General features: G+C 39.3%; 3 protein-coding genes across 3 annotated transcripts; 2 read left to right on the top strand and 1 right to left on the bottom strand.

Moving 5' to 3' along the window:
* Nucleotides 1-19,639: 19,639 nt before the first annotated feature.
* LOC141629347 (uncharacterized) lies at nt 19,640-20,248 on the bottom strand. Its single transcript, XM_074442364.1, has one exon. It carries the CDS (start codon nt 20,246-20,248, stop codon nt 19,640-19,642), a length of 609 nt encoding a protein of 202 aa, XP_074298465.1.
* A 15,876-nt stretch (nt 20,249-36,124) lies between these two features.
* LOC141629345 (protein FAR1-RELATED SEQUENCE 5-like) lies at nt 36,125-39,182 on the top strand. The gene is made up of 3 exons (XM_074442363.1): nt 36,125-36,218; nt 36,894-38,306; nt 38,494-39,182. The coding sequence occupies exons 1-3, from the start codon at nt 36,125-36,127 to the stop codon at nt 39,180-39,182; spliced, it is 2,196 nt and encodes a 731-aa protein (XP_074298464.1).
* An 11,935-nt stretch (nt 39,183-51,117) lies between these two features.
* On the top strand, nt 51,118-57,865 carry LOC141634228 (uncharacterized protein At1g08160-like). Its single transcript, XM_074446466.1, has 2 exons — nt 51,118-52,021; nt 55,745-57,865. The coding sequence occupies exon 1, from the start codon at nt 51,232-51,234 to the stop codon at nt 51,982-51,984; it is 753 nt and encodes a 250-aa protein (XP_074302567.1). The 5' UTR covers nt 51,118-51,231; the 3' UTR covers nt 51,985-52,021; nt 55,745-57,865.
* The last annotated feature ends 14,224 nt before the right edge of the window (nt 57,866-72,089 follow it).

Genomic DNA, 72,089 nt, shown 5'->3' with positions numbered 1-72,089 from the left:
GTCCTCACGCATCCCCATAATCTCCCAAATTAGCAAATCTTAAGCACCTACAAGTCTGCTCCCCATTTATGCTTCAACACAGGTGTTCACGAATACACGGTCAACCACGAGGTTGAGTAGGATAACAATCTCAAGATAGATAATATAAATAGTATAAAGATTCAAACACAAATGCCAAACCAGCTGTTCTCATAATTCAGCTGATGGTGAGCGAGTCATTGTTCACTCCATCAAACACATTTATATTTCTCAACAAACAACTAGTTAGTGGTTAAGTCGAGATCGATCCACGGGATAGTGTGCTTTGGGTTCTAAGTCTATCTATCTTAATTTATGCTAGTGTCACAATTGATTTGGGTTGGAGTTGGTGAGTCTAAACTAATAGAAGCAATAAAGTAAAACAAGCAATAATTTAAGAGATGTAAACAATTAATAAAGATACTATGATGTCATGGGATCATAAGGGAAACATGGTAAGATAGCATAAATGAGTTATGTGGATGCAAGAAATTATTATTGTTGGAATTGAGTTAGTTCATGTCTTATAATCCATAAGAAGATTTGGGTCCCGGAGCCAAGTCATTTGTGACTATACAACACCTACAAGTCGACTTAATTCTTCCTGTTAAACTACATGCATGATAAACCAATTCTTAGGGAAACTTACGTCTCGGAGCCGAGTCGGTTAAGACTTTACAACACCTATAAGTCAACTTGGGTTTTCCCTATTCAAAAATATGCAAGGTCTAATAAGGCTTGAGTTGGTTTATATCTTACAAGCCTTGTTGAAAAGATAGGAGAAACATGCTAGGTTGTCAATTAAGCATTTTATCAAACATGACATATGCACAAGTGGAAGAACAATAAGCAAGCATTCATATGAACTCATTAAGCATAAATTTATCCCATGATTGACTCCCCTAATCCCTCACTAATCCTAGTTAAGTAACTATTCACTTATTATCATGGAAGACATGTTATCAATGGTGTCAATCATCTTAACAAGCATAAACATGATTAAAGAGTGAGGAAATAAGCAATAAAGAGTAAAGAGAAGAGATTATATCAATATTAAGATGGACAAATGAAATGAAAGAATAATAGAAGAGAACTTGATTAATTGATGATGAGTTGTCAAATCTCCAAATAATAACCCAATAATCTTCAATTACCCAATAAAGCTTGAACAATAATTAAAGAAAGATTAATGTGTAATTTTGTGGAATGATTGCGATTAATCTATTCTAATCTACTCCTAATCTAATCTAAGGAAGGTTTTTATCTAAGAGAGAATTGGTTATTAGCTAGGTAGTACAATGGGGTATTTATACTAAAAATTAAGTATAAGAATTAGGGTTACTAAGGGCTTAAATGACGATTAAGACCCTAAGAGAAGCTTAACGATTTGCAAATCCCGTAGGGACATGCGCGGCCTGAGTAGAAACTCCCAGGGACAATGCTCGGACTGTAAGGGAATCCGCTCGAGCTGGCCTCGGGACGCCCGGATCCTGGGTCTGGGGACGCTCGTCTCGAGCTCGGGACGCCTGGATCCTGGGACAGGGTTATTCTCTTATTCTTGGCTATTTAATAATTCGTGGGGACTGTCTTAGGATGCAAGGATCCTCATCATTGCCCAATTCACTTGATTTATTTGCTTAGGCCTTTAGTGGTTGTCTCCTCTTCGATGCTTGGTCGTTATGTGATATCAATTTAGCTCCGCTTCAGTCTGTCTAGTCGGGTTAGTGCTCTTCTTCTACAAAGGACACCAAACCTCATAGAATACGCATAGAAGGAGGCTAAAGACAAGAAACGACCCTAATACATACAAAAAAAAGCATAGGAACTAGGCTAGTTAGGTGACTAAATGTGCGTAAATAGGAGTCACATCAAACATCCCCAAACTGAACCTTTGCTCGTCCCGAGTAAAGAGGTGACTAAAACTATGACCTTTATTTATACTAATCTAATAATATAGCCGATGTGAGATAATTAGCGGGTCTCACTCCGCCCCTTCAACTCACAACAAGACATCCATGAGGTTAGATGCCTTCTTGGAAGGCAGGGTGGGGCTTGCCAAAATGGCGATACATCCAAGCATTAAGCACACAAAACAAATAATGGATGCATCTACAAAAGAATAGCCACTTTCTTCATCTAAGTGGCGGAAATTATCTAAAGGGGAAGCAATCTAAGGGTACACACTCCATTGTAGATATCATTTCTCCAAGCTACTAAGTCTAAAAGGATACCAACAAATCACCTCCAAGTTATGTCAAACTAGGGTATCTTTGTCCACAATCGCTAAATGCTTTTGTCAAGAGTAGACTCCTTATGGTGTAGAAACACGTGGAATTCCCCCTCTTACCTAGACAAGAAGAAGGGTCGTCCCCTTTCCACCATACAACAAGGAAAAGATCATCAATGGATAAAAGGGATTAATATGCTTTGAGTTTCACAATTGTAGTTTGCCTTTGTTTTGTTTTTGCCCCCAATTTCTTGTGGCTTTTGACATTTGAGAACATTTCTTGCCATTTTTTATGTTTGGCATTTTGATACTTGGCAATTTTTCGATTTTGCATTTTTGAACATTTTTCAAAGTAACCCCATTTGTAGCAAGGGTACTTTTATTAAAGCATAGGAGTCTATTTTTGCTCCTCTTTTCATTGATGCATTTTGCAAACTTTTTTGATTTTGATTTTGGTACTTGAACTCAATTTGGATATTTTTGTGCCCATTCCCTTTTTCTTGACAAAACATGATGATAGAAGTGTAAGAATGGTTGCATGGCTTCAAAGGTCACCTTAGAATAAACGGTAGCCAAGGAGTTATCACACCACAAGGTACTCTTGACTAGGCCTTAGTCCATGGGTCAAAAGATACTAGTATGACACATCCTAGGGTGTCTTAAGGGTATTCTAGCAAACAAAGTCTCAAGGAGAAAAATTATCTACAAGGGTCTTATATACATTTGTCAAGCTTCCCAAATAGGCATTTTCACAAAATTTTCTAACCATGCAACTACATGTCATGATGAAACTAACATATATACAACTCTAATGCATATGCTTCTATCAACTATTATGCCATATAATCTAGATGGAAACTCTTAATAACACATTGGTTCATACCACATCAATTAAAATATAGCCACATTGTCATTAACATATAAAAAGAAGGAAGGAGATTTCAAAAGATCATACCATGCGGTCTCCTATTTCCTTCATGCCTCGAATGTGGCTTAGTCAACCCAATGGGATAAGAGTGACAAATAAACAAATAAACAAATATATACAATATATACAATTCTACACTACAAAGGAAAGAACATGTTTTTGGAGTTTTAAAATTTTTATGGATTTTGTTTTTATTAAATTAAAGAACATATTTTTGGGATTTTTCTAAATTTTTCAAATTTTTATATATTATTTTGGAATATAAGTTCTCATCCCCCGCTTTATTTTGGACATTGTGCTCAATGTACATGTAGGAGTAGGAATGAAAAAGAAATACATGTTTTTGGATTTTTAAAGTTTTATGGAAAATGAAGTACAAATGCAATGATATGATATGAATGAATGCATGCTCTAACTAAATGCAATTCTATATGAGATATATATAACAAATTAATGCAATCTAAACTACACTAGATGATGCATATTCTCTATTAAACTATGGTCACCTATGATCAAACCTCCCCAAACTGATTAAGCACTATTTCTAGTGTAGAAAGGTATAGGTTTGGTCAATAGTGACTATGCATGAATTCAAGTCTATATGCAACTAACTATATGAATCATGTGAGATATATTACAATGCAAACTAATCTAATAATATGAGATATAATAAAATACAACTACACATGAGAGATAGGGAAAGAAATAACATACAAATGGAGGTGGTGTGGCTAGCCATATCACTCGTCATCATCAACATTGTTGTGGCCTCCATGTCCGCTTGATCCTCCTTGGTCATAGCCTCCTCCTTAGCCATAGAATCCCCCACTTGGGTCGCCAAAGTTCCCTCCTTGGTTGCCATAGTTAGGGAACAAGATATGTGGTTGAGCCCAAGATGGATGAGGGCCTCTAGGGTTGATGTACCCTTGTTGAGCCATGTTGTAGTAGGAGGGGTATTGGGCCAAGTAGTTGTCAACCCTTCCATCGTGCACTCGAAGATCAACATTTTGCATGAGCTTCATCAATTCCCTCATGGATGGAGCTCTCGGATCTTAAGGAGTGAATGGTACATGTGGTGTTGGGTAGGGTGGAATGGGTACATAGGATGGTGGTGTGCCACCCCATTCCGGCAACTCGTGAGGTAAATGGGGTGCTTCTTCTCTTGGTGGTGGGTGGTCAAGGATCTCAATGGAGAGGAGGTAGCTTGGCCTTGGTGAATACCGGCTCAAGCGGGGCTCGGTGGGTGGTATGTTCCACCCCATGAGAATGAGTGGTGTGCATCCCTTGGTGAACCACTCTACACTTCCGGCCTCATTGTATCTACACCAACGATGGTAGTTCAAGATAGCATCCTCATCTATCAAGGTGCTTCCATTGAGCTTTTCATAGCTTCCATCAAAGTTGAACCCGGGGCAAAGTTCATTGGCCAAAATTGTAATTAGGCCTCCCATCACAAAGGTTTTGATTGAAGTGTTCCCTTGTGCAAAGTCAATGAACCTTGTAAGTACCTCAAAGGGTGTGTTAAAATTGTAAGGCTCTGTCCCTTGCACATTAAAGTAAGACTCTAAAAAGGTCAAGTCGAAAAGGGTGCACCTGTCTTGCTCTAGCCTTCCATTTATAGTTCCAGTCACAAATCGCTCAGTAATCCTAATCACCGAATGCTGGATAGCAAAAGTATAACATTGCTTGTAGAAATGGAGTTCTCTCCCAGAAATGGCCCTCCAAAGGTGGTTAACAATAAAGTCGTAGGTCTTATCGGTGTCATTCCTTGGTACTTCAAGATCAAAGATACTTGGAAATTGGTCTAGAGTCAACCTATGGTCTCTATTGCAAAGACGGAACTTCATACCGACATCTTTTCACCAATTAGTGACAACACGAAGACTAAACAAAAACTCTAGTGTGAGACTCAAGTAAGTGTCCTCATGGGCATAGAACATCTTCTCAAGACCCAAACCATTGAAGAATACCTCCGTTTGATGCCTAATGCCAAGTATTTCTAACACATCAAGATCTATGAATTGAGTAGGTTCATAGTCCTTACCTAGGAATTGCTCAAATCGTTGGCGGTGTTCATTTCTGGTGAAGTGTACCTCCGGAAAATACTCAAGTTGTGCAACACCCTATATCATTACCTTCTCTCGGGCCTTTGCCTCCCGTGAGGCGGTTGAAGTAGCACCTTTACGACGTTTGGGTGTGGTCTCGGCGGCCTTCTTGCTTTTGCTTCTTAGATTCATTCTTGCTTCAAGTGGTTGGTAGGGATTTCAAAAATGATTGGTGATTGTGATGGGGTTTTTATGATGGAGATTTGTAAGGAGGATGATGAGATTTGGTTTGGATGTTGATAAGATAAGGGAATAGGGATGGTGGGGGAGGCATTTTTATCAAAGAAAGCTGTTGGGACGAGCGGGCTAGGGTTGGGTTTGGGCGTACAAAAATACAGCCCATCATTTATCCTCTGCTGTCCGGGTGTCTTGACGTCGGGACGAGCGTCCCGAAGTTGCTGCACGTGCGTCCTGTCAAGGATACGCGCGGATTCTTTCCCTGCAGATCCTCTTTCTTTTGAATGCAGCTTAGGTCGAGCGTTCTCTGAACAATATGCCCAGATTTTCTACCCGGAAAATTCTTGCTTAATGCACCGTCCAGGACGGGCGTCCTAAAGTTGGCTCGAGCGGATCAGTAGCTGGGACGTGCGGCCTCACTGTAAGTCGCGCAGATCTTATGTCAGCGAATAATTTTCCCTGAAGCACAGCTCGGATCGAGCGAGCTATTGTCGGGACGTGCGTCCTGATCTGCTCCTTCTCAAACTTTCAATTGTTTCATGCTAATTCTCTCCCTTGCACCCTTTGTGATTCCTCTTATCATCATTTTTCTGAAAGTTTCCTCAAAGAATAGATAAAGAACTCTCCCTCACAACTCTCATGTAAAGAAAAATGCAATAAGTATGTTTGATATTATGCAATGCAAAGTTTTAGAAAGGAATATATTACAAATGGTGGTTTGAGATAGGACTCCACCAAACTAGTTTGAAATATTGAAATCCATTTTCCATAGAGCTCAAGGCTCTTAAAAGTTGATCAAAAATTTGTGAATGGTCCTCAAGGAAACATGAATAAGTCTTGAACCATTACAAAATAGAGTAGGGCCAATCCATGAGGGACCTCCCTTTGAACTCCTTCTTTTTCTCCTTTGCTTGGTCATGATGGCCTTCCCGGCTTTTAAAACTAGCAAACTTGAGATTCTTGTCATTGAGGGTTTTCCGGTTGCTCCTATTTCTTCCAAAGTTGATGACGAAAATACTTGGACGAGTCAATCCTTCAAGGATAAAAGGTGAATTTTCATGGCATTGATGATGGGGTGTCTTAGGGGTTGGGATAGTGGGTGCCAAAATTTCATAAGTGGGCTCCCTCTTAGCCTTGTCTTTGAGCTTCTCCACTAAGTAATTCTTGTATGATGACTTGAATTTCGTGAGAAGGTCTATAATGTCATCTCCAACTATCATGGGCTCCATAATGGGTTCGAAAAGGTTCTCATGAAGGCATTCCTCCTCTTCATCGAAGCAAACTTCAAACTTCTCAAGGATGGGTTCCTCAAGCAAGTTGATCTCACAACTCCATTTATCATTTGAGCCCATCTTTCCCTCATCATCTTCTTCCATAGATGCGTCATCATCTCTTTCTCCATATGAATCATAAATAGGGGCTTTACTTCTCCTCAATAACTCTTCCTCTACCATCTCAACGTACACATCAAAATTCACACCCTCATACTCACAAATGCTAAGAGTATTTGGTTTACTCAACCTCATATCTTCTTCATCAAATACCACACTTTCATACTCACAAGAGCTCAAGGAGATTGGTTCTCCCCACTTCACATCTTCTTCATCAAAGGTCATTACCTCAAATTCACATTCATGGTCAATGCTCAAGGATTGGTGGGGAGTGGTTGGTTGGGTTGTTGTTTGGGTTGCCTTCATTTGGGTAATTCGAATTACCAACTCCTCACCATGGGTAACAATACTTTGGAGAACATTGTTTCTATTCTGGCTCTCTTCTAGAATTTGTGTGAAGATTTTGTTGGTCTCCCATCATTTGGAGAACCATATTTTGAATGTCAAGTTAGGCTCATCTTTTTGTTGTGGGTGGGTGTGAAAGTGGTTATATTGTGGAATTTGGAATTGGTTGAAAAGTGAGTTTTGGGTGGGTGGTTGTTGTGGATATTGGATGTGGTGATTTTGGTGAGGAAAGTTGGGGTAGTAGTTAGGATTTTCATTGTATGATTTGTAAGGTAGGTTTGTGTTGACTTGCTCCTCAAACTCCCCATACCCATAGCCATACTCAAAAGATCCACCACATACTCCATGTGCCAAGTCTTGGGTCATCATCATAGCCAAGATAAATATACAACTACAAACATGGAAACTATAATAAAACGGTAAAAACAATCTTGAGGAACAAGTTCCTCAAGGTTGAAGCACAATTAAAAATAGACAAACAAGTAAGAACTTAATCACAAAAAAAAAAAACGTCCCTGGCAACGACGCCATTTTGATGGTGAGCGAGTCGTTGTTCACTCCATCAAACACATTTATATTTCTCAACAAACAACTAGTTAGTGGTTAAGTCGAGGTCGATCCATGGGACGGTGTACTTGGGGTTCTAAGTCTATCTATCTCAATTTATGCTAGTGTCACAATTTATTTGGGTTACAGTTGGTGAGTCTAAACTAATAGAAGAAATAAAGTAAAACAAGCAATAATTTAAGAGATGTAAACAATTAATAAAGATACTAGGATGTCATGGGATCATAAGGGAATCATGGTAAGATAGCATAAATGAGTTATGTCGATGCAAGCAATTATTATTGTTGGAATTGAGTTAGTTCATGTCTTATAACCTATAAGAAGATTTGGGTCCCGGAGCCGAGTCATTTGTGACTTTACAACACCTACAAGTCGACTTAATTCTTCCTATTAAACTACATACATGATAAACCAATTTTAGGGAAACTTACGTCTCGGAGGCAAGTCGGTTAAGACTTTACAACACCTACAAGTCGACTTGGGTTTTCCCTATTCAACAATATGCAAGTTCTGACAAGGCTTGAGTTGGTTTATATCTTACAAGCCTTGTTGAAAATATAGGAGAAACATGCTAGGTTGTCAATCAAGCATTTCATCAAACATGACATATGCACAAGTTGAAGAACAATAAGCAAGCATTCATATGAACTCATTAAGCATAAATCTATCCCATGATTGACTCCCCTAATCCCCCACTAATTCTAGTTAAATAACTACTCACTTATTATCATGGAAGACATGTTATCAATGGTGTCAATCATCTTAACAAGCATAAACATGTTTAAAGAGTGAGGAAATAAGTAATAAAGAGTAAAGAGTAAAGAGATTATACCAATATTAAGATGGACAAATTAAATGAAAGAATAATAGAAGAGAACTTGATTAATTGATGAAGAGTTGTCAAATCTCCAAATAATAACCCAATAATCTGCAATTACCCAACAAAGCTTGAACAATAATTAAGGAAAGATTAATGTGGAATTTTGTGGAATGATTGAGATTAATCTATTCTAATCTACTCCTAATCTAATCTAAGGAAGGTTTTTATCTAAGAGAGAATTGGTGATTAGCTAGGTAGTACAATGGGGTATTTATACTAAAAATTAAGTACAAGAATTAGGGTTACTAAGGGCTTAAATGACGATTAAGACCCTAAGAGAAGCTTGACGATTTGCAAATCCCGTAGGGACATGCGCGGCCTGAGTAACAACTCCCCAGGGACACGCGGGTCCTGACCTTGAGAATGCTCGGACTGCAAGGGAATCCGCACGAGCTGGCCTCGGGACGCCCGGATCCTGGGTCTGGGGACGCTCGTCTTGAGCTCGGAACGCCTGGCACAGAGTTCTTCTCTTATTCTTGGCTACCTAACAATCCCTGGGGACTGTCTTAGGGATGAAAGGATCTTCATCATTACCCAATTCACTTGATTTATTTACTTAGGCCTTTAGTGTTGGTCTTGTTGTCAGTGATGCATTGAAAAGCAACAAAGTCCCTTGTGTTGTGAGAGTTTGTCCCACATCGGTGGGAAACTCCTCCTTTGTGATGTTTATATTGCTACCCTCTACTGATGGGTTAAGAGATTGGTCCAAGGAGGCTTTTGTGGTGAGTGTTGGGCATGTGGGTATGGGCCCAAACACACACACGCGCGCGCCAGCCCGGCCTGGCTCGAGCTCGGGTTTGGGTTTGGGTAGAGCACCTGTGGTGTGGGCCAAAGGCCCCATTTTACCTTTTTGGACTTGTGAGTGTGAAGTGGGATCAGTCAAATAAGACTGTTAGTGGGCGTTTAAGGAGCTGTTTAATCTCCACTAATCACGTCTTTGACCTCTGATTATGTGGAACAGTTTTTGCTCATCTGTTGCTCTATTTTTACTATAAATAGAGCAACTACTCTCCAGTTTATACACGTAAAGCTTCTCCGCCCTTTCTTTCTCTGTTGTTCACTTCTAATAAATTTCTGGGTGAAGTTGCAATATTTCGTTCCACGTCTCATAGTTTCGAGTGGGCGAAACTGCGTGGAGACTGTAGTGTTATCCTTGGGGAACTACCTGCACTAGCTGATCGCCACCATGGTCGTACCGGGAAAATAGTTTTCAAGGAAGTGGCTCTTATTTCTACGGCACTATAATTCGGTATTCCGTTCTATTTTTCATTGTTACCGCAATATTTTTCCTACAAGTCTCCTCTTTGATGCTTGGTCGTTATGTTATATCAATTTAGCTCCGCTTCACTCCGCCTAGCCGGGTTAGTGCTCTTCTCCTACAAAGCCTACAAAGGACACCAAACCTCATAGATGACGCATATAAGGAGGCTAAAGACAAGAAACGACCCTAATACATACAAAAAAAGCATACGAACTAGGTTAGTTAGGGGACTAAATGTGCGTAAATAAGAGTCACATCATCAGCCCTCAACCTCCCGTTGAGTCACAATTCAGCCCTCAACCTCCAGTTGAGTAGACACACCAGAGACAGATCTACAGAACCAGCCTGGGGCCTTACACCACCACGAAGGTATTATACGGTGTCTGCCAGTAAGTTTATAATACATCACCCGAAGGCTCTTACCATGATGTCTACCTGAGCCAGCAGTAAGTTTATATCACATCACCTCGAAGGCTCTTACCATGATGTCAGCCAGGCTAAACCTGATATCCAACCCATTATCAAACCAACAGTAGCAACCACAATGGCTGCCTATGACACCGTCTCAGGAATAACCATTACAACCGCTTTCAATTACAATATGCAAGACATGTAGTAATCCAATAATCCAAAACAATTCAATTCAATAGACACAACATCTAATTAAATGACAAAATACACAAATAATAAGTCTAGTAGAATCGTTATCCTACCTTTTCAGCAAATACTCTCAAATAGCAATCCAAGCAAAGCAATCAAATTTGATCCTTTACAAATCCATAACCTACATAACATAATTATGTACAATTACTACATAAACAACCAACTAATCATGCACTTATCCTATAGCCATCACGTCCTAATCCTTTTGACAACTTTGAATCTAAATATCTAATTCTACCGTTTTACAGCACAATTCAGTCTCACTATAAAATTCATAATTAATTCAATAAAAATACAAACGACGCAAGAACAGTGGGGTTGGAACCGTAAGACTCATATCTCAGTTCTTGTGAAATAGACATTTTTCAAATTCCAGACTTATCAGGGTTTTCTTGAAGGATTAATAAATACTGACGAATTCCGTCGCATAAAAAGTATTGATTCATAAAACACGTTTAACATATGATTTTTGAGAAATTTATTTTCATAGAATCATCTAGACTCTTCAAAGTTATTGTATGAAAAAGACCTAACTCAATTTCAGTTTATAAATTAGGTTTACGAAATAAACTTTAGAATACTAGTGCATTCGCGGATTCTCAGTCGACATGTTCATAACGAATTTATTCTAGAAAATCTACACGACCAATTGCTACGAAATTTTACAGGCATCAACAAGGCTTGGAAATAACCTAAGTCTATTCTTTACGTTTTCAAAGATAACGTCTTTAAGATGGTCTGAGAATTCGTTTAATACAACTTACAGATTTACAGAATTGCTGTAACTTTATTCTTTAACAAAATCGTCACAACTTTAACTATAGATGATTATATTTAATCTAGACATGATTAGGTGATGAACTAAAACTTAAAACATGCTTATAAGGATTAAATATTAAAACTTTGAAAGATTAAAGATGAACTTACGAAATAAAAGATTGAATCAAATAAAAGTAGATGCAAAATCCTCAAATTGATTGCTAATATCTCTTTTCCCTTTTTTTTCTTCCTTCTTATTCTCCCTCTCCCTCTCTAACTTATATGTGATATTTGTAAAAGTGCAAAGTGATTTATGAATAGGTTTCGTCTTGTATTTATACTAGTAGAAAGTATGTATAAGGAAGGTATTAGGAAATTTCCTAATTCCTATTATATATTTATTATTATTATTAATACTATCGTAGTTGTAAATTATTATTATTATTATTATTATTATTATTATTATTATTATTATTATTATTATTATTAATTATCGTCTTATTTGCAATTATTAGTATAAATGCCTTTTAATTAATTATTTGAATTACATAATTTATTCTTATAAATACTTATCAAATTACGGGGTATTACAACTATTATCTAATATCAAGAAGAGGCTCTCAGCTGGTAGGCCTACTAATATGGATGATATATATCAGCGAGCTGGGCACGTTGAGAGGGTCGCTGACATGCTAAAGGAGGAGAAGAAAGAAAAGGGTGAAAAGAGGAAGTCTGAGACTACAACATAATAACAATCGATTCCAATCCTATTTTGCAAATAGTGCCCCAGCAAGGAACATTGGCCGTGGAGGTGGTAGCCGTGGTGGTGCCGGCATGGGCAGCTCGGTCACGTGTTATAGATGTGGCAAGATTGGTAACAAAATGGCTGATTGTCGCGTCAATTTGGGAGGCTATGGAAGGACTTATAGCGTTGGGAACCAGAGTGGAGGATTTCGAACCCCTATGTCGACTTATTCTAATAACCAAAGATCTGAGTCAGTAATTTTCAGAAGAGCTACAACAACTATAGTAATCAGAACCATAACGCCAATAATCAGAACAATGGGAGTGCTAACTTTCAGAAGATCATGAGTGGGGGAAAGGAACCGTCGGTGACGGCCTCAATCAACCAAAGTGGGGTCAAGAGCAGTGGAAAATTATTTATGATGGGGAAGGAGGCTGCGGAGAAGGATGCTCACGTTGTCACTAGTACATTCCTCGTAAATTCTCAGCCTACTTTTATTCTTTTCGATTCTGGAGCCACGCATTCTTTCATATCCTGTGAACATACCAGAACCTTAGGCTTAGAAGTCTATGATGAGATTAATGATTTTGTGACCATACCTGCGGGAAAACCCATATCTTGTAAAAGAGTCTATAGAAACGTGAACATTAAGGTCGGGGAGGTTTATTTCGAGTCTAATTTAATTAAATTTACTTTGGGAGGCTTTGAGGTAATCTTGGGAATAGATTGGTTGGGAAAGTACAAAGCTTTTATTGACTGTCACCAAAAGAAAGTCACCTTGAGGGAACCTAAGGGAGCAAGGGTGTCTTATAAGGGATTTACTGTTAAGCCAAAGTTCAAACTCACTTCTACTGCCACCCTAAAGTCTTGTTTGAGAAAAGGAGGCCAGTTGATTTTATTCCATGTGAGGGACACACGGGAGGACACACCCCAAGCGTGTGAAATATCCATGGTGCGTGATTTTTCGGATGTCTTTCCTGATGATATTTCTGGGTTACCACCTAAAAGAGACCTAGATTTTAACATTGACTTGAAACCTGGGACGGGACCGATTTCTAAGGCACCATATCGAATGGGACCTAACGAATTGGAGGAGCTTAAGAAACAACTGGAGGAATTGCTAGATAAGGGGTATGTGAGACCAAGTGTGTCACCTTGGGGAGCACCGGTTTTTTTATAAAGAAGAAAGATGGGAGTATGAGGCTCTGTATTGATTATCGGGAATTGAACAATGTGACCATTAAGAATAGGTACCCTTTACCTCGAATTGATGATCTTTTCGACCAGCTGAGTGGCGCTGGGATCTTTTCTAAAATCAGAGGTCGGGATACCATCAAGTGAGAATTAAGGATGAAGATATTCTGAAGACTGCATTAAGGACTAGATACGGGCACTACGAATTTGTTGTTATGCCATTTAGGCTGACTAATGCACCGGCGGTTTTCATGGACCTAATAAACCGAGTATTTAGTCCTTATTTAGATCAGTCCGTGGTTGTCTTTATTGATGATATCCTGGTGTATTCTAAGGAAAGGGAGAAGCATGAGAAGCACTTAAGTATGGTGTTGCAAACTTTAAGGGAGAATAACTTATATGCCAAGTTGAGTAAATGTGAGTTTTAGTTGGAGAAAGTAGCATTTTTGGGCCATGTTGTATCAAAAGATGGCGTTTCTGTGGATCCAAGTAAAATTGAAGCTGTTGCAAAATGGGAGAGACCGCGCAATATTGGTGACATTCAAAGCTTTTTGGGTCTAGCTGGTTATTATAGAAGGTTTATAAAAGACTTCTCAAAGATAGCTAAGCCAGTGACTGCTTTGATGCATAAGGAAAACAAATTTACTTGGGATGAGGGTTGTGAGAAGGAATTTTTAACTTTAAAAGAGCGCCTGACAACAGCCCTTATTCTTGCCTTACCAGAAGGAAGTGAAGGATTTGAGGTGTATATTGATGCTTGTAAGAATGGGCTGGGATATGTGTTAATGCAAAGAGGGAAGGTGATCGCATATGCCTCAAGAAGTTGAAGCGTTATGAAGAGAATTACCCTACCCATGACTTGGAGCTAGGAGATGAGGTGTTTGAATTTAAACTGTGGCTTCACTATCTATATGGGGCTACATTTAAAGTGTTTTCTGACCAAAAGAGCCTGAAGTACATTTATACCCAGAAGGAGTTAAGTATGAGACAAAGGAGGTGGATCGAGCTAATTGGAGATTATGATACGGAAATTGTTTACTATGAAGGGAAGGCAAAATGTTGTCGCAGATGCATTGAGTAGGAAATCTGTTCATGCTTTATGCTCTGCCATTTCAAGAGTTAAGCTACACGAAGAAGTGAAGGAAATGGGAATTGCAATGATCAAGAAGGGTGATATAATTAGAGATTTGACGATTGAGCCGAAGTTATATGCTGAAATTAGGGAAAGGCAAGCGGCGGACCCGAGGCTTCAAAGGTGGCATTCGGCCATAGGGTCCACCGTGGACCAATTAAGGTTCGAGATTCATTTTGATGATAGTCTTCGATTTGCTGGAAGATGGTGTGTACCTAATGACGTTGAATTGAAAAGAAAGATTCTTACTGAGGCGCATTCTACACCTTATTCTGTTCATCCTGGAGGAGATAAGTTATATAAAGATTTAAAGAAGACTTTCTGGTGGCTAAAGATGAAGAAGGAAGTAGCTGAGTTTATTTCAAGATTATTAGTATGCTAGAGGGTAAAGGGAGAGCATAAGAGGCCGCAGGGTAAAGTTCAATCTTTGGATGTGCCAGAGTGGAAATGGGAGAGCATCTTCATGGATTTTATAGTTGGGTTGCCAAGGACCCAGAAGGGGAACAATATGATCTGGGTGATTGTTGATAGACTGATTAACTCTACTCATTTCATCCCGATGAAAGATACCTGGAGTAAGGCTGAGTTAGCTAAAGCATATGTTAAATTCGTGGTGAAGCTGCACGGAGTGTCTAAAGATGTAGTTTCTGATCGTGATTCAAGATTTATATCCAAGTTTTGGCAAGAGCTGCAATCATTAATGGGTACTCAGTTAAATATGAGCACAGCATTTCATCCAGCTACGGATGGTCAAACTGAAAGGACTATTCAAACACTAGAAGATATGTTAAGGGCTTGTATTATGGAGTTTGTTGGATCTTGGGAAGAAAGATTAGACTTGATTGAGTTTTCATATAATAATAGTTATCATGCCAGCATTGACATGGCTCCTTTTGAGGCTCTGTATGGAATAAAAAAAATGTCGAAGTCCTGTTTGCTGAGACGACGAGGCTGATGCCGTGGTGCTTGGGCCATAGATGATTCAGGAGATGGTGGAACAGGTGCAAGTCATTCGTCAAAAGATGAGAGCTGCACAAGACAGACAGAAGAGTTATGTAGATTCAAAGAGAAGTGACATTGAATTTGTTGTTGGAGATAAAGTGTTGCTGAAAGTGTCACCCATGAAAGGTGTCATGAGGTTTGGGAAAAGTGGGAAGCTGAGTCAGGAATTTATTGGGCCTTATGAGATCCTAGATAGAGTTGGATAGGTAGCTTATCGTTTGGCATTACCTCCAGCTTTGAAAAGGGTTCATAATGTATTCCATGTTTCCCAGTTAAGGAAGTATGTGAGTGATCCTACTCATATTTTGGAGCCTGAGCAGATAGAGATTGATGAGCAGATGAGCTATGTGGAGGTGCCAAAGGAGATATTGGATAGGAAGGTAAGAAAGACTCGGAATGGTATGGGGTCGGGTATCATAAAACGAGACGGGAAAGGGGTTAAATAGACAACCCTAAACCCTAATCCCTAATCCCTGAATCCCAAACATAAAACCTTGAATCGTAAACCCTAAACCCTAAAAAGGGAGGGTTTATGGTTTAGGGTTGCGGTAGGCTGGCAACATTACTGTTTCTTAGCATATTTTGATATGGCAACAAGATTTAACATAGTTCATGCCTGTTTCAGATTGTTTAATGCACATATATCGCTTTTCAATGCGTCTACAAGGCGACTTCATGCACTGATAAGCCTATTGCAGCCTATCATTATTTTTGGGTAAGGGATCAAAGTAAAAAAAGGTTATTTAATGGGAATACTACAAACTATTAGGATGCTTCTCAAAATACTCTAAATTTTAATTTAACTACCAATATACCCAACTATTACCCCCTTCTCTTTTAATAGAATTAACCCTTTATTAACCTGTAACAATAGGTAAAAGCAACGTCTCACATTTTTCAATCTTAATCTTCCTCCTTTTCTATTTCATTTTCAATGGCAACCTGCAAAAAAATTTCAAATTATTTCCTCCTATTCCATTACAACCGTAATCCCGATTCGTTATCTCTCATCTCCTTTTATAATTTCCTCATTCTTCTAGTTATTTTTCCACTTTAGTCTTTTAGGTGGATTACTTAGAAACTTACCCATCTCATACAATAAAAAAAAAAGACTTTGATTTCTAGTTCGCTAGATCGCCGTATGACAAAATGCAATCACAATTGTCAACCTCAAGAAGCAGCTACACATATACGGAATTACGAATATACCTCCTTCTCTCTGCCTTTCGACTCCTCTCCTCCAACATAAACTAATACACATACCTCCTTATTCTCCAAAATTCCCCTAATTACTATTCTTTAACCTAACTAATTCTAAAACCCTAATTTATTGTATAATGTCGGGTATTCGTCGGAAATGTCACCGTCGGCGCCTTCTGTAGATACCCAAGCCCTCTTCATCCTTTACTTCTATTCATAAAAGCAAACTTCGCCTCTTTCCTACAAGCCGCGTTAACCAGAGATCAAGGCTTTGGTTGATTAAGCAGAGGAGGAGGTCCAAAGCGACATCGTCGTTGTCAGCTGATGGCATTGTTTTCGGGATATGCCCATATATCAAATTAGCAGATACAAGGCCAAACAGGAAAGAGTTGGGATCAAGGAACAATGTGGTAGAAAAACTTTGAAAACATAAAAGAAAAAAACTAGGTAAACAAAATTAATAATACCCAAGAACATAATAAAGGGGAAAGTGTGATTAAGAATATAGAAAGATGAAATTTTTCAAAAAGAAAACATTCCCAGTTTCAGTTTGTTGGTCTGAGCATAGGTGACGAAAGGAAAGGATGAAAAACAAAAGATCGGCTCAATAGGCAACCCATCCACATGTTTTAGTAAAAGGTGAGAGGTGTAATAGTTCGGTATATTGGTAGTTAAACTATAGTTTAGAGTATTTTAAGAAGCACCCCAATAGTTTAGAGTATTCTCATTAAATAACCCAAAAAAAAAAAGACAAAACTATGCAGATTTTCGTACTCAAATTAGTTTGCTCAATGTCATTCACGCTTGCTGTTGTTGATTTTGGTGGGAAATAATCTTTGACTGGCCTGCCTCCTTTCACTTGTGGTTTTTTCTTCTTGACTGCAACAGACTTTCGCCTCATATCTGTTAATGAATTAAGTGATATTTTAAGACAGTTAAAAGACAAACGCAAATTGTTCTACAAGTCACATGTTTATAATGACGACATATTTGAACATTTTGCAGTCAATTCTGTTAGATTTTGAGACAATGAATTGTTGCAAAGTAGAGGTAAGAACATAACACAAGTTTATGAATATGGAGTAAGAAGGATTAAGCAGCCCGACTACAATTTAAAGGAGAATATTGGATGAAAACTAATTGAAACAAGAAAACAAAAGAACATTGGCAAAAAATGTAAAACCAAAGTGTTATCCAAAATGTCAAAACATAACTTCTTTTATCCAAATTGTCAACCAACATTACATAACAACTTCTGTTATCCAAAATATCAAACGAAAATTATATAGTTATTATTAAAGCCTAGATCAAATCTACTACTTCAACATGATAGAAAGTTCGACGAACTAGTAAGGGTGCTGCAATTTCTTTCGCTGCTTCATGTGTCAGGGTTGGCATATCGCGCAACATTTCATTTACTTGTTTCATTTGAATATCATTGAGTGGATTAAGATGGGCGTGTTGCAATACATTTTTTCGTTGGTGAACATGCAAGATAAATCTGGCTGCCTTATTATCCGTCATAAAGCACTTGCATCTTTGGGAAAGTAGTCTACCTTTCCTACGAATTATACTAACGCCATTGACATCACAGACGCGTTAAGTTTGTAGGTACGCCATCAGAAATCAAGGTGAATTCGGATAAAAAAGAAACAGCTTAACCCAAAGTTTACAAACAACGATCATGTTTACCTTATCCGAACAACTATAAAAAAGGTGGAATATTTTTGAAATGAGATCTGGATCAGTTAAAACATCATATTGGGATGGGTTACAACTGCCATTGAACTCGACTTCGTTATGTTGTCCAAACCAACCCATAGCATTTGTTTTTGCTTTGACATAATCCTTAATGAAGAGTTCTCTATCTACATCATCGTTATTGACTACCCAGCCTTTGCACCAATTTTCCATATTTTTCTGTATATGAATAATGGTAATTCAAGATAGCGGGCCGGCCCGCGGGCTTTACTAAAATCAAATACAAAAATTAGTGTTTCTATTAAAACACGAGTTTGCTATCACTACATCCCACTCAAACTTAACAATTGTTTTTAAAAACTTACCTTAATAAAGTATACTAATCTTCAAAAGATAAGTTTACTAGATTTTGGAAAAAAAACGCAAGTTTGGTAATGTTCTCCTACAAACATCAAAAGTTCATTTTTGCCTTGGTCTTTGTACGACATTATTGGCAGTTACATACACTCCCGTGTAAATACTTAAAAGGTACTATCTTTATACGACAATCCCGTTAACATGTCCATTCTCGGCGAATCTTTATATATATGACAAGTGTAAATACCTACAATCTCCCACTTATACGTAAGGCATAAGTATTCATTTGCGCTAAGTGGTTTAGAGTGTGCAAATTGTAAATGAAATGAGCAAAGAACAGCGGAGGATTGAGGGTTTGAGGACTTTTATGAGGTTACTTTTAATAGCGGGCCTAGCGGGCCGTCCATGGACAATTTTGTTTAGTCCAAGCCTGTCCATTTATTATAAATGGCCTAGTTTTCTTATCCGTTACCTGATTAATTTTTGTTTTTTCTTATCCAAGCCTGCTATTTTAGTGGGCTGAGCCAAATAGGTCGGCCCGCACTTGATCAGCTCTACCGTACCGTGCCATGCTCGGGCCGCCCATCGTGCCCAAGTCTGATTTGCCTGCTCTACTAGTGGGCCTCACCTGAAGATGTTCCGGCCCAATAAAATTGATCCTCGTTAGTCGTTATTCTCCCCCGAAACCACCTCGAAAGAAGCAAAGCATTGGCTTCTATATAAGAATCATATATTTCTCTAATGCAGTTGCCAAAAAACTGACGTGGCATCTTAATTTACAAGCACAATCCTACATGGCAACTAATGAGAACTCTTAAATATATTAGGCAAAAAAAATTATGTATAATGCATGATGTCAGTTTGCTAAATTAAGAGGGGATTATGAAATGTGAATGGAATATTCCAATCACATTCCATAAATACAAATATATCAAAGAGTTACCTAATTTTTTTTTTTTTTTTTGCGGAAAAACCCCCGAAAGGGGATTAATTCATACCATTAAGATCGCTAGAAATAGCATCAAGAACGTTACGAGGTACATCCTCAATCCAAGCACGCCTACCATACTCCCACGGTACCGAATGTGCCACATTATGCGCAACACTATTCGACTCTCGTCTAACATAAGAGAAAACAACTGAAATAAAAGAATTGCATAAAGAAAAGATGTAATCATAAACTCGGAAAATGTCCGTCCTTCCCGTCTTCTTTTCCCGCAGGTCCGTAATAACGTTTAGGCAGTCGCTCTCCATTATGATTCTCGCGTACCCGGCTCGTTTAGCTTCCTTGAGACCCATCAGTACCGCCTCTGCTTCCGCCATTTTTGGACTCCTATCCGCCCCCATCTGAAACGCCACTGCCCACTGCAATTGCCCACTTGAATCTCTCGCCACCGCACCCAGGCTAATCCCCAACCCTGCTACAACTCCGGCATCAGTATTAACCTTTACTACACCCTCTCCAGGTAGCTTCCAGCCAGTCCCCGCCAACGGGTCCTCCCCCATTCCTCCTCCTCCAGTTCCCCTATCACTATCCCTATTTCCCACCTGGTGCACGCCCCCCTTCCTCTCCCCCTTCTCCACCTCTCTCGCCATTCTCAGCTCCCACAAAAGATCTTGCACCCGTCGTATAACCAGTCCACACTTCCTCTCCCCTCCTTCGAAGATAACCGAATTCCTCCGCTCCCATATTGTCTAGCAACTTAGCATAAACCTCATCCTTTCCTCTTCCCCCGACTCCCTCAACAATCCCTCCATCCACTCCCTCACCCGCTCTACCCTGATGTCCACTTGTTCCTCCATCCCTACCCCCTCCCAAGCCCCGTATACCCACCCACAATCCCGTAGCATATGGAGACAAGTCTCCATCATATTTGAACAGAACGGACACTCCACGTCGCTGAGACCAAATCTACGTCCAATGTTATTCCGTGTCGGGAGGGCATCATGACACAATTGCCATATAAAGAGTTTGACCCGTGGAAGGACCGGTGTCCTCCAAATAGTGTTCCAAAGCCATTTGTCGCGAGCAAATTCCGATTGTTCCTCATGCTCTCCTTGGCCAAACAGTAGGTGATAGGCTGATTTCACCGTGTATTCACCATTTTTGGAGGGGTCCCAACACCAATCATCAGTCGGGGATGAGTCACAAAGCCTAATGTTTCGAATGCGATCTTTCTCAAAAGGTAAGAAGAGCTCATCAAGTAGCTCGTCATTCCAGTCGGTCCTATCAGGCTTCATCAAGTGCGCAACCTTCATAGCTTCATCATTGCCATTGCGAGGGGATATCACCCGCCGCGATTGGGTATTCGGGATCCAAGGATCCAGCCACACATTTGTGCTCCATCCATCCCCAATTCGCTTCCTTGCTCCTAGAATGATTACCTCCTTCGATTCCCATATACTTCACCATGAGTAACATGGGTTCGACCCAAGTTCAGTCTCTAAGAAACCTCGGTCCGCAAAGTATTTTCCCCTTAGCACCCTTGCCATAAGACTCGTATCCTCCGGCATTAGCCTCCATCCTTGTTTGCCTAATAACGCTTTGTTGAAAAGTTGGAAATCACGAAAACCGAGTCCTCCATGCTCCTTTGATCGACACATCTTTTCCCATGCTATCCAAGGAATTTTCTTCCTCCCATTACTCTCACCCCACCAGAAACTCGTAATAAGGCTCTTAATTTCCTCACAGAAAAAATTCGGGATTTTGAACACACTCATGGCATAGGTTGGGATCGCTTGCACAATTGATTTGATGAGAGTCTCTTTACCCGCCTTACTAAGCATCGCACCTCTCCATCCTTGCAACCTCTTACTAATTCTGTCCCGGAGCATATTAATGAGGCTTCCTTTCGACCGACCAAGAGTCGTTGGCAGACCCAAATACTTCCCTTGTTCATTCACCACCCGGACCCCCAATATGTCACCCACCATACTCCTCCTGAAATTATATATTCCTCGGCTAAAAGATACGGTAGTTTTATCAAGACTTACCAGTTGGCCCGACACTCTTTCATAGCGCACTAAAATATCCTTGACAATTCTCGCTTCTCTCTCATTAGCCTTCGCAAAAATAATGCTGTCATCTGCGAAGAACAAATGAGATACCATCGGTGCCGTGGGAGCCACTCGAATACCATGTAAACTACCTCGCTCCATCTCACGCCGTATCATGCTTGAAAAAACTTTCACGCATAGAATAAAAAGATATGGTGATAGTGGGTCACCTTGGCGAAGCCCCCTCCTCAGCTTGAAACATTCGGTATATGAGCCATTAATAGTAACCGCATAAGTAACTGACGTAACACATTCCATCACCCTTCTTACCCACATAGTATCAAAGCCCATTGCCAAAAAAGTTTCCTCAAGAAAATGCCATTCAATTCTATCGTATGCCTTGGCCATATCAAGCTTAAGAGCCATGTATCCTCCCCCTCCTCTCGCGTTCTTCATATGATGGAATAACTCAAAAGCCACTAAGATATTATCAGTAATAAGACGGCCAGGAACGAAAGCGCTTTGATTTTCAGTTACAATCTCACCCAGAAACTTCTTGAGCCTATTAGCGAGGACTTTAGAAACAATCTTGTAAAGGACATTGCAAAGGCTAATAAGTCTGAACTCTGACATCTTACTCGCCTCCTTCCTCTTCGGTATAAGAACAATGTGTGTCATATTGGTGTCCTCCGGAAACCCATGGCCATTAAAAATACTCAAGCAAGCTCGTATAATTGAGGGTCCAACAATGTGCCAATAAGTCTGAAAAAATAAAGCGTTCATACCGTCCGGACCTGGAGCCTTTAGCGGGTGCATTTGATTTAGAGCGTCGACTATCTCTGCTCCTGTGTATGGCCTACGCAATTCCCCATTCATCTCATCCGAGACACGACCGTCAACCCCAGCCGTCACATCCTCAGTAACAACCGGATTTGATGTTTCAAAAAGGTTCGTAAAATACTCCACGGCCACTCTCTCCATCCCTTCTTGCGTATCAAAGCTTCTCCCGCTGTCATCAACCAGAAATTTAATGCGGTTCTTCTTCTTTCTCTGCCTAGCTTTTCTATGAAAATAGGTCGTATTTTTGTCCCCATCTCGTAGCCATAGGACCCGAGACCTCTGCCTCCAAAATTGTTCTTCTTGCTTTATAAGCTTTGCAATTGTTAATTTAATAGCTCTCCGTTATTGAACATTACTCATCGATCTAGGGCATCCATCAAGTTTTTGTAATTTTTTCCTCTGGATTTTAAGGTCCCTAAGGATTTTGCCCACATTAGCACCCCTCCAAGACATCAACTCCTTAGCACACCGCTGCACATTATCCGCTACATCATCACCGGGGTCCCAAGCTCTCCGTATGGTCTCCTTGCACCCATCCTCCTCCACCCACATTTCTTCGAATCGAAATTTACGTCCTTCCTTCTCCCCCTGTTCAGCTTTCGCGTCTAGCAGGACTAAAAGGGGGGTGTGATCTGACCACTCCGCCCCCAAGTGGTGAAGCTTCGCATAAGGGAAAAACTCGGACCAGCTATCCGTAACCATCGCTCTATCAATTCGACTCTGTCTATTATCATCTCCCGCTTGCCCATTGTCAAAGGTAAATTCATAGCCCTCAAAGTCAAGATCACGTAGCCCACAATCATTAGCAGCCTCACGAAAATTTGCCATTTGCCATAGAGCCCTATCCCCTCCTTTCATTTCAGTGGAAAAAAGTATCTCATTGAAATCTCCGATACATAGCCATGGACCATCTTCCTCCGCAGCTAATAAGCGTAGATGTTGCCATGATAGATGTCTATCCTGTACAGCCGGCCATCCGTAAAAGCCGGTTAACCTCCACTCCATCCCTCCCAATTCCACGTTTCAGTCCATATAGTGTATGGTGGCAGAGCGAAACGTCACCTTCACCCCTACCCGCCATACACAAGCAAGCCCTCCTGCTCGGCCCACACTGTCTACCGCCCATCCCTCATACTCCTGAAGACTATTTACAATTTTTAGCATCTCCGAACTAGATAATTTAGTTTCACATAAAAAGATAAACTCCGGGTTCTCTCTACGGACAAGATTTTTAAAACCGCCTACCGCAGCCGGGTTGCCCAATCCCCTGCAGTTAAGGCTCAATATTTTCATGATGCCCGGCGAGGTTGAGTGTTCTCAACCACCGCCTCAGATGAACATACATCCATGGTTTTCGTTTTCTTTGCAACAACTTCCTGTGACTTATCATTCCCCTCCCTTACTCGCTTCATAGCCTGACAACTCTCCCCATCTCCCTTCGTTGCTTTTTCTTGTGGACGTGGCAGGCGCGTCCACTTCCTACCTGCATATGCTCTCCCCCCCTCGCCCTCTGTCATCCCCTCCCTATGTGACAGCTCGCTCTTCTGCCCCTGCATAGCTCCTGCAACTTCCTCAATGACATCATCCTTCCCCTGCCCTACACTCCCTTCCACTTCAGTCATCACCAGCTCCAAATCCCCACCATCATCCATCAGCGAACTTGTAACACTACGGATTTTCTTTGGAGCCTACTCGACCGAGTAGAGCCTACTCGGCCGAGTAGTGCTCTGAGTGCGTGTTATTTTGATTTCGCTGAGGAATACTCGGCCGAGTATAGTGAATACTCGATAGAGTATTGGACACTCGGCCGAGTATGCACTTACTCGACCGAGTGTCCGGTTTGGCGAAGTTATATTTCGACGGTTTGATTAAGGAGTGATTAGGGTATTTTATATTTCCGCGTCAGTTTCTAATATCATTTTTCACAGCATTATCATTTCTACGTTACCCTAATCATACCCAAATCATTCCCTAATCCTTCCATTGAGCATTTCGTAGCATCTTTGTGTGGATAATTGCGGTGATTCTTGCGTATAAGTTCTTGTTGCACTGTTGGTAAGTTCTATCTTTGTAATTATTGCATCTTTTTGGGTTACTGTACATTTATATGGGAAGGGGATGTTGGGAATTGTACAAAGTGTAATTGTGTTGTATGATCATTGTATAGGAGAAGACTTCGTAGAGGAGCCTTTTTAATTGTCCGTGTTGCATCTTTGTGATTGCTAAGGTAGGGTTTCCCTACTCGTTCATCGTGCTTTACATGACATGTTGTTGTAATTATCGTTGTCGTTGATCATCGTAGTATGGAGATTGTTGTGACAAAGTGTTGGTGTGAGGGGATTGAGATGACAAAGTAATGTCATGTGATTGTGATTGTGGTGGAGTCACTTGCGGGAGTGGCTTCACACCCTAGTTCGCCCTCCGTGGAACCCGCCACGGGAGGGGATGTGCACATTAAGGGACGGGGATCGTTGTCGCTCGTTGAGGAGCTGGACTAGGTGGGATCGGCTGCGGTCACCCGGCGGCGGCGAGGATTACCTGTTGCGATGGGTAATGCGGTGGCTACACACTTTAGTGTGTAGTCGGTTACTTATGTGAGCTTGGGTGATTGGGAGTTGATGATGATCGCACGAGTATTACATTTGTTTGTCTTGTTTGTTGCATAATACTGACCCCGTTGTTGTTTGTGGAATATGCGGGGATCCATTCGGGGATGGTGAGAGGGCTTGACAGGTTTTGCTAGTGAGAGCTTGGGGATTATCTTGGGAGATTTGCCACCACGAGTCATAGCATCACCGTCTGAGTCTTAGCGAATTTTCTTTTATTATTAAGACTTTGAAGTTGTATTTCGTTAGACAAAGATTTGGGTTTTGGATATTGTAAACCTTGCATTTTACATTACTTTAATAATGATGCTCAATTCAGACGCTTTGGTATATACTAACCTCGGGAAACCGAGATGGTAACGCACTTTCATGGTAGGGTGGTCCTGGTAAGGCACCTTGGTATGAGGGGGTGTTACAAAGTGGTATCAGAGCCGAAGATTCCGGCACCTAAACAAATGAATTTAATGAACCTAGGGAGTCTAAATAAAATGAACCCGGGAGAGTTGTTTGGAGCTACCGCAAAGACTCGGGAGACGTCCCGGAGTCGCACATTGGCCCTTACTAACTCGAGCCGGTAACATGGGGGAAAGTGTGATGAGGACTAGGCTTTGTATGTGCACGTATGTGAAGATACATGTTGGTAAAAGTCGATAGTCGCATATATGTGTGATGAAGTTCTTAATCTGTTGTGATGGGAGAAGTAATAGATGAAACGGGTTGTGATTTCAACGTTGGATTTAGCATATGTGCAAATTGGATGTTGATATGGTTACAATATGGTGTTAAAGTTTTAATATATGCATTACATGCCGACGTGATTATAACGGTTTTAAATCCTTAAGTATTTCTGCGGGAATAGTGAGCATGATAGGGGAATCGTAATCAGAATCTTTTTATAGCGTAACTCGGCCGAGCAGGGTAGGCACTCGACCGAGTATGGAGTACTCGGCCGAGTAGCCAAAACTCGACCGAGTGCTATTTGATAAGAAGTAGCAATTGCTACTGTTTGTGATAACTCGACCGAGTATGAGTGTATACTCGACCGAGTAGCGTCCACTCGGCCGAGTGTTGTTGCACTCGACCGAGTGTTCTTATTGGTGTTTTGGCGTTTGTCTCTGGAGTCGATACTCGACCGAGTATCTGGGAAGGTACTCGACCGAGTTATCTTTACTCGACCGAGTATGATGTATACTCGGCCGAGTGTTCTTATGGCGGAAGGGTGTTAAATTTTGAGCATGTGTTTACGTTTCTTTCTTTCTTATCAGCTCAAAATGCCGCCCAAAAGAACTCCCGCGCAGATCCAAGCTTCAGAGATGTCTCTTGATGAGGTTGCTCGCATGATTGAGCAACAAGAGGCTCTCCTTGAAGCTCTCAAAAATGTGGGAAAAGGAAACGAGAAGACGATGGATGCAACCCAGCTTAGCATCAACATTGCTCGTTTCCACCCTCCCACATATGACGGGGTAGGTGAACCAAAGCTGCTCGAGAAGTGGCACCGTGAGATTGAGGCTCTCATGGAAATGGTTAAGTGCCCCGAGGACATGATTGTTGAGTAGGTAGTGTACTACCTAAGAGGAGAAGCTGCAGTTTGGTGGCGTAACGTCAAGGATGATGCTAGAGCTTACTACCAGGAGGAAGGGGCTATTCCGTGGTCCGGGTTGAAGAGTGCTATGAGAGAGCGATTTGTGCCGGAGCATATCCGACACAAGATGAGATCCGACTTTGAATCTTTCACTATGTCCGAGGAGATGACATCCGATTACTATCATCGGTTTTGGAGCTATCTCGTTATGTGGAAGATTTGCGGCTCGGACAAAGAGGTTTGGCTCTCCGTTTTGAGAGGGGTTTGTCTGCTAAGATCGTGAGTCGTATGCCGGCTGGGGTTGCTACTGACCTCAAGGAAGTGTATCTGAGAGCGGGTCAAGCTGAGAGAATGGTGGATCTCTCAAGGGAGATCGAAGAGAGAATCAGCTACGAAAAGAGGAAGGCCGATAAGCGGGAACAACAATCACCCAACCAACAAGAAAGGGAATTTCAACCATGCCAAGGCTTTCTCTAGTGGAGCGGGTTTATCTGGAGGTTCTCGTGGTCGGGGAAAGAATGGAGGTCGGGCTGTAAGTGACAACACCAACCTTACGTGCTTCAACTGTGGTGGGATAGGTCACAAAAGGCGAGAATGCACGAGCTACAAGCCCGGCAATGGTTCAGGAGCTAGATCAGGAAATTTTTCTCAGGGGCCGACTCAGAGTTTTGCTAGTAACCGACCGGGAGGTTCATGGGGCAACAGAGGTGGACAGGGTAACCTGGGCGGTTAACCGCGGTGGTGGTGGATCTTACGGCGCTTTAAGAATAAAGTGTCACCCAGGATTCTAGCGGCTAAGCCTAGTACCTCCAATGCTTGATTCGGGGGTGGTGGAGGACGGAAGAATAGTGGAAAGCTCTTCATGATGGATAAGCGGGAAGCACAAGATAATGCTCATGTAGTTACCGGTACTTTTCTTGTTAATAATGTACCGTCCTTTGTTTTGTTTGATTCCGGGGCTACACATTCTTTTGTGTCTAAAAGTCATCTTTGTGTCTATGGGTTTGGGACAGTTTGAGGTTGTAAAAGATGATGTGTTCATACCTTGGGGAGTCGTGTCGTGTCTCAAGTTATATAAGGGTATATCTATGGTGATTGGAGGGGTAGATTTACAAAGAAACCCGTTAGAGTTTCCTAAGGATGGGTTTGAGGTGATTGTCGGGATGGATTGGCTAGGTAGGTATGACGCCAGGATAGATTGTAGACAAAAGAGAGTGTCTTTAAAGGGTCCCAAGGGTGTTAAGGTGTCCTATAGAGGGTTTGTGGTAAAGCCTAAGTGTAGGTTTATAGCGGTTATGACTTTAAAGTCATGTTTAAGGAGGAAGTGTCCCTTAATTCTTTGTCATGTGAGAGATCACCGAGTAGAGCCGCCGACAACTTCTGTGATTTCCGTGGTGAAAGAATTCGAAGATGTATTTCCTGAGGAAATACCGAGTTTGCCTCCCAAGAGGGATGTCGATTTCAGCGTGGAGCTTAAGCCGGGAACGGGTCCTATATCCAAAGCACCTTATCGTATGGCACCTAAAGAGTTGGCTGAGTTGAAGAAGCAGATACATGAGTTGTTAGACAAGGGTTATATCAGGCCTAGCGTGTCACCGTGGGGAGCTCCAGTTCTTTTTGTAAAGAAGAAAGATGGGAGTATGAGACGTGCATTGATTACGAGAGAGCTCAATCGGGTCACAGTGAAGAATAAGTATCCGTTGCCAAGGATTGACGATTTGTTCGATCAGCTAAGTGGAGCTGGTGTGTTCTCTAAGATTGATCTGAGGTCGGGGTATCATCAACTGAGGATAGCGGATGAGGACATTCCTAAAACAGCGTTCCGATCTCGTTATGGTCACTACGAGTACGTAGTGATGCCTTTTGGGTTGACCAATGCGCCAGCAGCTTTCATGGATTTGATGAACCGGATCTTCACACCGTTTTTGGATAGGTTTGTGGTTGTTTTCATCGACGATATCCTAGTTTATTCCAAGACTAAGGAAGAGCACGAAGAGCACTTGAGGATAGTTTTACAGACTTTGAGAGAAAATCAGCTCTATGCCAAGTTATCCAAGTGTGAGTTCTGGTTAGAGGAAGTGGCTTTTCTAGGCCATGTAATATCCAAGAAGGGGGTATCTGTGGATCCTAGTAAGATTGAGGCCGTTACCAGGTGGGAATCGCCAAGAACGTTCTTCGAGATTCGGACTTTCTTAGGTCTTGCCGGCTACTACAGGAGATTTGTGAAAGATTTCTCTACCATAGCGCGGCCTATGACATCTTTGATGAGGAAGGAAGCCAGATTTGTTTGGGATAAGAGTTGTGAAACGGTGTTTCAGACCTTAAAGGAACGCTTGACCACAGCCCCTATCTTAGCCTTGCCAGAGGGTTGTGAGAACTTTGAGGTCTATACCGACGCTTCAAAGAACGGTCTAGGTTGTGTCTTGATGCAGGAGGAGAGTGATAGCTTATGCTTCGAGGCGTTGAAGCAATATGAGGAGAACTACCCTACTCATGATTTGGAGCTGGGTGCAGTTGTGTTCGCTCTTAAGATTTGGAGGCACTACCTTTATGGCGCAACTTTTAAGGTGTTCTCTGATCATAAGAGTCTAAAGTATATCTACACTCAGAAGGAGCTTAACATGCGACAGAGGCGGTGGATGGAGCTGATTGGAGATTATGATATGGAGATCATCTATCACGAGGGTAAAGCTAATGTTGTCGCAGATGCATTGAGTAGGAAGAGCGTTCATTCGCTATGTACAGCCATGTCCTTGCTGAAGTTGAGAGATGAGATGTCTAGATTGGGGATCTTTATGATTCGAGAGGGGAATACCATCGGGGATTTGACGATCGAGCCAGAGTTGTATGAAAACATCAAAAGTAAGCAAGAGCTTGATCCTAAGATCCAGGAGTGGAAGTCAAAGGTAGAGAGTGGAACAGCTTCCAGGTTCTCTATACATCCAGATGGGAGTGTTCGTTTTGATGGGAGATGGTGTGTTCCTGACGATGCAGAGTTAAGGAGAATGATCTTGTCTGAGGCTCATTGCACTCCTTATTCAGTTCACCCGGGTGGTGACAAGCTTTACAGAGACCTTAAGAAGACTTTTTGGTGGCCGAACATAAAGAGAGATGTAGCTGAGTTTGTGGCTAGATGTTTGACCTGCCAAAGGGTCAAAGGTGAACAAAGGAGACCTCAAGGTAAGATTCGGTCTGGCGGTGCCGAGTGGAAGTGGGAGTCGATCTCCATGGACTTTATTGTGGGGTTACCTAGGTCACAACAAGGTAACAACATGATTTGGGTGATTGTGGATCGGTTAACCAAATCAGCCCATTTCGTCCCCATGAAGGATACTTGGTCTAAGATGCAGCTGGCTTTGGGTTACAGAAAGCATGTGGTTCGGTTACATGGTATTCCGAAAGATATTGTTTCTGATCGTGATGCGAGGTTCATATCAAAGTTTTGGCAAGAACTGCAAGAGTTGATGGGTACAACGTCGAAGATGAGTACAGACTTTTCATCCGGCAACCGATGGTCGATTTAACGGACCATCAAGACCTTAGAAGACATGCTAAGGGCATGTGTTATGGACTTTGGAGGCAGTTGGGAAGACAGACTTGATTTGATCGAGTTTTCATACAATAATAGTTATCATACAAGCATTGGGATGACACCTTTTGAAGCTTTGTATGGCCGGAAATGCCGAAGTCCAGTTTGTTGGGATGATAGTTCCGAGACAGTGGTTTTAGGGCCACAATTGGTTCAAGATATGGTTGAGCAAATCCAGTTGATTCGCCAAAAGATGAGAGCAGATCAAGATCGTCAGAAGAGCTACGCCGACTTACACCGCAGGGACATTGAGTTCGCGGTAGGTGACAAGGTGCTTTTGAAAGTATCACCTATGCGAGGTGTTATGAGGTTTGGGAAAAAGGGTAAGCTAAGCCAAAAGTTTATAGGTCCTTATGAAATTTTGGACCGTGTTGGCGAGGTAGCCTACAGGTTAGCTTTACCACCAGCTTTGGATAGAGTGCACAATGTCTTTCATGTGTCTCAACTCCGGAAATATGTGAGTGATCCGTCGCACATCCTCGAGATGGAGAACATCGAACTCGATGAATCCTTGTCCTATGCCGAGATTCCTAAGGAGATTCTTGATCGCAAGGTTCGTAAGACCCGGAATGGTGAGACGGTCTTACTCAAGGTCCTTTGGTCTAATCATAATGTGGAGGAAGCCACATGGGAACCCGAGGAAGCTATGCGAGACCGTTTTCCTAACCTTTTTGATCAGGTATGTTTGGTTACGGGGACGTAACCGTTGTCTTTTAGGGGGGTAGGAGATGGTCGCGATGGTGTTTTGTTGTTTCTTTTGCTTTGTTTGGTTCGAGTCGGGAGATGCGTTTGGGGTAACTTGTTGTGATGCTTGTATAGTTCCTTTGAGTTGTCTCATGTGATTGTTAGAGTCTTGTGTCGTGGTGTTGTGCTTGCTTGTAGTAGAGTGTGAACTTCGGGACGAAGTTCTTTTTAGGGGAAAAGATTGTAACACTACGGATTTTCTTTGGAGCCTACTCGACCGAGTAGAGCCTACTCGGCCGAGTAGTGCTCGTAGTGCGTGTTATTTCTGTTCTGCGAGGAATACTCGGTACGAGTATAGTGAATACTCGACCGAGTATTGGACACTCGGCCGAGTATGTACTTACTCGACCGAGTGTCCGGTTTGGCGAAGTTATATTTCGACGGTTTGATTAAGGAGTGATTAGGGTATTTTATATTTCCGTCGCGGTTTCTAATATCATTTTTCAAAGCATTATCATTTCTACGTTACCCTAATCATACCCAAATCATTCCCTAATCCTTCCATTGAGCATTTCGTAGCATCTTTGTGTGGATAATTGTGGTGATTCTTGCGTATAAGTTCTTGTTGACCGTTGGTAAGTTCTATCTTTGTAATTATTGCATCTTTTTGGGTTATTGTGCATTTATATGGGAAGGGTATGTTGGGAATTGTACAAAGTGTAATTGTGTTGTATGATCATTGTATAGGAGAAGACTTCGTAGAGGAGCCTTTTTGATTGTCCGTGTTGCATATCTTTGTGATTGCTAAGGTAGGGTTTCCTACTCGCCATCGTGCTTTACATGACATGTTGTTGTAATTATCGTTGTCTCGTTGATCATCGTAGTATGGAGATTGTTGTGAGTGTTGGTGTGAGGGGATTGAGATGACAGTAATGTCATGTGATTGTGATTGTGGTGGAGTCACTTGCAGGAGTGGCTTCACACCCTAGTTCGCCCTCCGTGGAACCCGCCACGGGAGGGGATGTGCACATTAAGGGACGGGGATCGTTGTCGCTCGTTGAGAGCCTGGACTAGGTGGGATCGGCTGCGGTCACCCACCGGGGCGACGAGGATTACCTGTTGCGATGGGTAATGGCGGGGCTACACACTTTAGTGTGTAGTCGGTTACTATGTGAGCTTGGGTGATTGGGAGTTGATGATGATCAGACGAGTATTGCATTTGTTTTTCTTGTTTGTTGCATAATACTGACCCCGTTGTTGTTTGTGGAATCTGCGGGGATCCATTCGGGGATGGTGAGCAGGCTTGACAGGTTTTGCTAGTGAGAGCTTGGGGATTATCTTGGGAGATTTGCCACCACGAGTCATAGCATCATCGTCTGAGTCTTAGCGAGTTTTCTTTTATTATTAAGACTTTGAAGTTGTATTTCGTTAGACAGTATTTGGGTTTTGGATATTGTAAACCTTGCATTTTACATTACTTTAATAATGATGCTCAATTCAGACGCTTTGGTATATACTAACCTCGGGAAACCGAGATGGTAACGCACTTTCATGGTAGGGTGGTCCTGGTAAGGCACCTTGGTATGAGGGGGTGTTACAGAACTAGTCCTCTCTCCTTCCCCTTGCTCATGCGTATCATCATTGGCTTCTCGTCTGGAAGCCCAACTCCCCTCTTCCACTGAAGTCTTCCCTCCCCCAGCTGGTGGTATAGTGGTTGGCTTTACCCCTTTGGCTTTGATGGAAACTCGTTGAAGTTTCTCAATCATCAACTCAACTGCCTCCTCCTCCCTTTCCCTAGCCTCCTTTTCGAAAGCAGCTGATAGACATCGAGCACTATTACCCGTATTAACCGCTATCGTTTTCACCACCTTCCATGGAGAAGCACGCAGCTCATCCCCGTATTTCAGCTCCCCTTCCTCGTACGGTCCTTCATCACATTCCTTCTCCCCATGTCCTAAGATCCCACACCCATAACAGAAGTTTGGAAGGCGTTCGTACTTCACTTGAAAGTCAACTATTCTCCCAGTTGGCATCCGAACTTCAACCCTGGCCACCATAGCTTTCCTCACATCATGTATCACCCTCAGCCTCACCGCTCTCTCCATCTCAGGAAAAGGAGCCTCATCGATACTCACAAACCTACCCAGTTGCATGCCTAAGCGCTTAATGTTCTCCATATTCAATCTCCCACGTAATGGTAGGTCATAAACCCTAGTCCAGATAGGTACGTGAGTCAAGGGCGTCTCCGTTATCTTACCATCCTCAACCGGCTTATTGAAACACCAAATATACTTATCAAAGTGCCAAGGTTGGCCATCAATCACCCTCTCTTTGTCCTTGACATTAGAAAATTTAAATAAGAAAATCTTATTTCGAGCATCAATCAAATTACCAACAATCGTACCTTTGGGGTGCCAGAGTTTTATCATGGATTCGATAGCGGCCCTAGCGTTAATAGCCTTTGTCGTCCAAATCTTCCCCACCAGCGTCGATCCTCCTCCACTCTCCTCCTTTGGTTCATCTCCTACATCCCAAGTGAAGGAATCATTCGCAGTCATTTGTTCCTTCCCCTTTCTTGATCCTGAAGAACTCCCTTGCTCCATAATAGCAAGAGAAAAAGACGGAGATAAAAAAAACCCTAACTGCTCCAAACCCTAGAGAAAACGCACAATCCAGCGAGAAGAAAAAGAGTAGAGAAAAGAAGAGAGAAAAAGAAAGAAAGAGATCAAGAAAAAAGAGAGCCCACGTTCGACAAACGTAGGAGAGAGCCCTCAGAAAGACGAAGACAGATCAAAGACGAGCCTAGACGTCGCTCTCATAGAAACCCTAGAGAAGACGACTCATTAATTATTTTTCTAAGTGCTCATACTTTCTTTTTTGGTTAAGAGTTACCTAAATTTTAGCACAAATTCTCATTATAGACGGACACTATCCGTCTATACGTATAGACGGATATCATTTTCCCTCACAAAATACCCATTTGCCATAAAGTGGGAAGCACATGGGGGTGCCCCACCTTGTCCCCCCTACCCATTTATTAGAGGTCTTTACCCGTCTGTTCGCCCCACCCGTCTATACCAAGACCTATTGAAATTTTAGCTAGGCACAAATATTACAATTTATCTCTTTTCCAAGATTTTCACAGTTTTCTCCATAGCTAAACATTTTCCAATAACCTCCCTTAATTTCGAGATTTACTGACTAAAATACTCCCTAAAATCATGCTGAAATTAATAGATAAGTAACAAAAAAACACTTACACTACTATATAAATTAAATTATTCATACCAATTACCAAACACAACGTAAAACATTCTTAGCACTCCGTATAAATTATTTGCACTTATGTGGCCATACGTCACTTGAAAGCGAATATGCTAATGGCGGAGAGCAGCGTATGCGTTGTACAATTAGAGGAAAGAGCTACTCCAACAAAGACGATTATCTTATGATTAGAGATACATTATTAAATTAAGAGGTTGTATTCAATGTTTCGGAGTATTCTTTTATCATTTTATATAATACTCCATTCGATTCACATTATAAGTCGGGTATGAAAGACCATCAAATTATCGTATATTTGCAAGCAGCGATAGTTCAATCCAACTATGGCCTTCCTGCTTTATGCATGTCTCGGATCCAAAGATGGTAATGAAAACTGAGGTAGACGACAATAGTGGCTCTTTAAGTAATATTGGTAGATTTAATAGTTATGGGACTTATGGCATTTACACCATTTAGGGAAGTTTTCAAATTTTTGTTAGTGTAGAAGTAGGACTTCTCATAAACTTATACACAAATTCTTCCTGCTTTTACATAATAGTATAATACAGTACAAGATTTTTTTTTAAAAAAAAAAATAATAATAATAATCACAAATTAAGTCATTACATTTACTTTGTATAATTATTTTGTGATACATTTTTCACACTACGAGAAAGTCTCACATTGAAACGCACTTCTTCAAAAGGATCTCACGGTACAAGAAAATAAAAGGATATGTGATTTTTAGCAACTAAATACTTAGGAATCTCAAAGTATTGTGGAGGGTGATAATTTATGCGTTATTAACTCCATTCGTGGTACTTAGCAAATTCCTTGGAAAATTTTTAGTATTATCAGGGATGTGAAATTAGATCTTCAATCCTTCGATGAAGTGATAATTAAACATTGCTTTCGTGAAGCCAACAAGGTTGCTGACTTCATGGCTTCTGTTGGACATTCATGTCCAACTCTCTCGAGATGGTTTGATAGCCGGTGGCTTCAACTTACCTCCCTCATTCGAAAGGATGAGATAGGTTGGTCCTACCCTAGAGAATCAACCTAGTTTTCTTACCTAATAAAAAAAACGTGATTGTACACACTACGAGAAAGTCTCATATAGAAACGCACTTGTTCAAAAGGATCTCACGATACAAGAAACTAAAAGGATAGGTGATTGTACACATTAATAATGTTCAAATTTCAAGTTCATCAACGTAAAACTAATATATACTCCCTCTTTTTTACTCAAGTCTTCTCCTTTTATTTTGCACAAGAAATAAAAAAATTATTTTGTACCACACAAAACACTTTACCCCACATACAATTGATTTTGGACCATACAAAACCTTCCAAAAAAGGAAAGATGAAAGAAAATCCGACTATCATGAAAACGGAAAGAGAGAAGAAAATGAGTGAATAGGAGGGAGTATATATATATATATATATATATATATATATATATATATATATATATATATATAGAGAGAGAGAGAGAGAGAGGCGGAATCCGGTGAGAACGAACACTCGGTGCAAACGGTGAGAACGACCTACAATAGTAGGATTTTAAACAAAAAATAGCACGGGACTAACCTGACTAACCTCGAAAAACCTACGTGACTAACCTGACTGTTTTGACAAAAAAAATCCAAAATATCTCTTTCTCTCTCTACTTTCCAAAACGTTTACCCCAAATCAAAACAAATATTTCCGCGAAAAACATAGAAAATTCCGCGAAAACCATAAAACTACAGCTGCCAAAATTGACAAAATTGATCATAATCAATGGCGTTGATCATCTAATAGATGTACGATTATAATATTTTTCTAATTGATTTTGTGTGATTGATGCATGAACAATCGATTTTGTGATTTCAATTGGCATTCCAGTATTATTTCAATCGTAGAAAATTATGGATGTTGAGGGTTCTAGCGATTTGGGGGAACATATTGATGCGATTGTTCCAGCTGTTAGCAATGATATCGTGCAGTTATCATCTCATCTAGGTATCTACATCTGCAAATCAGTTGAGATAGCCTTTTTTATAAATCGTTTCATTAAAATCGTCTGATTGATGTATCTATTGATCATTTTTATGCGTATTCATACTAATTTAAACATAGGAAGACAGATTATTACGCTTGCTGATCATGTTTCATTAGCCTGATTGGTATTATAAATTGATGAGTCTGATGGATAAGAACAGTTGTCTTACCGGTCTAGTTAGTGTATGTGATATGCAATTTGTTTGAGAGTTGATTATTACACTTGCTGATCATGTTTCTTATGCACGCTATACAGTATTCTGTTTAGTTCAATAGCATGTATATTAGTATAATTGATGTAATTGTCTTATATGGAAAACGTCCCTGGTAGAATAACGAAACCGCCCTTAATTAACCAGCGTATATGAATAGCGTATCCATTAGTATAGTTGATGCGTTTGTGTTTTTTAGCAGCGTATCTAGAATTATAATTAAGGGATATACCGATTCGTGTCATAATAAGCATTTGACTTTCTGCCTATGTCGTCATTATTAGACGTGATTGGTGTATCTTGACGTCTACATTAAGTAGTCAGTAATAAAAAATACGATATGTCAGCGATCAGGCACAAATTTCTGTGTTAATTTCTGTGGTTTTTTGTTTTCTAATTGATTTTGTGCATTTGACTAAATCAGCGTACCTGAAATTATATTTGTTGTGCATCAGTTGTTTGAACTCGCTGCTTATACCCATACTGTTCTACTGTATAGCGTGCATAGATGCAGGCTCACCAATCATCGAGACAACCTCGAAGGAAAGAATACTTGTATGTGCGCCAGAATTGAAGCCTGTTTTGGGTATGATCTTTGATAATCTAGAGGATGGGCTAGAATTCTATAAGGCTTATGCTGCTAATTCTGGTTTTAAAATGAGGAAGTCGACGCAACGAAACATAGATGGGGTTGTCATGACTAAGTACCGTGTGTGCAGTAAGGCTGGAAAAAGTAAGCCTAGAGGGAAGGTAAAAAAGAGACAGAGAACTAGATTTTTATGTAATGCAAAGAGTTTTTTTCGAAGAAATGAAAAAGGACAATATGTGATTGCTGACTTTCATGAAGGTCACACCCACCTCCTCTCAACACCAAACACAGTGGTGCATTTGACCGAGTCACGAGAATTAACCCTTATACATAAAACCATGATTGTTGAGAATTCTAAAGTAAATAAGGGGCATGTGCAAAGCTTTAAGATGTTCAAAGAGTACGTGAAAGGGTATCAAAATGTAGGGGCATCACTCGAGGACTTCAAAATTTTTTGGAGGGATGTGAAGAAATTTATTAAAGGGTATGACGCGCAAATGATGATTGAAAATTTCATGCACAAAAAAGCCATGTGTAGTTCGTACTACTTTGATTTTGATGTTGACGATCGTGGACGACTATCTAGGGTTTGTTGGTTTGACCCTATAGTTATAAAGAATTACAGTCTCTTTGGTGATATGACGTCTTTTGACACGACGTTTAATATGAACACATATAAAATGATATTTGCACCTTTCACGGGGGTTGACCATCACAAAAAATGTGTGACATTTGGAGCAGGACTTATAAGGAAAGAGACTGATGAGGATTTCGTATGGTTGTTTTGGAATTTTCTGAGCGCAATGAGCAATAAGTATCCTGAGTGCATAATTACTGATCAAGATAGAGGCATAAAAGGAGGGGTTAAAACAGTGTTCGGGGACAAAACTCAGCACAGATATTGCATGTGGCATATCATGAAAAAGCTGCCAGACAAGATCGGAACTACGCTATATAGAGAAACTAACTTCATGAAAGAGTTGTGCTCCTGTGTTTGGGCAGAAGATATCGAACCGTCTGAGTTTGAGGAACGGTGGTGCTCAGTTATATCCTCGTACGGGCTGACCGACAATGAATGGTTAGATACGATGTTTGACAAAAGGGCTTCTTGGATCCCAGCATATTTCAGGGATTTATTTATGGGTGGACTAATGAGAACCACGTCCAGGTCTGAGTCCGAGAATAGCTTTTTCGGAAATTTCATGAACTCAAACTTAACTTTGGTTGAGTTTCTTATGAGGTTTGAAAGTGCTATGGATGCTCAACGATGGAAACAGTCCAAATTAATAGCCGAGTAAAAAAAACTCCTTCCCTGATCTAGAAACGCCTCACCCTTTGGAAAAACACGCTTCTGAGTTCTACACCCTGTTGGTGATGTTTTGAATTTAAAACGAGTGGGTGGCTGCTTGTTTCACCTGTGGTGTTAAAATTTTAGGGGTTACTACCAGTGACAGCATCCCCATTATTGATCGTGAAAAAGACAAGGTTTACTATGTTAACTTTATCTCTGACGAAATGAAATTGAACTGCTCCTGTAAAAAGTTCGAGAGACATGGAATTTTGTGCCGTCATGCGCTCTATGTGTTGAAAGAAGAAGGCCTTGACAATGTTCCAGATCAGTATCTATTAAGTAGGTGGAGCAAATTGGCAACATGTCAGCCGATTTGTAATAATGTGCCACATACTTTAATTGAAGATTATAACTCATTAGATGTTAGAAGGCACAAAATTGGTACCCTATGGTCCGAGGTGTTCTCGTGTGTGACGCTCGCTGAACAAAAACCTGAGTATGTTGATGAATTACTGGGCATTTTGAAAGGTTTTAAAGACAAGATAAGCGCACAAACCAGTACGCCAGAATGTAGTAGTAGTAGTAGTAGTAGTAGTAACACGGGTGATAGGCTGAGAAATAAGAATAGGGAACTTGAGATGCTCTTAGGAACAAAAATACCAAAGGAAGTGGTTGTCTTACCTCCTATTCAGTCAAAAACAATAGGGTCTGGAAAAAGAATGATGTCCCAAAAGGAAAAAGCTACAAAAGAACAGAAGAAAGCGCCCAGGAAATGCAATGCTTGCGGAGAATTAGGATTCCATGATAGTCGGAATTGTCCTGGGAGAGTATGATTCCTTGATACAGGTACGCTATTAATTTTGGTGCATTCATTATTAGAGAATACTGATAGCAGATTGAATTTGTTTAGTTGGTACTTAATTAAGGAATAGTATTGTTGTATCTAATCAAATTTGTAACCTTTAATGTTTTATAGCCTTTTTTTGTTTCAGGAATGAACAACCAAAAGAGTTGCGGATCACATACACAAATATAATGAATGATGGCGGGAGGATTTGAGACTTCATTTTTGAGCTGTTATATGGGATTATTGAACATTTTTTATTTTGATTTTTGTTATGATTTACGAGCGTATCTTCAAGTATTATATGTGCATCTGTCAAGGCTGAAAGTGTATCTATCGGAGTTGTGAATGGAAACTATACATGTTAACCTATACAATACATGGATGATCATTAATAGGTTTTGATAGGAAGAGTTATTGTGTATTTTTGTTATAGCTATGATGAATTGATAAACGTGAACTGTCAGCTAGTTTCCATTAACTGATGATTTCAGTTTTATGTGAAAATAAAAACGCGTGTATATTAACACGATTGTTGATCTTTTACATTAGAAGCGTACCTGGCAGTATTATATATGAAAATAAATAGCGTAAATATTTATAAACGATAATTCGCGAATTTAAGTTCCATAGACAAAATTAATATTGTATGACGTCTAATTTTCCAACGACAAAAATGGATACACGTATTGGTGAGTTTAAGTGAAAACTAAAAAAAGCGTGTATGTTAACATGATTGTTGCACATGTTTTATGTGAAAAGCGTTCCTACTAGTATTCTGAGTAGATAAAAAACCGTGAATGTTAATAAACGATGATTCGAAGTTGAAATTGTGGAATCCTGAAACTAATGAACATTCAGTTGTTCAATTGAAAAGTGAAATATCATACTTGAGTATGCAAATGATTTTGACGTATCTGAAAATATAATTGGTGTGTGTCAGTGTTAAGATGGCGTAACTAGTAACATAATTCATGCATACCAGTTATAAGCCCAACATTCGACAATGAACCAAGGCCAGAGTTACACCTTTTTTATCTCCAAAAAGATTTTAAAACAAAACCATCAACCAAAAAAACAGAATGTGTAACCATTCTTGCACACTGCCAACTCCAATTAAGATGGATTATCCAAAATGATGTCTAGCAAATTGGCATAAAAGTCGGTCACTTGACACACTATTGAACAAAAGATCAGATTACATTTTTCATTAGACCTCTAGACAATCCACAAACACGAAGAAGACGGTCAAAATGAAGGACCATGCCCTACCATTACACGTTGCCGAGTTAAGAACATCTGAGCATTCGTGGGAATATATTCTAGACAATTATGCCATCCAACAAAATGACATAAACTGGTGTTTAATGGACATAGCGGTTGAATAGGCTCAGTTTGCCTTTACATGACACAACAAATAATAAGTCCTATTTTACACCATTACGCCTTTCAGAAAATGAACCACACATACTCCTTGGTTGATTGCTAGTAGCCACGCATCTTCCAAACAAACACTTGTCGTCCATTAAAACATCTGCATATCAAACACAATAATTAAAATCTGATAACCCGTGATTTAAATGGTTGTATTAAGGTAAAACTGAAAATGAGGGTAAAAAATAAAGGAAAACAATATAAGACCTCTCTCTGATTCTCTTGCCATCGTAACAAGCTTAACGCAACTGCCCTTCGGAATGAAGGCAAACCCTTGAAATTGCTCGCAGCTGTCCACAAGGATCGGTCACGGCCAGCCTCCAACCATTTCAGCACATAGACACCGCAATCGTGTCTTCACAAGCATAGCGACAATAATTAACATTAAAGGCTGACTTGAATGGAAATAACTGATGATAACGATAGTGGAAAGGAGTAAGAATGATGAACTTACATGTTTGACTGTTGAGGAACATTAAGAGTCTCAAATGGAAAGAGGGGAACACCTACAAAGTGTTTGTACCCTTTGGAACGGCATAAAATCGTAGTGACATTGCTAACCTGAAAAAGGAGAATAAAAATGAACCTACTATATATGGAGAAAACAGAGAAAAATTATATAGTCAAAAAGATAGAAACTAATGATATGTACCATGTCCGCAGCAATCTCTGTATCAGGCCGAATATCCTTGGTACGTAGTGAGTTTAAGATATAGTTCGTCTTCTCCTCCATATCACACACGATGAGAAACCAGTGGCTATCTTCTATAATGGGCATAAACATCTGAAAGCCAAATTAAAAATTCGTGTAAGATGACTAAAAATAGGGTTATATTCAAATAGACAAAATGCAGTTATTAGATATCCAAAGAAAACAGATAGTGTACTTACAGCTTTAACACACGTCCCATCATTTGGCATATAGGATGTTTTATGTAATTGCGGCCAAGTGTTCTATCTCATTTGTGGATTAAGGTCCGCAATGAACAAAAAACATCATCATATTTCTATGACACATTATTCGTTAAAAAAATGTTAATCGAGAAACAGCTACAAAAATTATACTAACTCATGCGGTTGTTGGGATATACAACAATTCTGGCTTGAGTAAGGTTGAATAGATCCCGAACATATCAATTACCTAAAATGAAAAAAATGAAATGTTGTTTTGTACTAAATAAAAATACTAACAGACAAATATGGTCTTGATAAAATGAAAATATACCATATCAGCGACCCATTTTCGAGGCCTCAAAGAGGACATGCCTTCTTTTGTTACTTCCCAAAGTTTGTCACAACCATCGCATCACTACAAAATCAAATATACGGTATATACAAAAAAGTCATTATGTGGAATTAACAAAAAAAGTCAAAAATTCAAGCTGACATTGTAAGCATATTATTACTATTTAGCTGCATCTCCCTCTGATGGAAAGAACACGTAATCCAAGAGATGCGAATCAGAATATACCACTTGTTGTTCAACCGCTTGCTTCCTTTATAAGATGGATAAAAACACATAATTGGTTGATATCGAAAAACACTAACAGATCATGAACATTTATACTAATTTTAAAATGTTTGCTTACCCAGTCCTGACATTAAGACGCCTTGCAGCTATTGAAACTTGTTGTGACAGATCATTCTGGACACTTGAAAGGAGAGCAAAAGAATATTTCAACTTCTGCCTAAAAAGGATCTTGCCAACTGCAGCTGCTGGCCTAACCTGTAAAGTGCAAGATATATTACATTTTTATTGTGGATAATGTAACTACTGAAGTATATAGCGTATGTAGGCAACAAAAAAATGTAACTTACGTTTATGACTTGGGTCTTGAGCATTTGACGACAGCCTGTATATATCTCCATGTAACACATCAGGTAAATGCCATCATCCACAATATCAAGCACACGTGACTTGGGTACGAACTCTTCACATTTGAAAAACTGTACTGTCTTGAATCTGCTCAAACGAGGGATCATGACGCAACGAATAAAGTCCCTCTAAAAAAAGTCAAATAAAAATTAGCAAACATATTTGGAGAACTAATTAGGCATCATCGTTTGAACACTTAAAAGGGTCTGCAAAATCAAAATGCTCACCACCATATAGACATATTCAGCGAAGTCTACTGATTTAGGTTGCATTGGGTGGATGACCTCAATCTTACGGGCAATAAAGTTGACATAGATCAGGAGCGGCTCATGAAGTGTGAAAGAAAACAACATCTGGGATTGTAAAAACATATACGTACCTTAGTAAACACACAAAAAACGGCCAAACATGCTAATTTAACTTTAGATGCAATAAATATATTGCAAGCTCACCAGTTTCACTTTATCATACTCGATGCTATCTTCACATATAATTCCCTATTTAAAAAACAAAAATGTAAAAATTTAAACACAGGAAAAAGCAAACACGCCTTTGATCAATCTAAAAGAAGAGCATAAGACAACGTACATTGTGAGTAACGAACGCGTATAATCGTAAAGGGGAGGAGGCAGCTCTTATTTCCTCTCTCTTATTCAAAATACTAGCCCATACATTGATTACATTTGCAGCTATCTTGGTGTTGGCAATAAAGGTCTTAAAATCACATCGTCTTAGCTGGAAACGGTGATTCCGGAATAGTACCTCACCTGAAACAAAAAAAAGACGGTGTAGGTACACTAGTCAGAGGTATATATACGATATAAGATGTTATAGGTACGCTTGACAGATAACACAACATTAGATGCAAATACAGAACAAGGAACCAATATGAGTTGTACCTCTCATCAGATCCATCCCTAAACACCTAGTCAGAAAAATCCTTCTCAGATTGGCTCAAGTCAGCAAGCATAGATATATTCCGTTGAACATAAGGTGACTTGAATATTTGTGGAACAATGATATCCCTCTTATTATCTGGTTTTGCCACATTATGAACCGACTTAGAAGAGTTTAGCGGGAATCCATGAGTAGGTTCTGTTTGAGGAGAAGCAACAGGTTTGATGGGAGGTCCTTGTGAACCATAAGAATCTGATATGTCTTGAGACTGAAAAAGGTTGAATGTCGGACACTTAGGAATAACACGTCTTCTCTTTGGTGCAGCAGGTTCTTTGAACGCGTTACTTAACGCGATAGCCGCTGCCACAAAAGCAGGGTCATTCCAGCATGGGTCATCATTAACACCCTCTGCTGATGACGTGGCCCGAACACCGTGTTTCTCAGATTATGACCTACCAACTGTAGCGGCCGTCTCGTGAGCAACATGGACTGTAGGATGTACATCTGAATTCTTGGCAGTACCGGGATTATTGTTGCGAATGTCATTGCAACCAACAGTAGAGTCAACTTTACCGCGGTCTGCATTAGCCCCAACCCCTGCCTCAGGGATAACAGGTGGTGTCAACTGGAACCCGCCTAGCAGAATCGCCATGGCGAGAAAAGCTGGCCGACAACTATAGAATCCGGCATTACAAGTTTAGCACTGTTGATTGCATCTGCAAAGTTGTGAAACGCAGCAGCAAGTGCTTTCGCCGTGGTTACCATCCTCACAATACAAGTACTGACACGTGTCACGTTATCATCGTGATTGTCAGGCTCATTGTTGTTGGGCGCATCATTCTCATTCTCGACGACATCTTGCTCCATCACAACATCAGGTTGTGGTCAGTGCATCGCGTTCCCTAAACCTTAACCAAAGCACCTGGGATGCTTTATAAGCTGGTTATCGATGAACCCGGAACCAAACCTACGAGCCTCCTTTTTTTCTTTTGATATACGAAAAGATATTGCATCCTTTGTCCATGAGCAAAGTGTTGGGAACATGCGGTCAACTATTCTAGCTTTGAAAACCGACCTATCCAGATAAATGAGGATTAGAACTAATATAGGTCCTCTGAAGATCTTCTTGCACCCACAGTTGTCTTCCTTTTCTTTATCAGCCAACCACTGTTGGATACTTGCAATTAAGTTTCTTCGGGTGAAGTCGCACCAGTTCATATGTGGTATAAGAGAGACATCCCTCAAACACTTAAGTATCTGAATACTTGGGACGTTACCCTTAACTCCCATAAGTAAAGCCGACACGATATACACGATAAAATTTCTCTTGAAATCTGCCCCACCTTGTCTTTGTTCAGCCATCTTAGACAAGACATGGCTATTGGTCACTTTGTCAACTCCCTTATATTGGGATTTCCATTCATTAACCAGCTCTAAAAACTCTTCAGTCTGCTCAAATCGGGTCGCTTATGAGATTGCTATCTCACCCATGGGTAACCCTGTGGCTAGATGAACATCTTCGTCACGAATAGGGAGTTGCCCGTTTAAGAGAGAAGACGTGAATGGATCAAAGCTGGAAACAAGCCATCGACGCACCGCCCGGGAAGCATGTCAGTCTTAAGACACAAGATGCCTCCAAATCCCATATCCTGAATATCTGAAATCTGATTATCAGACAGCCCACTGTTGATAAATTGTAAGAGAAGTTTGGGACTCATTCTTGTCTTTAATACCGGGAAATCATCGGTAGCATCTGAACCAGCCTGTTGTATACTTGTACTAGGGGCTTCCTGGTGATTACTTGGGCCACCTACATCTAGCGTAGATGGTTCAGGCCTAGATCGCTTCATTATTACACCTGCATTCATGTAAGATGTAACTGAAAATAATTATGACGTACCCAATAATCACTAAAATGCAGCAACGTATACGATGATACAAATAAAAAACGAAATAGTAATACTCCATGTACAAATAAATAGTGAATGTGGTATATAATTTTAAAAAGGGACAATCTATAAACTACAAAATGAAAGGGACAACAGAATACAGATGAAAGGTAGTTTCATGCAACATCAATACATATCACCACGCCACATATAACATAAGGACGTACCTAGCGGAAAATTTAACATGACTATAGCCCCTTGGGACGTACCTAGCTGATATGTAGCCCTTGGGTTTATAAAAAATCAGTAAAAACTCACGATTATACAACACACAACACACTGCTGTAACGCGGAAAGCAACCATAAAAAACTAACAAGTTAGGAAACACATAAAATCACACATCAAAATGACAGTCAAAACTGTAATGCTGTGAAATAAAACATAACTAAGGTTACATGCAAGACGATTTTCAAGCAAAAAAAAGAAAAATAGCACAAGTTGTACAAAACCCAGATCAACACACAAACCATCCATGAAAAAAATACTCTGCGGACATCACACGGGCATCACAGATACGTTACAGGTACAAAACACAAATATTGTAGAACAAATTCAGATACGATCACCCTCTTAAAAAGGCACTGATGAATTCTTTTTATTAAACTCAAAATAACGTGTCTATGGACTAAATAAACGTGGTTAACGCGTATTAAAGTGCACCTAGACCCTTAAAACCCCCACTGAAACACGCAACAAAACAAAAAAAGTAATACAAAAAGCATAATAATAGTATATCAAACACCTTATGCCAAGCATACAAAAAATGCCACAAATACATAGGACATATCGTCACGACAAACATACCACATGAATGTACCTAGCAACTGACTTAGTGTGACTGTTAACCGTTGGGACGTACTTAGATGATACCACATGAAAGCACACACAGACTAAATTCTGAAAGGCAAACACAAGGACAGAACATGGAAACACACATAAAAAAAGCTCGACAATAAAATACACATAAAAAACAACAAAAACTTGTTGTAAACAACACAAATTTCAGGTAGGAAACTTCATAAACTACAATCATGTTAAGCTAAGACTGAAACACAAAGAAAAAAAAAAAAAAAAAAAAAAAGTAAAAGCGAACAAAAAAAATAGGGAAATATATAATACCTATTTTAGAATACACTAAGACGATGATCCTCTTCAATTGAAACGGAACAACAACCTGCATGCAACCGAACGTAAGTAAACATCTAATGAAATCAAAGAATAAGCCGGACATAAATAAAAATAAAACCTAAAAATAATCACTATAGTAAGATAAATACCTAATTACCATAAGCTCGACCGTAACGCAGATGAACCTGCAACAGTGATTTCACAGACAACGAAGTAATTAGATTCAGCTTATTAAAAAGGATAATACAGCTTATTAAAGCAAAAATCGAGAAAATCGGCATGAACAACTAAAAGGTGAAGATCAAATCATACCAAATTACTTGCGGAATCCATAGAAATAGAACGATTAAGGAAAGTAGGACGAGTAAACGGCAGACGAATAATAATCGATCATCGTTATCGGCAATAGATTCACCAGAAATTGATGAACAAATGATTTGGGGGAGAAATTAGGGTTTAAAATGATTTGGGGAAAAGGTAGAGAGAAGAACGGGGATTACAAAATGAGAGGAGAGAGAAGGAAATGAAAAAAGTATAACATATATATATGAACCGCGCAATTAAGAAAATTAGTCAGACCGTATGATTTGTTGTAATTTCCTTATTATAGGTCGTTCTCACCGTTTGCATGAGTGATCGTTCTCACCAGGATCCTAAATCTATATATATATATATATATATATATATATATATATATATATATATATATATATATATATATATATATATATAGATTTGGGATCCAGTGAGAACCAACAATATAATGAGAACCATGAGAACTCCACCTTACGGAATGTTTTTAAGAAAAATAATGACATATTTGGATTCGCCATATAATTTTATGGCAAGAAAACATATTTCTTGATCCAAAAAGTATTAAACTATTGACGGAAATCGAGGCGAAATACGTTTTATTAATTTTCATGCATTTATTACTCATTTTCAAGTATCTAACAATTTTCATGCACATAGAACTCGTTTTCGTGCATCTACATGCACCTAGTTATCATTTTCATGCATGTAATATTTTTCATGCACCTAGAATTCGTTTTCGTGCATTTATAGCCGTTTTAATATACCTAATTGTATTTTTGTATATTAAGTTTATATTTTGTTAATAAAATCGATAAATTTTGTTTAGTTATACTAAATAATATGTTTGAATAAACTAAACTAATGCTAAATGATCCATCAAAACTTTCGAAACAAGTTTTGGTGGAGATTTAGTGAGGGTTCTCACGGTTCTCATTATGTTAGTGGTTCCCACCGAATCCTGACCCTATATATATATATATATATATATATATATATATATATATATATATATATATATATATAAATTTAGGATCCTATGAGAACCCTTTTTACATGAGAACCATGAGAACCTCATGTTCAGAACTTTTGTACCACAAGTTCATAGTCTATGTACCAAAATTTCAGCGGGTTATAAGAGAAAATTTTCCTTTTTGGCATATTTTTTGTACATATAAACCGTGTCTTTGTACCCCAAGCTCTTTTTTTCCCAAGATTTGCTTATCATTTTCTAAGTAGCTTAAAAAATGTTCCTGTACAATATTTTCAATTTGCAAAGTTGCACACAAGTGGGAGAGTTATGTTGTACAATACTTGGGCATGCCACTCAACCGAGCCGCCAATCCCTAAGAATCTTAGCTACATTTATTAACAATTCAAATTAATTCAGAATTAATGTAGGTCAAGTGGAATAGCTGAACCCACCCCCTGGTGATAGTTCATAAAGGCTACTCTGATTTCCGACTTAAAGAAACAAAGCAAAAAGGCAACTTAATACATTATTAATGACAATTCTAGAAAATTTGGTTCAAACTATGACGATCATCCTCTCACATACTCTTACGGTTTCGTAGATGCTCTAATTTCATTTGTTGTTCGAAGGACCTTAAGTAGAATATAGATGAGTAAGAACTTTCAAGTGTCTGCTACTTATCATCATAATTTTGGGGTAAAAAGGATGATCATAATGACAACAAGACTAACATATTATATATATAAACTATCAACAAAATCTTTATCACGGTTTATAATGGCAGTTGTCCGACCAGTTACAAGTTCTCTGGTGGAGGTGTCTGGTTATCAACTCACTGAACATTTGGTACAAAGATTATGTACCTTTGATGTAAAGATTCTGAACCTTTAGTACAAAGGTTCTGAACCCGAGGTTCTCATGGGAACGAGGTTCTCATAGGATCTCAACCCTATATATATATATATATATATATATATATATATATATATATATATATATATATATATATATATATATATATATAGGGGCGGGTTGTCTACGAATCGCCTTAACGTCGAACCGCACGAACTAGCTTAATTAGGCAGTTTTTTTTTTTTTTTTTTCCCTTTATCTACTTGCCATATACACCTCTTATTCAGATACATCTTATAACATATCTAGATACACTTTTTCTACACTACAATTCTAGATGCACTTTTACACTTTTTTTTTTGAAATTTTAAGACTAACTCCTAGATACATTTTATACTATTTTCGGATACATTTTATATTATTAGCGGATACACTTTGTGTAAATTGTTACAAGTTTTAACACTAACTTTCGGATACGTTTTATATTTTTTGCGGATACATTTTATATTTTTTGCGGATACACATGACATTAATGCTAGATACACATTATAATAATTCTGGGTACACACGTTCATACTTCCGGATACACATCGTATTAATACCAGATACACATGGTTATACTGCCGGATACACATGTATCCCGTATTAATACGGTGTGTATTTGGGGTGGTATTTTGTGTATCCACTGCCACCACCATCACTGTTGCCCCATCACCGCCACTACCACTGAAACGACACCGCTGCCACCACAACTACCACCACCACAACTACCACCACCACAACCGACATACACAAAGATCATAATCAAGCCGTTGTCGACAACAACTCATTGATTTTCGACCAAATCTGAGCACTCCGACCACCATATTTCGACAAAACCCACCACCTCCCACCATGACCACCATACTCCGACACACCCAAACACACCAAAACAATCACCACCATTGACATTAGCACGTCATCCCACGACCATCATCACCAAGTTGTCGACATCAACTCATTGATTTCCGATTAAGCAAAATAAATATACTAGTTTTTAGTAGATCTAAGGATTCAAATTAGAAAGTTTCAAAAAAAAGATCGAATATCGAAAATCGACATCAAAAGGTCGAAATCTAAGGATCTAGAATTGGTTGTCAATGAGTTTTTTTTTGTAGTCCACATGACTTCTCCGGCAACGCCCCTTCACCACGTTTTCCTTACCTTTGCTCCCCTTCCTCTTCCCCATGAACAACACCGCCACCAGCGCCATCTTCCACAGACTATTTTTACCCATTCCAACAACCATTATCGAAATCTAAAAGATAGATCTACAAAAAAACAAAATACAAATTCAAAAAATTAAAAGGCACGACGAATTTATCGGGAAGTTGAGAGCCGGAATTAGGTAAGGCTCTGTTTTTTTCGTTTCAAAATTCGATCTAAATGTTAGATCTACCAAAAAGGAAGTAAAATTTCAAAATTTATTCATTAAATTTTGTTTGTAATTGTTAGATCTATTCAAATTAACAAGAAATTTCAAAAAAATAATTATGGAAATGCATTTGTAGTGAGATTTCGAATTAAACTATGATAAATCACAAATGCGTCTCGTTGGTAGTGAGATTAAAGACGGCGAGATGGCGCTGGATTGACTCGCCGGAAAAGTGATGAAGCTCGGAGCTCCCATTTGTGCGAAGGTGAGCCACGAGAGAAGAAAACATAAAGGAGATGAGGAAAAAAGCAAATAGCCGAGAAATGCAAAGAAGAAGACGAGGAGAAGCCTTCGATGGGCGCCGTCAATCGACATGGTTGTCGGTGGTTCGCCGTGGCCGCAACAAATTGTGGTCGGTGATGAGAGAGGATGGAGAGGAGTGATGATGATGGAGTTTGGGTTTGTGGGAATAGAGTGGAGTGATATGAGGTGGTATGATTGAATATAAAAGAGAGTTTGTGTGAGATAGAGGCGTGTAATCTTGACGGTTGATTACTTTGATCTAAGGGTATGAGTTCGGTTAAATGCGGTTCGCACCATAATTTAGTTAAAGACAGGATTCCGATTCTATATATATATATATATATATATATATATATATATATATATATATATATATATATATATATATATATATATATATATATGGGTCGTTTGGTTCAAAAGTCGGAATGGAATGGAGTTTGATAGTATGGTGGTATGGGGTTCTAAATTCATACTTGTCTAATCTTGTTTGGTTCATCATAAATTATAGAAGGAAGGAATGAAGTTTGAATCCAAGGGAGAAGGGTGGGTATGGGATTCCAAGGGGTTGGGGTGGAGTTAAAATCCATTGGATATCTAACTCCATTCCAAATCACCCCAACCAAACAATGGAATGGATTAAATCCATTCCATTCCATTCCACTATGTCCAACCAAACACCCCCTAAATATTCATTATAGAACCGTGAATTTTCACGAGTTTAAACCTAATGCAATTAAATAGAAATTGTCAATCAAATTACACCTGGTTTCCTTATACCCAAAGAAACGCGAAGTATATTCTTTCTCCTTACAAAAGTCGGTTACTTTGCACACGGTTTGCATCTCCTTTTTAACTCATTTCTCTCCTCCCTCCAACTCCCCCACAAACAACCACCCATGACAGACCCAACTCGACCCGAACCCGTTTCTGGCTACCCAGCCCAACCCACCAACGGCTATCCCCAACACCCACCACCACCACAGCAACCCCAACAACCCAATTATTATTACCCAAACCCGAACCCGAATCAATACAACCAACAATACTACCCACCACCGCCGCCGCCGCGGCGAACAATATTCTACCGCCGAGTGATGTCAGCCCTAATCCCCACCTTCATCATCCTCGCCATCATCCTCCTCATCATCTACCTTATCCTCCGTCCACGTGTCCCTATCTTCACTCTCACCTCCCTTTCTCTCTCCTCTCTCAACCTCTCCACGTCAACACCCTCATCCTCTCTCTCCGCCACGTGGACAGCCACCTTCCAGGTCATCAATCCAAACACAAAGCTCCACGTGTACTATGACGCAATCGAGGCGCGTGTCTTTTATGACAGGTCTCTTCTCGCTCTTAACCAGCTTCCGCCTTTCGATCAATCGGTTCTAGATCAAACCGCTATTACTGCGAGACTTACTGCGGTTTCGGCGTATGTTGAACCGGATTTGAGCCGGAAGTTTAGTGAGGACCGGGGTAAGGGAGCGGTTCCGTTTGATGTTCAGGTTTTTGCTTTGGTTCGGTTTAAGGCTGGCGGGTGGAGAGCGAGGCGGAGAGGGCTTAGGGCGTTTTGTGATGATTTGATGGTTAATGTTTATGGTTCGAGTGGCGGGTTGAGTGGCGGTCCGAGACGGTGTGCGGTTGGGATTTAGATGAGCTGATTTGATTGAGAATTTAGTATCGGAGGAGGTAATTATAACGGGAGTAATAGAGCTAGTTATTGGTTGAATTTGCGATGTTTGATTTATAATAATTCAGTATTTTTTTTTGTAAATGGAGACTGATTTGTGTTTAATTGTGTATAGTTTTTCGGCTAATTTTATGCGTTTACGTGTTTTTGATTGATTGTTAGTAGTTTTGAATTTGCAATTATTATTGTGTGTGATTGTGTTACAATGTTTAATCAATGAAATGACGGTTTCATACGGTTAGACGGTATTGTTATTCTGTAATTTGTGTTGAATGTGTTGATTTTGATTTTATTGATGGTGTAGAATCTAGCATGTTGAGATAAAATGCGCGGTTAATGGAATTCATTGCTCGGCAAGTATGCTTACTTTGTATGTATGTAAAATTTGTGATCCGGATTTTGGAAAATAGTCATAGAACCTAATTGAACAGTGGGAATATTAGGGGAGATGGTATATTGTTTAGGGGTTGCAACTTGTAAAAATAATGGAAATGTTGCCGTTGTTTTGAGGTGTAAGGCGTTCTTAAATCCTGATTGAGGCTCAATAGAGTTGGATATTATGTATTCGGGTTTGTTTTGAATGATTGGTAGGGTGGTGGGGCTGTTGAAGGATTGAGTTTCGAACTGGATATAATGTATTCGGCTAATTTGTTGATTTTCTTTTGATTGATATACTCCGTAGTAGAGAATGTAGCATGTTGAGATAGTATGTGTGGTTAATTGAACTACATTGCCCGGTAATCATGCTTAGTTGCTTACTAATAAGTTCAATAAGATTTGTGAGCGGGATTTTGTAAAAGGTTTGTAGTGTAGAATCTAATTGATCAGTGGGAATAATGTTGTTCAGGTATTGTTCAATGAAATTTGTGAGCGAGATTTTGATAAAACAGTCCTTAGTACAGAGCCTAATTGTACAGAGGGAATATTAAGGGTGATGTTATCGCGAATAGGGGTTGGTACTTGGAGATGTGGATAATGTCGTCATTGTTCTTGTATGGAGGGGAAAGGAAGGCGAGTTCCAGGATGTTTAGGATGTTTCGGACGGCTGATAGTGATGCTTGTTTGCTATAATTAGAGAGTTTGTGGAAAAGGGTGATGAACTAGGAAGTGAACGTTTGCTGATAAGTAAACTGCCTTTAGAATTAGATAATGGCATTTTGCTTTCTCATTCTTTATGACTGGAATTAGCATTGTTGTATATTCAAGTCGTTCTCAACTTTCCAAAATCATTGTCATTCTTTCCCTTGCACAATCTGTTTTATCTAATTGTGTGTGAGGGTGGCGGAGATGAATATGGTTAGTTTAAAGGCAAGGCCGTTAAGCCATAGTCGTCTTCATATTAGATTGTAGATATGGAAGTGGAGAAACCAATAGTTGGCCTTGTGGGTGGTGAAGAATAGTGCAATAGGGCCAGGTTGTTTCTGACGGCTGATAATGATATTTGTTTACTATTTTCAGAGAGTTTGTGGAAAGGATGACGAACTACGAAGTGAGTGTTTACTGATAATTGAACTGCATTTAGAATTAGATAGTGGCATTTTCTTTCTTATTCTTTATGACAGTGGAATTAGCATTGTTGTATTCTTGAGTCATTCTCAACTTTTCGACATCATTGTCGTGCTTTTCTTTATACTCCGTTGTTTTATCTAATTGTGTGTGTGTGGTCGGAGATGATACATGGTTAGCGATTAGTTTAGCCAAAAGCCGTTGAGCCATAGATGTTTTCATATTACATTGTAGAAAGTAGAAACGGTAGTGGGAAATCAATAGTTGTTGGTCACTTGTGGCCTTGTGGGCGAGGATGGGGATATTGTATGTTATTATAGTTAGTTGTATGGTTTCTGATAATATACAATTCTTCCTTATTTTCTACTATTATTATGTTTGAAGTCGATAGTTCATCCCGCCTACCAAGGTTTGAAGTTTTTTTTTTTTTTTTTTTTTTTGACAACAAGAGAATACCTTACATTATTTCAAAAGTTACAGTGTAAGATATTCGACTAAGTAGCACCAGACACATGAGCACCAAATCTAGTGCTACCAAGCCGATCCTAAGGGTTACATAAACATAAAAGACAAGAATAACAAATGACTAGAAAAGCATTAAGGGTAAAGTGATAATTGCAAGCGATAGAGCCACGGGCCATAGAGCGAGCTTCAAACACACGGAAGATCTCCAAATACCGCCGATACATACGAGCAGCAGAGCGACAAAAAAGCAGTGTACTTACGATCTTGCGAAAAGATCGTAGAAAGACAAAGTGGAGAACAAGACGACGAAGTCCGCCCCCGATGGAGAATAAACTCCTACACCTTAGAGATTGAACCCTTAGACCGTAGGACCAACAGCCCAAGAAATACAACATGCGTTGCTGAACTCGACCACGAACCCAATGGGACAGGACACCCAAGCTCAAAATCGGGTGCGAAGAAACCAAAACCCTATTAGGAAAGAAAGCCATGACACTACGAGCCACCCCTAAGATTAAGGGACAGGACACCCATAACCCAGAGGATTTTATTATTAAAAACAAAAGCATATAAAATAACGATAGCATGAGAAAAGAGATAAAGACCACCGAAGCCATCCAATCCAACGCCTCAGCCTACCCACCTTAGTCCAACCCAAACTCATCACAAAACGACTCCAACACCAACACTGACCCACACCAGTCAAGACCTCAACGAAATCATCACAGCACCCGGGACAGAAAAAGGCAACCCGCAACCGCCAACGAAACACAAACACCAAACGATGACCAGAAAAACCCAGACAATCCCGACAGCATCAAAACGGCTTACATGCGACCCCAACAACCCCACAAAGAAACTGAGACCTAAACCACGCAAAAGGAATCAAAGACACTAGAACGAGACCCGATTCACCAAAAGACACCTCCCAGGACCACCGTCAAAACAACCAACAAGACCCAAAAAAACAGACGGACACAAAAGAGAATGAAGAGGGACCGAAAGGTGGGGGGAATGGGGGGATCACCAAAACAGACCCAAAACACACCCTATAAAAGCAACGAGAGGCAACGGATGAGCCACCGAACCTCATCGACCAAAACAGAAAACGACAACCAGCCCAAGGGTGGGGGGAGTGGGGGGATCACCCTGGGGTGGTAACGACAGAGACGGTGACAGGACAAGGTGACGAAAGGGCGGGGACGACAGTGAACTAAGACCCAAACCGAAGGGGAGACACAACCCCAAAGACTGAAAAAACCAAAAACCAGGAGCCACCATACTGGTGGCGGGGCAAAACACCAGGGGCCGGGAACACAACCAACAACGCATGCAAGCCCGAAGAAAGCAAGGGAACGAAGATCGCCGGAGAACAACCGGAGCACCGAGCAACCACCACGGCAACACCCACACACACCCACGAGCATCCCCGGAACAAAAAGACCCGATGAAAAGCTGAGTTAACCGAGAGACGCCGGCGCGGGGTCAGTGAGGGAAGGACGACCGGCGAAATGATGAGCGATCGCCGGAGATGGGCCAAAGGAAGACCCCATCTCCGGCGAAAGGGTGACGGCAGGTGGGAGGCAAGAGAGTGGATGGAGGCGGCGGCGGCGCAAAATAAATTAGGTTTTTGGTTTGGGGGTTTTTTTGAGAGAGAAGGGAGAGAGTTTTTAGAGAGATGAATTGTTATTGTGATATACCCAAGGTTTGAAGTTGATACGAGTATTTTGTACTGACTGGCGACTACCTAGGTCACAGGAAGTTGGCGGATTTTTAAAGTACGCCATTGCATATATGGCTACCTTGGTTTGCAACGAAAGTTTTCATGGAATGTAACATGTAAGTCATCTTCCCTACCATTTAACTGGTCATGTACCGTCTCTATTATTATCGGTTTTGTTTTCCTAAAAAAAAAAAAAAAAAAAAAAAAAAAAAAAAAAAAAAAAAAAAAAAGATGTTTCTGTAAATCTGGTAGAGAGAATGAGAGATGAATCGAAAAACTTGGAAGTATATATACTGTATACTCTGTTCTGGTTGGCATATTGTGGGTGCAAATCCGAAGTTGAGAGCCTTATAGGAGAGGTTGAGTAATGTTCATGGTGCTGAAGCTTGTTATTATTACTGCACTATAATTCGGTAAATTTCCGTGACGTAACTACTGAACATGGAAGTAGAAAGATGTTTGCTGTGAACTTGTTACTCTTTTTTAAGAGTTAGGAATGCTACCAGAACGATGTAGAAGTAATGTCGTCGATTCACATAGCATTACTCTTGGGGAAAAAATCACATTACTTGTAGTTGTACGACCCTTCTTCATGAGTCTGATGGGTAGATCCGATATCTTGATATGTGTTGTTTACTAGATTGGATCATAGACTCGTAAATCTTATCCTAACCACTTACTAAATTGGATGATCCGAGCATGAAATAATCTGTTAATTTTGTGTTCGAGATAAACATTTCCCCTTTTGATTTCTCAATTTAGACAGAATTGATAAAATAAATAGATATTGAATTATTGATCCAGATTCTGAACGCTATTCAATTTAAACCGAATAAATTTTGACTTGTTTTATCATGTTATCATACGCCCGACCAATGAAAAAAATTGGTATTGATAATATTTCTCATTAATAACAAGGTGGAATCTGGACGACATAAAAAAATGAAAATCTAATGTCATTGACGTGATTAGCACTTTAGCAGGCTGATTAAGGTGAAGAAGTAAATTTATAGATCTCCGCGAATAGGGTGGGTATGGTTTTGAAAAATTGTACACCGACATTGGTAGTAAGATGGGGTCTTTTACCAAAATAACCATTTCTATCAAAGTATTCGCCAAAATAGCCATTTTATCAAAGTATTGTCTAAACTAACCATATGTCAATTTTAATTACCAGAATAACCAATGAATTACTAAGTTGCCTAAAAAAAATAATACATAATACTAGCTAGTTTGATTCGGTTCAGTCTGGTTTAATCTAATTATACATTATACAAAAATTCGCATGTTACCCTCGGAGTTTGCCATATTTTCTATGGTACCCAACCTTATAAATATATGTATGTACCCTTAAAGTTTGTATATTTTTCTCCAAAGTATATGACAAAAAGATTTATAAATATATTCAAATTATTCTTTATCGTTAAAATTTAATAATTAAGAAAGAAAAACAATTAACAAGCGATACTCGTAATAATTTGAAACAAATAAAGTGAAAGGAAACTAAAGACATACAGAACATAATCGGGGATTAAACCCAACCTAAACAAATCACAAGAAGCAAGCACTACCAGAGCATAATTCGTTTGTTTGAGATTAATGCAAATCACAACTAGCAATCAAGCACTAGCCGAGAATTTGATGAACAGTACAATCAAATTCTGTATGTAAACTCGTTTTAGTTGAATGGGTGGAGAATTCGAGGATTTAGGTGTGGGCTAGTTTTTTCCTAAATGAACTTTTTTGGATCGGTCTAGGTTATTTGTTTTTAATAATTTTAAGTTATTTGGTGAACAAAGTATCTTTTCAACCAAGATATGACTAGTTTAGACAATACTTTGATAAAACGGCTATTTAGATAAATAGTTTAAGAAAAATGATTATTTTGTCAAAAGACTCAGTAAGATGATAAAACGGCTATTTAGATAAATAGTTTAAGAAAAATGGTTATTTTGACAAAAGACTCAGTAAGATGAGTACAAGTACAAGTACATGTATGAATTTAGTTGTGAGGTATAGCCGTATAACCAACACAAAAAAAAGTGGCTACTTCATTGGTAAAGTGGTAAAAAGAAAAAAAACTTAGTCATAGAGAGAGAATTTTCTCTCTAATTATGAAAAAACAAAAAAAAAAAGAAAACCAAAAAAATGCAAAGATGAAAACAGAACTCCATCCCTTATCCTTTCTTTCTTATCCCCATCGTCATTGTCAATTTCCTCAAAACTTAGTATCAATACTAAGATTCATGAACATCTTTCGTCACTTTCAAAGATCTTTCTTTGAATAACATCATCTCGTTACCTTCTAGAGCCTATTTGCTTCTCGCTAATGTGAGAGTCGATTTAGAGATCTTGCTTTTCCTTTGTCGGATTCAAGCTAATATTGGGGGTTTTCAGAATCGTAGATTCGGGAAGTCTGGTCACCTGCGTCTTTTTGGGCTGCTCGTGTCCCTTTTTTCCGGTTAGAGGTCGTCACTGGTTCGCATAGATGGCGACGATTATAGCTTGGTGATTTCCGAGGCCTGTGTAGTCATTGTTGCTGAGTCTTTGTTGTTTAATGAAGTAGAGGTGAGATTCGTTTCCCGAGAGACAATCTTGTCTTTGTTTTTGGGTTCTGGATCTTCAATTAGGTCACCTCTTTCTGAAGTAAGTTGCCATTACCCCTTCGATTTGTCCATTTTTGAGGTTTTCATTTACTGGGAATCTCTTTTTTCCCCTAATTCTTCAATTTCTTTGTTTGTGGACATTAATTTGCTCTCCAACTTAGAACCGGAGAGCTTTTATCAATATTTTGTCTACATTCAAGAAACATTGGTTTTAGACTCTCCCCAAGTTGAAAGTTCTAAATTACATCAAGTCGATGTCCTTTCGAATCAGAATGTTTTTTGTAGCCTTAATCTCAATTGGTATCTTTACTATGCTTGCTTATTGGAGGTTTTGGAATGGGATCTTGTAACTATAAGCTATGGTCTGATTAGAGTGGCTCTTTGTTGCTATGCTCCTAATTCCTATGAGAATTTTGTTTTCGCTGTTGACACTATTGTTGCTTTTTTGTCTGAAAATTTGAGTATTACATATGAGCAATTTATTGTTTTTATGCGGTTTCATAGCAGTGGTGATTCAGTTAGATGGTATGCTTTAGCGCAAGGTGTAAATATATTTACTTTGGTTTGTAAGCCGTTATTCTTGACGTGCTTTAATTCCACATCAGTTTTATTGTGGATGGTAATTTTTGTTAGTTCCGTCCACTGTTACAATGGCTTTTACAAGACCTTGAATTCAGTCCAAACATATGTTGTAGTTCTTCTTTCAACTTCGGGTTGTAATTTGCAAGTTTCTCTGTATCTTGTACTCATGGTCTATAATTATTGTACTTCTGGTCAACTGATTAGTTTTAGAAATGCAGGTGCTGTCTCCTATGCTTTATTTTTAGAATTTTCGCTGAACATTCACGGAGTTTTTTTCTGCGACTCAATCGATCTACCAATAGCACCTCAAGCTAATTTTACAACTCTAGTTTATAGGGGTTGTTCTTGTAGTGATGTTCTGGGAGACTATGGCTGTTGGATGTGGTTCTTGGTCCATAGCTTGCTCTTTCATTTGTCATGGTATTTAGTTTTGGTTTACGCTCGTATTGTGGGTGTCTGCATATCTTGCTCCATGTTTTTAATTTTGTTAAACCATGAATATTGCCTTTTGGAATACTAGGGGTACTAAAAGAAAGAACTTTTGTGAAGAAATTAAATTCTTTTGTTCTTCAAATGGAATTAAAATCTTAGCTATTTGTGATACTAAATCAGTTAATAAACCCGAACCACATTTGATAACCAATTTGGGATTTAATCAATGTGATTTTATACCAAGTGTAGGTTTATCGGGTGGTATTTGGTTATTTTGGAAGCAAACTATCTCCATGAATTTTTCAATTTCTGTCATCTTTAAATCGAAAAGATTCATTGCTTGTGAAGTGCGCGACTTAACAAAACATGTGAATTTTTGCCTTATTTTTGTATATGCTCCCGCACAACCCGCCGATAAGCCAGAATTTTGGAGTGAATTCCAAAATTTTGTCGTCGAGCTCGATATGCCTTTCTTATTATTAGGAGATCTGAACGAAATTAAGAGTCCTAGTGAAAAAGAAGGGGGTGCAGAGGTCACTAATGCACGTTGTTTAAGATTAATTAATTTTTTAAGCAACACAGATTCCGTAGATCTCCCTTTCTCTGGTAATTTTTTTACCTGGCGAAAAAAGAAAAGTGGACCTGAAAATGTTTTTGAAATCCTTGATAGGGCCTTAGCCTCTCCTACCTGGATTAGTATCTATCCAAATATGCAGTTTGTGCATCATGCTTTTACTAGCTCAGACCATTGTCCTATCTCCGTGAATTTTCATGACCAAACTTTTAAAAAAGCTCCTCCGTTTCGATTTGAACTCATGTGGACTCTTCGGAATGATTTCAGTAAAATGGTCAAAAGTTGTTGGCAATACCAGTTTAAGGGATCTTATATATTCCGTCTTTCCCAAAAGTGTAAATTTTTAAAACAAAAGGCTAAAAAATGGAATCAGTCAACTTTTGGCAATATTTTTAGACAACTATCAATTGTTGCAAAAAAGTTAGAAAATATACAAAATCAACTTGGCTCATCTCATATTAGCATTTTAGAAGAAGCACAATTGAGATGGTTGAAAAAACGTGATGCCCTTCTTGAATATAAACGTATTTATTGGCAACAAAAAGCTCATATAAACAGAGCTAATTTTGGAGATAATAATACGAAGTTTTTTCAAACTCAAGCCACGATTAGACGTAGTAGAAATGGCATTAAACTGTTTATAAATAAGAATGGTGCTTGTATTACTGATCAAAACCTTATTAAGCAAGAAATATCCGAGGAGTTTAAACTTAGGTTTGCGAAAAATCATCTTTGTAATTTCGACAAGAATGAGGATTTTAAGTCTATTTGTGGATTAATTACAGACGAAGATAACAGATTTCTTACAGGTAATATTAGTATGGAAGAGGTTAAACAAACTGTGTTTAGTTTAGCCGCAGATAAATGCCCAGGCCCGATGGATTTCCTGCCGAGTTTTTTCAAAAGTACTGGGATATTGTAGGAAATTCTGTCACTAAAGCTGTTTTAGCATTTTTCCATTCTGATAAATAACTAATAGAAATAAATCATACTTTCATAGCGTTGATCCCTAAAATTGAAAATCCTCAAACAGCAAACCATTTTCGCCCGATTAGTCTTTGTTCAACAATTTATAAAATTATTGCAAAAATCTGACTAATCGTCTTCGAAGTGTCTTGCATAAGATTATACACCCGTTTCAAGGTGCTTTTACACCTAATCGCTTCATTCAAGATAATATTCTTTTAGCACACGAGATTTGTAACTCGTTTAAACGTAAAAAAAGGCAAAGGAGGTTGGATTGCAATCAAACTTGATATGGAGAAAGCATACGACAGACTAGAAGGGAATTTTATCGAGGAAACTTTTAAACAAATGGGTTTTAATGCTAAGTGGATTTCATGGATTATGGCATGTATAAACACTGTTTCTTACTCAGTGTTAGTAAATGGAACACCGGGAGACGTTTTTAATGTTGGGGCTAGTGTCCTCTACAGTTAGTGCAATAACATTTAAATCTCTAAAAGGATCAAAGGGTATACTTTTGTATTATTATCAGTTGGTCCACGTTTATCAATAACGGTTGGCTTGCTAGATAAGTTTGACGTTATTGTCATACAGATGGCGGTGATCAACTGGTCCCTAAAAGTCACACCTATAGGATACGTTTGAGAGATGTGACGGTATGAAAATACAGTCATGTTGATGCCAAAGTTGACTAAGCAGTTAGTCGGAGTCATTGACTAATAATTAGTCAAACGCGATGTTGAGATGATTATTTAATACGGATTAAATAATAATGGCTAAGACGAATTAAGCGGTTAATTCGTAAATTAAATATAAACGATTATATTTAATTGATGTATATTGAATTAATTATACAATATTGTCTTTGTCGGACATGTATTAATATTTCAACTAATCCGTGTTATTAGTTGATATTTTAATAACCGATAACCGATGACGATTTATAATAAAAACCGCGTCATATACATTTTAGCATCGGACCACGAGTTAAAATAAGGAGAAAATGAAAGCCCATTTCCTCCCCTTGCACTCGGTTTGGCCGAACCAAGAGAACAAAAGGAGAGCTTTCTCTCCTTTTGTAACCTAATTCATTTTGAAACAAAAATTAGGGTTTTTGAGAACATTTTTCTCTCAAAAACCTAGATCTCACATCTAGCAAAAACTCACAACAATTCTCTCAATATTGCAAGGCAATTAGAGAATACATTCTAGCACAACGGCATAGTCTCAGACGGTCTTGGGTGCAACGATTAGGAGGAAATCTACGTTGATTTCTATCTTAGGCCGCATTTCAAAGGACCCGAGGTTAATTCTTATGCTTTATCGTTTTTCTCTTGTAATTTTGTTTTATGACAATAATCACATATAAAATTTGCGTTATAGTCCTAAATTTTAAGGGTATTATACGGATATTACCCCACAAGTGGTATCAGAGCGAGGCCACATAAATTTTTCTATGTGATTTTCATCAAACGAATTTGAATCGATAAATTTTTGCATAAAAATTATAAACCGTGTGGCTGTTTTGTCTCGGCAAAATTTTTTTTTTATCACGGCCTGTTTTTTTTTTTATGCTTTGGAAATCGTGCCTTTTGGCTTCCGTCTGATCAGACGATGTTTTGTTTTCATTTTGTTCTTTGCATATTGTAATTTTAAACGATAATTATTGCAATATGTTAAAGTTATATCAATTGTAGTTTCAATTCTATACGGATTAGGTTAAATTGCAATTGGTTTTATCAAATCGTTTTTGATAATTTGTTGATGCTCACGTTTTTTTGAGCTGCTGTTATTTTTTTTTTGCCTTGGTCTCGGCATTCCTGCTGAAATTAAAAAAAAAAAAAAAAAATTTGGGTTTGTTAACCATAAAAAATTAAACCTGTAATAATAAATAAAGAAGAACAAATAATACGGAAAACAAGATTTTATTTTATTATCGAAAGATTGAGGGTTACAACTTTCGGAAATCTCTTGATTCCATCTCTAAGGGCTAGGGTTTGATAGTTTCTACGAGGGTCTTATCGACTTCGTAGGGAGATGATGAGGTCGTTTTGTGACTTATTCCATCCTACCTACAATTTGGCAGTAGGAAGACGGAGTCATTTGACTTAATCCATTTGCTCCCTTTTTTAAACCCTAAACACAAGAGCTGTATTTATAGTCTAGTAGCTTGGAGGGTAAGACGGCATATTCTAGAATATTCTAAGATATTATCACATTATTTTCTGATAATTATCTCTAAAATACAAAAGATATTATAAAATAAATAGATACCAAAATATAAAATTTCGGTATCTACAAATGCCCCCTCGAGACTGGTTGTAGAGACTTTGATGTCGGTTGCAACTTGGTCTCGAATCTGCTACTGAATTTGACCCTTGAGAATGGAGAAGAAGAGCGAAAATCGTCCCACCGAGCGTGCCAATTTGTTAACCATAAAAAATTAAACCTGTAATAATAAATAAAGAGGAACAAATAATATGGAAAACAAGATTTTATTTTATTATCGAAAGATTGAGGGTTACAACTTTCGGAAATCTCTTGATTCCATCTCTAAGGGCTAGGGTTTGATAGTTTCTACGAGGGTCTTATCGACTTCGTAGGGAGATGATGAGGTCGTTTTGTGACTTATTCCATCCTACCTACAATTTGGTAGTAGGAAGACGGAGTCATTTGACTTAATCCATTTGCTCCCTTTTTTAAACCCTAAACACAAGAGCTGTATTTATAGTCTAGTAGCTTGGAGGGTAAGACGACATATTCTAGAATATTCTAAGATATTATCACATTATTTTCTGATAATTATCTCTAAAATACAAAAGATATTATAAAATAAATAGATACCAAAATATAAAATTTCGGTATCTACAGGGTTGCTCTCGGTCAAGCCGTGGGAAGAAAGAAATTTTTTTTGTTTTGTTCCTTTTTGCTGCTCTCGGCATTTACAGCTAAAATAAAAAAAAATAAAAATTTTTTGGTTTTTGGCCATATCATATGCATAATACGGATTTTATGCATTCGCTTGATAGTGAAACGGTTCACCCACGTACCATTTAGTTATTTTAAAGCGATTTAAAGTAACGGATTGTAATGAATTAAAATTAAGTTGATTAAAGCGGTTTTGTCACATAATTTTAATTATTAAAGGTGGTTTGGATAAATTTAACATAATTACGGAATTATGTCACGAATAAATTTTATTTTAGTTGATGCATTTTTATTTATCGTTATTTTGAATGCTTTGAATGTTTTATTACGTATTTAATTTTTGCAAACAGTTGTAACTTAGTGTGGCCTTAGTAGAACGTGTTACCGTAATGATGGAACACGGTCTTGGTTGTATTTTGAGATCTCGCATCTCCATTTTTTTTTTTTATAATTACAGTTTTATTTAGAATGTAAATAGGTTTATATTTTGTAAATTTTAATTGTAATTTTGAGAAGACCAAGATGGAGACTGGATGCTCACTCCCGCTACAATGAAAAAGGTGGAACATCAAGACAAGCTTCTCGGGTCCAACGGTGGATTCCAAAGTTGTATTATTTTTTACTAGGATAGGCCACACTAGGAATTTTTATTTACGTTTTGCATTCTTTTATTTATTTTATCGTAACGATAGATTGCATCATATTCCGCCTAAAACCAAACCACCTAATAATTGCATGAAAACTGACTCATATAGAGGTCACGCGTTAGTTTTCTATGACATTCTTATGTCACACGATCTTTTAAGCCATCACCTAAGTTAATTCATTCACGTAATGCTAGTTATTCGTTCACTTAAAATGAATTAAAACTAAGTTGATGGGATCTTCCTCGTATAACCAAAAATTGAGAATAGTCTTTATAGGTCAAACTCCAATGAATCCCTTCTTCGTCGGTAGGCATAATATGACCCCTTCTACGTCGGGTAAGTTGGAACTGATTGACTTATTTTATCTCAACACTATGGTCACTCGTACGATCCTGTGATTATGGTGGACTATAGATAGGATTTACGGAAATCTATCGACCAAGAGTTCTTACGGAAGAACTAGCTAAACAGTTGGCTTATCAATTTACGGAAATTGAGTCTTGAGATCACTTGTATTATTCTTGAGGGAGATCAATTATGCAAGTGCAATGAGTCTACACGATTAAAATGAATTTTTAATAGACTTAAATCACCTCGATGAGTTGCTTATTTCGTTTTTGTTTTTCTTTCTTTTTCAGTGTAGATCACGATTTTTAAACTGCTAATAACTTAATGGTTGGCATCCTCGATGACCCAATGCCAAGTGCCACATTGGACCGTGAGTCCTGGCTTCGGATCTTCATGAATCAGATGAATCAGTCTACTAGACTGAAGAATGATGGATCAAACTTCGCGGAATGGGAGGCGGCATTACGGAATGCCGCCACCGCCGACAGGAAGCTCAAGTATCGATCGAGCCCCTCCCGCCAGCCCCAGGCCCCACGGCTCGAGTTAACGAGGTCTCCAAGTATAGCGACTTCGTCATGGAAGCGGGTGCGATTAAAAACGTACTCATTTTTGCAATGGAATCCAATTTGCAGAAACGCTTCATAGCCCAAGGTGCAAACAAGATTTTCACCACGCTCACTAAAGAATTCTCGAAAGCACCGAGAATCGTGACCTATGAGCATACCACTCGCTTCTTTGATGCGAGACTCCGAAGAAGGGCCAACGGTTAGCCCACACATTCTCAAAGATGATTGAGAATGTCGAGAGACTGGAGGCGCTTGATTGTAAAATCAGCGAGAACATCGTGATTGACCGCATGCTTCATTCACTCCACGATGGTTTTGCGCTCTTTAGAGCGAATTACTATATGAATGATTTGAAGAAAAGTCCTCATGAACTACACTCCCTTCTCGTATGCACCGAGAAGGACATGAAGTTCAGTGGGAGCTTGAAACAGGATGTTCTCGTTGTGTCAAACAAGGGCAAGGGTAAGGGCAAAGCTCAAGCAGACCTAGCGGTAGGTAAACCGAAGTTTAAGAAGTCGGGATCAGGTAAGAGTGGGCCTGGTGAGGCAAGTAACTCATCAGGCGCGACAAAGAGCAAGACCGAAAACATGGAATGCCATCACTGCCACAAGACTGGGCATTGGAGGCGTACATGTCTTGTTTACCATGAGGACATAAAAGCAGGTCGTGTTAAACCTGTTGGTATGTTTTCTTCCTCTTCTACTTTTATTCATATGATTGAGATTAACCACGCAAGTTACGGAACTTGGGTACTAGATACTGGTTGTGGTTCTCATCTATGTAATCATGTGCAGGGGCTCCGAAACATCGAACCCCTCGTAAAGGGTGAGGTGGACCTGCGTGTTGGGAATGGAGCACGAGTGGCTGTCGTCTCAAGGGGAACATATGTGATCCAGCTTCCTAGCGGATTTGAGTTATTTTTATATAACTGCTATTATGTACCCAGTCTTTCTAAAACATTATTTCAGTTTCTGCACTTGACAAACTTGGTTTTTCATTTGTAATAGAGAATAATTCTTGCATTTTCTCATTACACGATATGATTTATGGCAAGGCAGTCTCCATGAACGGAATTTATGTTTTAGATCAGACCACCGAAATATTACACGTAATGAATAAGAAGTTAAAGGTCGGTGACAAAGATCAAACATACCTATGGCACTGCCGTATGGGACACATTAATGAGAAACGCGTAAAACAGCTCATAAAGAATGGAGCTATCTCGGCCTTTGATTTTCAATCATTTGGCACGTGTGAATCATGTCTCATCGGTAAGATGACTCGAATTTCCTTCAAAGGTGTTGGAATGCGCGCTGCTGACCTATTAGGACTCATACATACGGATGTGTGTGGACCTATGTCAATCACCGCACGAGAAGGCTATAAGTATTTTATCACTTTCACGGATGATTTAAGTAGATATGGCTATGTCTACTTAATGAAGCACAAAAGTGAATCCTTTGAGAAATTCAAGGAATACCAGAATCGGGTACAGAACCTACTGCGTAGAAAGATTAAAACATTGCGCTCAGACCGTGGTGGCGAGTATCTTTCTCACGAGTTTGATCAACACCTCAAAGACTGTGGGATTGCCTTACAGTTAACTCCACCTGGAACACCTCAGTTGAATGGTGTGTCCGAACGGAGAAATCGAACACTACTTGATATGGTTCGATCCATGATGAGTCACACCGTGTTGCCTGACTCATTGTGGGGTTATGCTCTTCTGTCAGCCGCTCTAATACTTAACCGAAGTCCGTCTAAAGCTGTTGACAAGACTCCATATGAATTATGGAAGGGAACGGTCCCTAACTTGTCCTTTATACGGGTTTGGGGCTGCGAGGCTTATGTCAAGTGGAGACACGAGGATAAGCTCGGCCCGCGATCGGTCAAGACATACTTTATAGGTTATCCTAAAGGAACACTTGGTCATTACTTCTATTCGCCAACCGAACAACGTGTATTTGTTGCGGCTAGTGCGACATTCTTAGAGAATGAATTTCTCGAGAATGCAAAGAGTGATAGAACCTTCGAGGTGTCGGAGGTTCCAGAACCAAATACCGAGCAACCATTGGAGGAACCAATTCCTTCAATCCCGGCTGCGGTGAATATTCCTGAGGAACCTAGGAGGTCGGGAAGAGTCTCTATTCCTCCGGACAGATACATTGGTATGGTCGAGGAACATGACATAGATGACATTCTACTCTTAACGAGTAGTGAACCCGCAACCTATAAAGGTGCCATGACTAGTTCTGACTCAAAGCTATGGCTTGAGGCCATGCAATCCGAGATGGACTCCATGTATGAGAACAACGTATGGGATCTTGTTGACTTACCTGCTAAGGTTCGTCCCCTTCAATGCAAATGGCTTTACAAGATAAAGCATTCTGTGGAAGGTCAACAAGATATCTATAAAGCACGACTAGTTGCTAAAGGTTTCACCCAAGTGCCAGGTTTGCACTACGATGAAATTTTCGCACTCGTAGTCATGCTGCGTTCCATTCGGATTATCTTAACGATTGTCGCTTTTCATGACTATGAAATTTGGCAGATGGATGTGAAAACCGCCTTCTTAAACGGTTATTTGGAGGAAGAGTTGTACATGGTACAACCCGAAGGTTTCATCGATCCTGAACATCCTAAAAAAGTGTGCAAGCTTAAGCGTTCCATTTATGGACTTAAGCAAGCTTCAAGGAGTTGGAATCATCATTTCGACCAAGTGATAAAAGAAAATGGATTTACTCGATCGGTCGAGGAACCATGTCTATATATCAAGTCGAGTGGGAGCAAGATTGTCTTCCTAATATTGTATGTCGATGACATACTCCTGATTGGGAATGACATACCTCTCTTAACTTCGGTAAAAGTATGGTTGAAGAACCATTTCCAGATGAAAGATCTGGGTGAGGCACAAAGAATTTTGGGCATCCGTATCTATCGAGATAGATCACGTCGGATGTTATCTCTCAGTCAGGAATCTTACATAGACAAGATCCTAGAGAGATTCAGCATGACTAACTCCAAAAAGGGGTTTCTTCCTATGGCTCCAGAGGTGCATTTGAGCAAGTCTCAGGCACCAGAGACACCGGAAGAGAAAGAGCGCATGACACGGATTCCTTATGCCTCGGCTATAGGATCAATCATGTATGCCATGATATGCACACGTCCGGACGTGGCATATGCATTGAGTATGACAAGTCGATTCCAACAGCATCCAGGTGAATCACATTGGATGGCTATCAAGAACATTCTTAAGTACCTACGGAGGACTAAAGATTGGGCATTGACTTATGGAGGCGATCAAAAGCTATGCGCAACCGGTTACGCAGATCCTAGCTTCCAAACGGATCGAGATGACTCAAAATCTCAGTCTGGATTCGTTTTTACTCTTAATGGCGCTGCAGTCAGCCGGAAGAGTTCCAAACAAAGTGTTACAGCAGATTCTACGACTGAGTCCGAGTACTATGCCGCGTACGAAGCCGCAAAGGAAGCGATATGGATGCGTCAATTCTTACAAGGACTATCCGTAGTGCCTAGTTCGAATGACCCGATCACCATCTATTGCGACAATAGAGGTGCCATCTTCCAAGCTAAGGAGCCAAAGTCTAGCAACAAGTCTAGACATGTACAACGGAAAGCTCATCTAATCCGAGATTACGTGGAGCAAAAGGAAGTGGTGATAGAAAGATTGCTACAGATGATAATATAGCAGATCCTCTCACTAAGCCATTACGACAAGATAAGCATGAAGGGCATGTTAATTCCATGGGAATTAAACGTGTTCCTAAGTTGTAGTACTCTTTTATAAATTAGATTCTTTTTCTTGTGTACTCTATACAACATCATCGTTTTGATATTTATATATATTTTGTTTTTCATGTGGATTTGTACGACAATTTTGAACACCACAAAGTGAACTGAACAAACATTATATTTTAGTCCTTAATTGCCCACGTGAGCTGATAACTCTGGCAATTATTTTGTGACGTTGGTTGATGGTGGGTTCAACGAGCCATAAGTCAAAAGGTTGACTGACCAATCACAGAGGCGATTTATACGGATATCTCGTAGAACACAATTGTGACATCGACGTGGAGTCCTAAATGTTTTATAACATTCGGTGCCCGGTCGTGGATAGGACCTCCATGGTGATCCTAAGAGTCGATTCTTTTGACTATCGACTGTCTCTTGAGATTAAGGCAGATTTTGGGTGACTTTGGTTTCTTTCTCACGGTCATCCGTAACAGGGGGCCAAGTAGATTTTTTCTGAGTCATTTCATGCTGTGCTTAGTTCGGAAGGAGTCGAGTTGAAGGAAATATTCAGCCTTTATCAGGTACTCGATATTTCTCAGTGTCACTCGAGGAGCTGTAACTGAAATGCATGGCCATGCTCGAATACGAATTCTTTTTATCAGTTAAGTTACTCTCTAGTCGAGGAAACCACTCTTGATACAGATCGATTGTAAAATACGACCTTTGCGGATCCGGATCTGCAAATTGTTTTACATTGAGTGGGAGAAATTTTAAATGAATATGAGAATCGGTTATCGCACATACACTTGTACAGACAAGTGGGAGTTTGTTGGAGCTGTGTCCTCCAGTTAGTGCGGATAACGTTATTACACATACACTTGTACGGACAAGTGGGAGCTTGTTGGGGCTGGTGTCCTCTACAGTTAGTGCAATAACATTTAAATCTCTAAAAGGATCAAAGGGTATACTTTTGTATTATTATCAGTTGGTCCACGTTTATCAATAACGGTTGGCTTGCTAGATAAGTTTGACGTTATTGTCATATAGATGGCGGTGATCAACTGGTCCCTAAAAGTCACACCTATAGGATACATTTGAGAGATGTGACGGTATGAAAATACAGTCATGTTGATGCCAAAGTTGACTAAGCAGTTAGTCGGAGTCATTGACTAATAATTAGTCAAACGCGATGTTGAGATGATTATTTAATACGGATTAAATAATAATGGCTAAGACGAATTAAGCGGTTAATTCGTAAATTAAATATAAACGATTATATTTAATTGATGTATATTGAATTAATTATACAATATTGTCTTTGTCGGACATGTATTAATATTTCAACTAATCCGTGTTATTAGTTGATATTTTAATAACCGATAACCGATGACGATTTATAATAAAAACCGCGTCATATACATTTTAGCATCGGACCACGAGTTAAAATAAGGAGAAAATGAAAGCCCATTTCCTCCCCTTGTACTCGGTTTGGCCGAACCAAGAGAACAAAAGGAGAGCTTTCTCTCCTTTTGTAACCTAATTCATTTTGAAACAAAAATTAGGGTTTTTGAGAACATTTTTCTCTCAAAAACCTAGATCTCACATCTAGCAAAAACTCACAACAATTCTCTCAATATTGCAAGGCAATTAGAGAATACATTCTAGCACAAGGGCATAGTCTCAGACGGTCTTGGGTGCAACGATTAGGAGGAAATCTACGTTGATTTCTATCTTAGGCCGCATTTCAAAGGACCCGAGGTTAATTCTTATGCTTTATCGTTTTTCTCTTGTAATTTTGTTTTATGACAATAATCACATATAAAATTTGCGTTATAGTCCTAAATTTTAAGGGTATTATACGGATATTACCCCACATTTAAACCCACTCGAGGTATTCGACAAGGAGACCCACTTTCGCCATATATATTTATTATGTGCGCTGAGATTTTAGCAAGATCTCTACAAAAAAATAGTGATGTTAGCTCTAGTGATATTGGTATTAGAATTGGATCCGGAGTGGAGAAAATTCTTTTTCTCACTTTTGCGGATGACACTATAATTTTCGCTAAAGCCTCTAACCAGAGTTGTAGAACTATTAAGTCTATATAAGATAAATTTTGCACGATTTCCGGACAATTTGTTAATTTTGACAAATCCACTTTTCAATGTACTAGAAATATTGAGCGTTCTCTTCGTGAATCCTTTAGAGGCATTCTTCATATGAACGAGGAAGCTCATTTGGGTAATTATTAAGGATGTCCTATAATTGATAGCAGAGTGACTAAAAATACTTTCGAGAACATTGTTCAATCTTCTTGCACTCAATTATCGAAATGGAAAGCGAATTCTTTATCTCAAGCAGGTAAACTAGTTCTTGTCAATGCTAATTTAGCCGCGAAGGGAACTTTTCAGATGCAAAGCTTCCTCCTCCTTTCATCGATCCATAATAGATTAGATAAAATTAATAGAGACTTTCTTTGGAATAAGAATCCTTCCCAACGTTCTCCTAATTTGGTTGGTTGGCATAAAGTTTGTTTACCAAAGTCGGTTGGTGGTTTAGGAATTAAATCTTCTGAAGCAGCTAATAAAGCTCTTCAAATGAAACTTTTATGGAAAATTCTTATGGATAAGGAAAGTATATGGGTCAAAGTGGTATCTAAAAAATATTTGAGAAATTGTTTACTCTTTGATCATAAGTCTAATGCAGCCTCTTCTTGGCAATGCCGTAAACTAATGAGTCTTCGGCCTCTATTTAGAAAAGGACTGAGATGGCAGGTAGGTAATGGTAGCAACATTAAGTTTTGGTCTGATAATTGGGTTTTTTCACACCCACTTACAAGCAGTATGGTTGATGATGATAATAACCGTGATCTTAATCTTTTGGTTAAAGATTTCATAACCTTTGACAAGCAATGGGATATTTTTAAATTATCCAGTTTAGTGAATAACGATATTGTTAATTAGATTACTA

The sequence above is a fragment of the Silene latifolia genome, chromosome Y (genome assembly GCF_048544455.1).
Source record: "Silene latifolia isolate original U9 population chromosome Y, ASM4854445v1, whole genome shotgun sequence".
In the NCBI taxonomy this organism is placed as follows: domain Eukaryota; kingdom Viridiplantae; phylum Streptophyta; class Magnoliopsida; order Caryophyllales; family Caryophyllaceae; genus Silene; species Silene latifolia.
Note: the sequence above shows the minus strand (reverse complement) of the source record. Positions and strands in the feature narration are given on the sequence as shown.

Bases quoted from the DNA above. Each gene is read 5' to 3' on its own strand.
- LOC141629347 (XM_074442364.1), bottom strand. From the start codon at position 20,248: ATGGCGAGAGAGGTGGAGAAGGGGGAGAGGAAGGGGGGCGTGCACCAG.
- LOC141629345 (XM_074442363.1), top strand. From the start codon at position 36,125: ATGGATGTTGAGGGTTCTAGCGATTTGGGGGAACATATTGATGCGATT. The intron at 36,219-36,893 runs GTATCTACATCT...TGACTAAATCAG, and splicing joins GCAGTTATCATCTCATCTAG to CGTACCTGAAATTATATTTG. The intron at 38,307-38,493 runs GTGCTATGGATG...TTAAAATTTTAG, and splicing joins GTTTCTTATGAGGTTTGAAA to GGGTTACTACCAGTGACAGC.
- LOC141634228 (XM_074446466.1), top strand. From the start codon at position 51,232: ATGACAGACCCAACTCGACCCGAACCCGTTTCTGGCTACCCAGCCCAA.